The 71858-nt window shown below is 45.1% G+C and overlaps 4 protein-coding genes across 5 annotated transcripts; 1 reads left to right on the top strand and 3 right to left on the bottom strand.

Annotated features, from left to right (window-relative positions):
- Positions 1-11701: 11701 nt before the first annotated feature.
- Positions 11702-30266, bottom strand: LOC115120088 (uncharacterized). Its single transcript, XM_065023952.1, has 5 exons — positions 30173-30266; positions 24849-25018; positions 24409-24769; positions 20943-21023; positions 11702-12284 (listed from the first exon to the last, which is right to left on the bottom strand). Exons 2-3 carry the CDS (start codon positions 24958-24960, stop codon positions 24558-24560), a joined length of 324 nt encoding a protein of 107 aa, XP_064880024.1. The 5' UTR covers positions 24961-25018; positions 30173-30266; the 3' UTR covers positions 11702-12284; positions 20943-21023; positions 24409-24557.
- Positions 29836-32274, top strand: rpain (RPA interacting protein). The gene is made up of 7 exons (XM_029648979.2): positions 29836-30018; positions 30262-30450; positions 30667-30739; positions 30883-30997; positions 31100-31163; positions 31342-31467; positions 31857-32274. The coding sequence occupies exons 1-7, from the start codon at positions 29947-29949 to the stop codon at positions 31884-31886; spliced, it is 669 nt and encodes a 222-aa protein (XP_029504839.1). The 5' UTR covers positions 29836-29946; the 3' UTR covers positions 31887-32274.
- A 52-nt stretch (positions 32275-32326) lies between these two features.
- LOC115120086 (complement component 1 Q subcomponent-binding protein, mitochondrial-like) lies at positions 32327-39934 on the bottom strand. Its single transcript, XM_029648978.2, has 6 exons — positions 39526-39934; positions 38802-38952; positions 37592-37685; positions 33188-33283; positions 32903-33028; positions 32327-32676 (listed from the first exon to the last, which is right to left on the bottom strand). The coding sequence occupies exons 1-6, from the start codon at positions 39776-39778 to the stop codon at positions 32527-32529; spliced, it is 870 nt and encodes a 289-aa protein (XP_029504838.1). The 5' UTR covers positions 39779-39934; the 3' UTR covers positions 32327-32526.
- Positions 39935-42699: 2765 nt separating this feature from the next.
- dhx33 (DEAH (Asp-Glu-Ala-His) box polypeptide 33) lies at positions 42700-59638 on the bottom strand. 2 transcript variants are annotated; one of them, XM_029648974.2, is made up of 12 exons: positions 59282-59638; positions 53133-53293; positions 52638-52865; positions 52183-52353; positions 50804-50989; positions 49291-49402; positions 47180-47339; positions 46674-46762; positions 45658-45785; positions 45174-45377; positions 44148-44234; positions 42700-43898 (listed from the first exon to the last, which is right to left on the bottom strand). In XM_029648974.2, the coding sequence occupies exons 1-12, from the start codon at positions 59487-59489 to the stop codon at positions 43590-43592; spliced, it is 2043 nt and encodes a 680-aa protein (XP_029504834.1). In that variant the 5' UTR covers positions 59490-59638; the 3' UTR covers positions 42700-43589. The 2 variants fall into 2 exon arrangements, with proteins under 2 accessions (XP_029504834.1, XP_029504836.1); XM_029648976.2 differs by lacking the exon at positions 59282-59638 and having other exon boundaries at positions 52638-52885; positions 53133-53214.
- Positions 59639-71858: the final 12220 nt, after the last annotated feature.

Genomic DNA, 71858 nt, shown 5'->3' with positions numbered 1-71858 from the left:
GTTGACTAGCTGACTGACTAGCTGACTGACTAGCTGACTGACTAGCTGGTTGACTTGCTGACTGACTAGCTAACTGACTAAGTGGCTGACTAGCTGACTGATTAGCTGACTGACTTGCTGACTGACTTGCTGACTGACTAGCAGACTGACTAAGTGGCTGACTAGCTGACTGACTAGCTGACTGACTAGCTGACTGACTAGCTGGCTGACTAGCTGACTGACTAGCTGACTGACTGGCTGACTGACTGGCTGACTGACTAGCTGGCTGACTAGCTGACTGACTAGCTGACTGACTAGCTGGTTGACTTGCTGGTTGACTAGCTGACTGACTAGCTGGTTGACTAGCTGACTGACTGGCTGACTGACTGGCTGACTGACTAGCTGGCCGACTAGCTGGTTGACTGGCTGACTGACTAGCTGGCTGACTAGCTGACTGACTAGCTGGCTGACTAGCTGACTGACTAGCTGGTTGACTAGCTGGTTGACTAGCTGGCTGACTAGCTGGCTGACTAGCTGACTGACTAGCTGGTTGACTAGCTGACTGACTAGCTGACTGACTAGCTGGTTGACTAGCTGACTGACTAGCTGACTGACTAGCTGACTGACTAGCTGGTTGACTAGCTGACTGACTAGCTGACTGACTAGCTGGCTGACTAGCTGACTGACTAGCTGACTGACTTGCTGACTGTCTTGCTGACTGACTAGCTGACTGACTAAGTGGCTGACTAGCTGACTGATTAGCTGACTGACTTGCTGACTGACTAGCTGACTGACTAGCTGACTGACTTGCTGACTGACTAGCTGACTGACTAAGTGGCTGACTAGCTGACTGACTAGCTGACTGACTAGCTGGCTGACTAGATGACTGACTAAGTGGCTGACTAGCTGACTGACTAGCTGGTTGACTGGCTGACTGACTAGCTGACTGACTAGCTGGTTGACTTGCTGGTTGACTAGCTGACTGACTAGCTGACTGACTAGCTGACTGACAAGCTGGCTGACTAGCTGACTGACAGGCTGGCTGACTAGCTAACTGACTGGCTGACTGACTAGCTGGCTGACTAGCTGACGGACTAGCTGACTGAATAGCTGACTGACTAGCTGGCTGACTAGCTGACTGACTAGCTGGTTGACTAGCTGGTTGACTGGCTGACTGACTAGCTGGCTGACTAGCTGACTGACTAGCTGACTGACTAGCTGGTTGACTAGCTGACTGACTAGCTGACTGACTAGCTGGTTGACTAGCTGACTGACTAGCTGACTGACTAGCTGGTTGACTAGCTGACTGACTAGCTGACTGACTAGCTGACTGACTAGCTGGTTGACTTGCTGGTTGACTAGCTGACTGACTAGCTGACTGACTTGCTGACTGACTTGCTGACTGACGAGCTGGCTGACTAGCTGACTGACTAGCTGACTGACTAAGTGGCTGACTGATTAGCTGACTGACTAGCTGACTGACTAGCTGGCTGACTAGCTGACTGACTAGCTGGCTGACATATTACCTCAATGACATCGACTAACCGGTGCCCCCTGTATATAACCTCAATACTAACCGGTGCCCCCTATATATAACCTCATTACTAACCGGTGCCCCCGCACATTGACTCTGTACTTGCTGACTGACTAGCAGACTGACTAAGTGGCTGACTAGCTGACTGACTAGCTGACTGACTAGCTGACTGACTAGCTGGCTGACTAGCTGACTGACTAGCTGACTGACTGGCTGACTGACTGGCTGACTGACTAGCTGGCTGACTAGCTGACTGACTAGCTGACTGACTAGCTGGTTGACTTGCTGGTTGACTAGCTGACTGACTAGCTGGTTGACTAGCTGACTGACTGGCTGACTGACTGGCTGACTGACTAGCTGGCCGACTAGCTGGTTGACTGGCTGACTGACTAGCTGGCTGACTAGCTGACTGACTAGCTGGCTGACTAGCTGACTGACTAGCTGGTTGACTAGCTGGTTGACTAGCTGGCTGACTAGCTGGCTGACTAGCTGACTGACTAGCTGGTTGACTAGCTGACTGACTAGCTGACTGACTAGCTGGTTGACTAGCTGACTGACTAGCTGACTGACTAGCTGACTGACTAGCTGGTTGACTTGCTGACTGACTTTCTGACTGACTAGCTGGCTGACTAGCTGACTGACTAGCTGACTGACTTGCTGACTGTCTTGCTGACTGACTAGCTGACTGACTAAGTGGCTGACTAGCTGACTGATTAGCTGACTGACTTGCTGACTGACTAGCTGACTGACTAGCTGACTGACTTGCTGACTGACTAGCTGACTGACTAAGTGGCTGACTAGCTGACTGACTAGCTGACTGACTAGCTGGCTGACTAGATGACTGACTAAGTGGCTGACTAGCTGACTGACTAGCTGGCTGACTAGCTGACTGACTTGCTGACTGACTAGCTGGCTGACTAGCTGGTTGACTAGCTGACTGACTAGCTGACTGACTAGCTGACTGACTAGCTGGCTGACTAGCTGACTGACAGGCTGGCTGACTAGCTAACTGACTGGCTGACTGACTAGCTGGCTGACTAGCTGACGGACTAGCTGACTGAATAGCTGACTGACTAGCTGGCTGACTAGCTGACTGACTAGCTGGTTGACTAGCTGGTTGACTGGCTGACTGACTAGCTGGCTGACTAGCTGACTGACTAGCTGACTGACTAGCTGGTTGACTAGCTGACTGACTAGCTGACTGACTAGCTGGTTGACTAGCTGACTGACTAGCTGACTGACTAGCTGGTTGACTAGCTGACTGACTAGCTGACTGACTAGCTGACTGACTAGCTGGTTGACTTGCTGGTTGACTAGCTGACTGACTAGCTGACTGACTTGCTGACTGACTTGCTGACTGACGAGCTGGCTGACTAGCTGACTGACTAGCTGACTGACTAAGTGGCTGACTGATTAGCTGACTGACTAGCTGACTGACTAGCTGGCTGACTAGCTGACTGACTAGCTGGCTGACATATTACCTCAATGACATCGACTAACCGGTGCCCCCTGTATATAACCTCAATACTAACCGGTGCCCCCTATATATAACCTCATTACTAACCGGTGCCCCCGCACATTGACTCTGTACCGGTACCCCCTGTATATAGCCTCCACATTGACTCTGTACCGGTACCCCCTGTATATAAACTCATTACTAACCAGTACCCCCTGTATATAGACTCATTACTAACCGGTGCCCCCTGTATATAGCCTCCACATTGACTCTGTACCGGTACCCCCTGTATATAGCCTCCACATTGACTCTGTACCGGTACCCCCTGTATATAGACTCATTAAAAAACCAGTACCCCCTGTATATAGACTCATTACTAACCAGTACCCCCTGTATATAGCCTCAATACTAACCAGTACCCCCTGTATATAGCCTCCACATTGACTCTGTACCGGTACCCCCTGTATATAGCCTCCACATTGACTCTGTACCGGTACCCCCTGTATATAGCCTCCACATTGACTCTGTACTGTACCCCCTGTATATAAACTCATTGACTAACCAGTACCCCCTGTATATAGACTCATTACTAACCGGTGCCCCCTGTATATAGCCTCCACATTGACTCTGTACCGGTACCCCCTGTATATAGCCTCCACATTGACTCTGTACCGGTACCCCCTGTATATAGACTCATTAAAAAACCAGTACCCCTGTATATAGACTCATTACTAACCAGTACCCCTGTATATAGCCTCAATACTAACCAGTACCCCCTGTATATAGCCTCCACATTGACTCTGTACCGGTACCCCCTGTATATAGCCTCCACATTGACTCTGTACCGGTACCCCCTGTATATAGCCTCCACATTGACTCTGTACCGGTACCCCCTGTATATAAACTCATTACTAACCAGTACCCCCTGTATATAGACTCATTACTAACCGGTGCCCCCTGTATATAGCCTCCACATTGACTCTGTACTGACCCCCTGTATATAGCCTCCACATTGACTCTGTGCTGTATATAGACTCATTAAAAAACCAGTACCCCCTGTATATAGACTCATTACTAACCAGTACCCCCTGTATATAGCCTCAATACTAACCAGTACCCCCTGTATATAGCCTCAATACTAACCAGTGCCCCCTGTATATAACCTCAATACTAACCAGTGCCCCCTGTATATAACCTCAATACTAACCAGTGCCCCCACGCACATTGACTCTGACCGGAACCCCCTGTATATAGCCTCAATACTAACCAGTGCCCCCGCCGCACATTGACTCTCTACCGGAACCCCTGTATATAGCCTCAATACTAACCAGTGCCCCCCTCCGCACATTGACTCTCTACCGGAACCCCCTGTATATAGCCTCAATACTAACCAGTGCCCCCACCCATTGACTCTCTACCGGAACCCCTGTATATAGCCTCAATACTAACCAGTTCCCCCCGCACATTGACTCTCTACCGGAACCCCCTGTATATAGCCTCAATACTAACCAGTGCCCCCGCACATTGACTCTCTACCGGAACCCCCTGTATATAGCCTCAATACTAACCAGTGCCCCCGCACATTGACTCTCTACCGGAACCCCCTGTTGTAGCCTCCACATTGACTCTCTACCGGAACCCCCTGTTGTAGCCTCCACATTGACTCTCTACCGGAACCCCCTGTTGTAGCCTCCACATTGACTCTCTACCGGAACCCCCTGTTGTAGCCTCCACATTGACTCTCTACTACCCCCTGTTGTAGCCTCCACATTGACTCTCTACTGTTGTAGCCTTGCTACTGTTATTTTATTGTTGCTCCTTAATTATTTTTTATATTTATTTCTTATTTCTTTTTTCTTAAAACAGCATTGTTAGTTAAGGGCATTTAAGGGCAAGAGAAGCATTTCACTGTAACATGTGAAGGAAAAAGGAGTATCACTGATATCTAATCAGCTTTACGTATCGTCAGAGCTCTGACGAAGGCCGTGGGGTCGATACGTAAAGCTGATTAGATATCAGTGATACTATCAAGAGCAGTGTGCGGTTTCCTTTTTTCCTTCATCTTGTTCAACTGTTAGTCAGGCACCTGCAAAAAAAGACTGCTCAGACGTGCGAGTGCCTTTTGAATTAGTGGATTACTGTAACATGTGACAAATAAAATGTCATTTGATTTTGAACACTCACGGTAACATTGGATGACACTTATCAGGACACGCCGAACACAACAACCAAGTGTTACAGCGTATGGCAACCAATTTACAGCATGACAACCAATTTACAGTATGGCAACCAATTTACAGTATGGCAACCAATTTACAGCATGGCAACCAATTTACAGTATGGCAACCAATTTACAGTATGACAGCCAATTTACAGTATGGCAGCCAATTTACAGTATGGCAACCAATTTACAGTATGGCAACCAATTTACAGTATGACAGCCAATTTACAGTATGGCAACCAATTTACAGTATGGCAACCAATTTACAGTATGACAACCAATTTACAGTATGGCAACCAATTTACAGTATGACAACCAATTTACAGTATGGCAGCCAATTTACAGTATGACAGCCAATTTACAGTATGACAGCCAATTTACAGTATACAGCCAATTTACAGCATGACAACCAATTTACAGCATGGCAACCAATTTACAGTATGACAGCCAATTTACAGTATGGCAACCAATTTACAGTATGGCAACCAATTTACAGTATGACAACCAATTTACAGTATGGCAGCCAATTTACAGTATGACAGCCAATTTACAGTATGACAACCAATTTACAGTATGACAACCAATTTACAGTATGGCAACCAATTTACAGTATACAGCCAATTTACAGTATGACAACGAATTTACAGTATGACAACCAATTTACAGTATGACAGCCAATTTACAGTATACAGCCAATTTACAGCATGACAACCAATTTACAGCATGGCAACCAATTTACAGTATGACAGCCAATTTACAGTATGGCAACCAATTTACAGTATGGCAACCAATTTACAGTATGGCAGCCAATTTACAGTATGACAGCCAATTTACAGTATGACAACCAATTTACAGTATGACAACCAATTTACAGTATGGCAACCAATTTACAGTATGACAGCCAATTTACAGCATGACAACCAATTTACAGCATGGCAACCAATTTACAGTATGACAGCCAATTTACAGTATGACAGCCAATTTACAGTATGACAACCAATTTACAGTATGGCAACCAATTTACAGTATGACAACCAATTTACAGTATGACAACCAATTTACAGTATGGCAACCAATTTACAGTATGACAACCAATTTACAGTATGGCAACCAATTTACAGTATGACAACCAATTTACAGTATGGCAACCAATTTACAGTATGACAACCAATTTACAGTATGGCAACCAATGTACAGTATGACAGACAATTTACAGTATTGCAACCAATTTACAGTATGGCAACCAATTTACAGTATGACAGACAATTTACAGTATGACAACCAATTTACAGTATGACAACCAATTTACAGTATGACAGCCAATTTACAGTATACAGCCAATTTACAGCATGACAACCAATTTACAGCATGGCAACCAATTTACAGTATGACAGCCAATTTACAGTATGGCAACCAATTTACAGTATGGCAACCAATTTACAGTATGACAGCCAATTTACAGTATGGCAACTAATTTACAGTATGACAACCAATTTACAGTATGGCAACCAATTTACAGTATGACAACCAATTTACAGTATGGCAACCAATTTACAGTATGACAACCAACTGTGACACCATATGACAACCAATTTACAGTATGGCAACCAATTTACAGTATGGCAACCAATTTACAGTATGACAGCCAATTTACAGTATGGCAACCAATTTACAGTATGACAACCAATTTACAGCATGACAACCAATTTACAGTATGACAACCAATTTACAGTATGGCAACCAATTTACAGTATGACAGCCAATTTACAGCATGACAACCAATTTACAGCATGGCAACCAATTTACAGCATGACAGCCAATTTACAGTATGACAGCCAATTTACAGTATGGCAACCAATTTACAGTATGACAACCAATTTACAGTATGGCAACCAATTTACAGTATGACAACCAATTTACAGTATGGCAACCAATTTACAGTATGGCAACCAATTTACAGTATGACAACAAATTTACAGTATGGCAACCAATTTACAGTGTGACAACCAATTTACAGTATGGCAACCAATTTGGCAACCAATTTACAGTATGGCAACCAATTTACAGTATGGCAACCAATTTACAGTATGACAACCAATTTACAGTATGGCAACCAATTTACAGTATGACAACCAATTTACAGTATGACAACCAATTTACAGTATGCCAATGAACATTAACACCGTATGACAACCAACGTCTTCAGTACAACCAGTTCCTCAGTCAAAAAAACATGGTAAAGTTGTTTCCAGAAATAAGGATTAGGATGACAACTACTCTCTGCCTGTCTTTCAATGCTGCCAGGTGTATGCTATATTTACTTATTCTTTTAAATGTGTCTACCTCCATGCAGAACTATGTCAGAACCACTACTAAACCAGTGTAAATTACATTTTAAATGTGTCTACCTCCATGCAGAACTATGTCAGAACCACTACTAAACCAGTGTAAATTACACCTGGAGCCATGGAGAAATGGGAGCAGTTTACCCATTGAGTTGAGAGTAGTCTACTGAACGGAAGTGGATTCCTGTATTCAAGGATGCCGGTCAATTTCATTCTGTTTACTGTACCGTTATCATTTATGTCGGGGAAATCAAGGACATTCATCCCACTCATCCCATTCATCATATGATAGTATGAAATGTGAAATTGCGTATGATTTCAATAATGGCGCAGGGAAGGTAGTCATGAATAGTAGGATCATTATCAACCATACTAATCCATTTGATTCACTATCAGGTAAGAGGAATAATAGTAGCACGTTATAAACACATATCCTCCAAACATATCCAAGGAACTATGTCATCCCCAAACTCATATCAGCGCGGCTCTTATTTGAGGCTAAAATGATTATGAAACAACCACAGACAGTTACGGTAAACATTGAAAAGCATGAACCTACGAATGAAAGAAGTAGCAGGCAACAGAGCTCCGAAAATCGATTAGTACAAAAAAACAGGGACATCTGCAGCGCCACGATCTGTGTGGTTAACAACAATAACGGTATTTGTTTGTACACGGACATTTCTCGAACGCACAATTTACGCTAACAAAACAGACTGTCGTGTTTACACAGAAGCAATAGTAAAATATAACTGCAAAGTGAGTCTGTTCATTTCATCCAGCCTGAGTATGCTAACGGGGTTTGAGCTACCGTTCATTCGTTACTGATGCGCGAACAGCCCTGCTGTCGCGAGCTTGTCAACTTAATTCCTCTTCTATGAATAAGCACGAGGTGATGTGATGTTTCTTACCTTATTCGTATCCCTCACTCCTGAACAAGGGAATTGTTGGACGGCCGACAGCGGTGAGTGTTTCTGTATTTCGGACAACGTGTGACGCTGAGGGGTGCCGTCCTCTTATGAAGGATTTGTCCGTGGTCCTGGATTCCTAATCTCGAGCTGACTTTTCTTCTGCCTGGTGCTGAAGTGGACAGCGCACTAAAACAGCAGCAAAGCAGTGCTGTAAAAACACAGCGCTCCTCGCCATCATACTGCACAGCAACCTCTACCGGACGGGAGGGAACGTTGCATCCATGAACAATGCAAAGGATGCTGTCTGATAAAACAAATAGTCAACAAAAGCCTGGAAGGGTGATATTTGGCGTTAACGTTCGGAATGCGCCATCTAGCGTGGCCGTTTTTTAATATTTAATTCACAGTTATAATAGCCTACGTGGATTGAGAAGCGACCCGTTCAGTTGGCTCTGCCTATATATAATCAGATTCATTTTATTGGGACAACAGAGCACAGAAATGGTCATTTAAAAAAATGATTTCAGTGCTATAAAAAAACAATCCGTAAAAGTCCATTATCTGAAGTAGGACTATCAGTGCTTGATTTGGGTCAAAGCTATTCCGACACCTTACCGGCCCTTCTAATGTTTGGGAAATTGCTTGCCTGCTGCTCCCCTCAGCGTCATACGTTGTCCGAAATACAGAAACACTCACCGCTGTCGACCGTCCAACAATTCCCTTATTCAGGAGAGAGGGATACGAAGTTATTTATAACAGACCAGTTAACTTCTTATTTACATTGACGGCCTACCCAGGCGCTGGGACAATTGTGCGCCGCGTTACGGGGCTCCCAATCACGGCCCGATGTTATACAGCCTGGATTCGAACCAGGAACTGCAGTGACGCCTCTATGCACTGACCGCTGCACCACTCCGGAGCCCATTTAAAACAAAATAGCCTATCGCCTACCCAGATTCACACAACGAGGCGAAACATGTTTATCAAAGCGGGATGAAGGCGGGATCTGCATTGCATAGTATTTGGAGAGTGGGCAATCATTTCCTGATTCTATTTTGTTCACGTTTATTTGCCGCTAGTCTGTGAATCTGTGCGTGACAGTACAAGATTGCGAAGATTGAAAATGGGCCAGCCTGAATGCGCATAATGCCCTGATCAGAAGGGTCAAAAGAGGATTTGTTGAGGTCATGAAAAGTCATGGAAATTACTTTCTTAAATTTTGTTAATATAATATTTGAAGGAACATCTTTAAATATTATCAATCACAACAAAAACAAAAATCGTCATATCAGCCATTGTCGGAAATGACCCGTCAGTGCGTGTCTCGTGCCTGTCTCGTGCGTGTCAGTGCAAGAGGGCCGTTTCCCGAGAGAGAACTCGACATTTCAGCAGCAGGCATAAAATAATGACAGCGAAACAGACTAACTAGGTAACAAATTCCAAACATAACTTGTAGCAGTTATCTCGCTAGTTGCCTATAGCTAACTAAGCATTAGTATCGTTGTCGCCATTCCAACGGCGCTGTAGCCTAGACAGTGTACATACATATGCACCGTTGGAAAACGGGGATGTAATTGCGATAACGTAATAAAATATATATTCTAAGAATAGCCCAATGGAAGAATAACTTTCTGTGCATAAGATCTCCCCTTGAAACATGAATATATGAGCCTAGTATATAAACATGTCTAGTTAGATACCTTGCTCTGAAGTAGCCTACCTTATCCATTTGATCCCTGATTCTTTGAATGAAGGAATACTTTTATAAAGACAAAAACGTATTTGGTTGTATAAAGGTTGCATTGTTTTATATCAAGGGTGGCAACCATCCTCCAGGATAGAGGATGCAGCTGGCAAGCAATTTCCCTACTGCATGGGGTTTGGCAGACTTTTGTTCAAGGCCCTGGTCTAACCACATCATAGCCTAAACATCAGCTGCTCAACAGGAAGGAACCTTGATGAGCAGACTTTTGTTCAAGGCCCTGGTCTAACCACATTGTAGCCTAAACATCAGCTGCTCAACAGGAAGGAACCTTGATGAGCAGACTTTTGTTCAAGGCCCTGGTCTAACCACATTGTAGCCTAAACATCAGCTGCTCAACAGGAAGGACCTTGATGAGCAGACTTTTGTTCAAGGCCCTGGTCTAACCACATCGTAGCCTAAACATCAGCTGCTCAACAGGAAGGACCTTGATAAGCAGACTTGGATGTTCCAGGGTTGGATCAAAAGCCAAGCCTGAACACCCAGGAGCTCTCTAAGATGGAGGGTTGACCACATGTTGACATCATGTGACTGACTGTGTAATTCTACTTTGTGTGTGTGTGTGTGTGTGTGGGGGGGGGGGGGGGGTTAAATAGCCCTGATCAAGGGCACAACGGCAGGTGATGGAAGGCCTTCATGGGATCAGACACAGCTGTTTTCCAGTATCAATAGGCTATAATAATAGTCATGAACATTTGGTTAAAAGTCATGGAAAATGTGTATGAACTCTTTAACAGTGAATTGTCAGAGGTCTCTATAGCATAATGTCAGGTGTGAATTTCAGTGAACACAGTCTAATGGACCAACTTGGAAAAATACAGCTCCTGCACTTCTTTCATCCCAAAATCAAGCACTGAGGCCGACAGAGAGGTTATAGCTAAGATAAGGGAAAATTCTAGCTTTGAAATGTTTTGTGCTCATTGGAGTACATTGGTTCATTAGGAGATGGTGAGGTGTTGGGTGTTTTGACGTTGGTCTGGGATAAACCAGAGACAGAGAGAGAGAGTTGGGACAACTTTTAGAATGTTGAATATTGTTCTAATTCTAGACTGTTACGTCATGTAATGTTAGAGATGGAATCCGCAGTAGGGGGGGAAAGTATCACTGTCTTCCCCCAAGGCCGATGTTATTGTTTTTGTTTTGTTGATGAAGCAGAGTTGGGGAGCCCATCGGGGGGGGTTGTTCGTATGCTGCCGTTCTACTACACATGCGATGATGTCAGAGGGGAAAACATATTTGTAAAAAGTGTTTGTTGTTTGTATTAGGTATGTCCAATGTTATTGTAATATCAAAAATGGCAGTTTCCCTTTTAAGGATTCCAGTTTTAATGGGGAACAAACATGGCTGCTATAGAATGTTGAAGTGTCATGTACATGCATGATAATGCAGAAAACTCAAAGTCCCATCTCTCTAAATACATGGCTCTGGGATCAGCTATCAAGTCCCTCCATGCTGAACCCCCAGTCCTTCTTATTTACAGTACCAGTCAAACATTTGAACCTACTAAGGATTTTTATTATATTTGTACTATTTTCTACATTGTAGAATAATAGTGAAGACATCAAAATGATGGATTAACGCATGTGGAATCATGTAGTAAACAAAAAAGTGATAAACAAATCAAAATATGTTATATTTTAGATTCTTCAAAGTAGCCACCTTTTGCCTTGACGACAGCTTTGCACACTCTTGGCATTCTCTCAAACAACTTCACCTTGAATGCTTTTTCAACAGTCTTGAAGGAATTCCCACATATGCTGAGCACTAGTTGGCTGCTTTTCCTTCACTCTGCGGTCCAACTCATACCAAACCATCTGAACTGGGTTGAGGTCAGGTGATTGTGGAGGCCAGGTAATCTAATGCAGCACTCCATCACTCTCCTTGGTCATATAGCCCTTTACACAGCCTGGAGGTGTATAATAGTCCCACTCAGTGAGGGGCTATATGACCAGCTGGAGGTGTGTTACGATCCAGAACCACCAGTTCTGTAGAGTCCATGCCCGGTCGTACTCTCTGAACTTCTCCCTCATGTGGTCAAAGCGTTGGCAGGTGACGGGCAGCTGCAGCTGGAACACACTGCATTAGGGAGAGGCTTGTTATGATCACATACACATAAACACGCACGACACAGGAAGCTGCTGAAGGGAGGACGGCTCATAATAACCACCCGGAACCACACTAACGAAAACCATTCCACCCATTCCGCTGCAGACATGACCACAAGCCTGTCCTCCCCAATTAAGGTGCCATCAACCTCCTGTGACACACACACACGTATGTTATGTACAGTATGTTTAGTGCATTTCTTAATTGATGGCAGAGTTAAAGGAGCAGAATCTGGCCTCCTCGTGCAGCTGAGCTCTCAATCAAGACATGAAAACTGACCGATGTAATCAAGACTTGTCTTATGTACAAACAAGACATGGCCTTGCTGATCAGGGACACAGAGACAAGACAGTAGATCATGTAGATGAAATACAGAGAAATAAAGTTATACACTGTGACTGTGTTTCAATGCCACACCTATTATTACCAGAAGTGTTGCAGCTCAGTGCAGCTTCCAATCCTCTACAACACTGGGCCTTGTGCACTCCATTCCTGACTCAATGCCTCAGGGAGATCTCTTTAGTTTCAAGTCAAAGTTAGACGTCCATCCGGGTCCCAAGAACGTCTAGAATTGCCTTCAAAAACCCAGTAAGACATTACGGTAACCGCCAATCAAGTTACCTCAAAGTGGGCAAACAAGACATTACAAACGTTGTGGAATTTGTCATTTTTTTATTAGGATCCCCATTAGCTAACTCCGTAATGCTAGCTAATCGTCTTAGGGTCCAACAACAAATTAACAAGACATTACAAACAACCACAATCAAGACTTCAAAAACATTCAACTAGTAGACAATACAGATAATTAAAATACCTGACAGGAAACACATGTAACATTCAGTTGATACTTTCTACTTCCTGTCCAGTCATATGGTCTATTTCCTGTCCAGTCATATGGTCTATCACATTAGATGTTCTGTCTATTTCCTGTCCAGTCATATGGTCTATCACATTAGATGTTCTGTCTATTTCCTGTCCAGTCATATGGTCTATCACATTAGATGTTCTGTCTATTTCCTGTCCAGTCATATGGTCTATCACATTAGATGTTCTGTCTATTTCCTGTCCAGTCATATGGTCTATCACATTAGATGTTCTTTTATTCTTTTCTTGAAGGTGGATTTACTTTTTGCCTGAGAAATATGGATTGGTAAAACGTTCCATTCAGCTATAGCTCTATATAAAACTGTAGGTGTAAGGCGATTTGTCCTTGGCTTGAGTTAATTTAGCTGCCCTGGAAGGGGATGGATGGAAGAGCCACGTGGGCTGGCGGCTTGCTAGAGCGTTGTGGAAGGGGATGGTGGATGGATGGAAGAGCCGCGTGGGCTGGCGGTTTTCTAGAGCGTTGTGGAAGGGGATGGTGGATGATGGAAGAGCCGCGTGGGCTGGCGGTTTTCTAGAGCGTTGTGGAAGGGGATGGTGGATGGATGGAAGAGCCACGTGGGCTGGCGGTTTTCTAGAGCGTTGTGGAAGGGGATGGTGGATGATGGAAGAGCCACGTGGGCTGGCGGTTTTCTAGAGCGTTGTGGAAGGGGATGGTGGATGGAAGAGCCACGTGGGCTGGCGGTTTTCTAGAGCGTTGTGGAAGGGGATGATGGAAGAGCCACGTGGGCTGGTGGTTTTCTAGAGCGTTGTGGAAGGGGATGGTGGATGGATGGAAGAGCCACGTGGACTGGCGGTTTTCTAGAGCGTTGTGGAAGGGGATGGTGGATGGATGGAAGAGCCACGTGGGCTGGCGGCTTGCTAGAGCGTTGTGGAAGGGGAGGATGGAAGAGCCACGTGGGCTGGCGGTTTTCTAGAGCGTTGTGGAAGGGGATGGTGGATGGATGGAAGAGCCGCGCTCCGGCGACAAAGGTTACGTGTTCAATCCCAGTGCTAGGCAGTCTTTCTGTTTTAACACTTTCCCATCCTTTAACCCTTAACCTTTCCCATCCTTTAACTCTTACCCAACATTTAACCCTTAAAACCCTATCCTAACCTTTAACCCTATCCCAAACTTTAACCCTTAACCCTATCCTAACCTTTAACCCTATCCCAAACTTTAACCCTTAACCCTATCCTAACCTTTAACCCTTACCCAACATTTAACCCTTAAAACCCTATCCTAACCTTTAACCCTATCCCAAACTTTAACCCTTAACCCTATCCTAACCTTTAACCCTATCCCAAACTTTAACCCTTAAAACCCTATCCCAACCTTTAGCCATATCCCAACCTTTAACCTTTAACCCTATCCCAACCTTGAACATTTAACCCTATCCCTAGTGGTTAGAGCGTTGGACTAGTACCCGAAAGGTTGGAAGTTCAAATCCCAGAGCTGACAAGGTACAAATCTGTCGTTCTTTCCCTGAACAGGCAGTTAACCCACTGTTCCTAGGCCGTCATTGAAAATAAGAATGTGTTCTTAACTGACTTGCCTAGTTAAATAAAGGTAAAATAAATAAAATACATGCCTAATTCAATATTTTATCAAATAATTGTGTAATATTCAATATCAAATAACTAAATGATCCATGGTATGACCGTCTTAAAACAATTCCATGTGTTAACTTAGTATAAATAATAAGAGCGAGGGAAACAACGCCCCCTCTGTCTCAGTACGTGTAGCCCATGTATCTGATGCTGTTTGGGCAGGGAAACAGCGCCCCCTCTGTCTCAGTACGTGTAGCCCATGTATCTGATGCTGTTTGGGCAGGGAAACAGCGCCCCCTCTGCCTCAGTACGTGTAGCCCATGTATCTGATGCTGTTTGGGCAGGGAAACAGCGCCCCCTCTGCCTCAGTACGTGTAGCCCATGTATCTGATGCTGTTTGGGCAGGGAAACAGCGCCCCTGATGCTGTTTGGGCAGGGAAACAGCGCCCCTCTGCCTCAGTGTAGCCCATGTATCTGATGCTGTGTCTGCCTCAGCCCATGTATCTGATGCTGTTTGGGCAGGGAAACAGCGCCCCCTCTGCCTCAGTACGTGTAGCCCATGTATCTGATGCTGTTTGGGCAGGGAAACAGCGCCCCTCTGCCTCAGTACGTGTAGCCCATGTATCTGATGCTGTTTGGGCAGGGAAACAGCGCCCCCTCTGCCTCAGTACGTGCCTCAGCCCATGTATCTGATGCTGTTTGGGCAGGGAAACAGCGCCCCTCTGCCTCAGTACGTGTAGCCCATGTATCTGATGCTGTTTGGGCAGGGAAACAGCGCCCCCTCTGCCTCAGTACGTGTAGCCCATGTATCTGATGCTGTTTGGGCAGGGAAACAGCGCCCCCTCTGCCTCAGTACGTGTAGCCCATGTATCTGATGCTGTTTGGGCAGGGAAACAGCGCCCCTCTGCCTCAGTACGTGTAGCCCATGTATCTGATGCTGTTTGGGCAGGGAAACAGCGCCCCCTCTGCCTCAGTACGTGTAGCCCATGTATCTGATGCTGTTTGGGCAGGGAAACAGCGCCCCCTCTGCCTCAGTACGTGTAGCCCATGTATCTGATGCTGTTTGGGCAGGGAAACAGCGCCCCCTCTGCCTCAGTACGTGTAGCCCATGTATCTGATGCTGTTTGGGCAGGGAAACAGCGCCCCCTCTGTCTCAGTACGTGTAGCCCATGTATCTGATGCTGTCTGGAACAAAAGAGTATGACATATTGCTGCTGTAGCGTTTGATTGATGCCAGCAAGCATTTGGCCTCCCTTGCTAAAAAAAAAAAAAAAATCTAAAATAATTAGCCAATTAGCATTGAGCTGAGCTTTGTTGTTCCTGGTGCAGCAGTTTGGAATTGGCTTCACACCAATCGAATCACATCCTGATGCAAAACGTCATCATTGTCAGACAAACGTGTTTGTTTCTGGACTGCTTGTGTTGATGTCCTGCAGAAGGTAGCGTGCTAAATCTGCCCTTTCCTAAACCATGGATGGAGATGTGGATTTGGACTTGTGGTTCTGACTCAATTCTCTGTACAGGACCTTGATTATGACAGAGTTTCTGATCTAACCATAAATTAACATGTTGTGCCACTGGCCTGAGATGATTGAAGTTCAATATGTAAGCTGGTAGTCTCATGTTAACTAGCTCTCTAACTTAACTGGTTCATTGTTGCCCATGTGAGGAAGTTAGGCTAGCAAGCATTTTAGCTCGGTAGCCTATGAAAACAAAGAACGTAAAGAGTAGTGCATGACAGAGTCATAGATCGTTTTGCCAACATGAAAGAGAGGAGGATGGCATTGGCATTCAACTAGTCTACAAGTAGACTGAGTCAATTATTCTGTTTCACGCTCACACAAGCACGCACTAACACACAGAGGCAGAAAATCAGTAGCCATGGACACCTGCTTGATATTTAGCAATATTGATTCGACTACATTTTTAAAATGATCTTTACGTTTGTTTTCAGAAAGCACAATGTTCAGGGCCATACAACAACAACACAGGCCCAGGGGGGGAATACCTGACTCAACAACACAGACTCAGGGGAATACCTGACTCAACAACATAGGCTCAGGGGAATACCTGAATCAACAACATAGACTCGGGGGAATACCTGACTCAACAACATAGACTCAGGGGAATACCTGACTCAACAACACAGACCCAGAGGAATACCTGACTCAACAACATAGACTCAGGGGAATAACTGACTCAACAACACAGACTCAGGGGGATACCTGACTCAACAACATAGACTCAAGGGGACACCTGACTCAACAACATAGACTCAGGGGAAAACCTGACTCAACAACATAGACTCAGGGGAATACCTGACTCAACAACACAGGCCCAGGGGAATACCTGACTCAACAACATAGACTCGGGGGAATACCTGACTCAACAACATAGACTCAGGGGAAAACCTGACTCAACAACATAGACTCAGGGAAAACCTGACTCAACAACATAGACTGGGGGGAATACTTGACTCAACAACACAGACAGAATACCTGACTCACCAACACAGGCCCAGGGGAATACCTGACTCAACAAGACAGACTCAGGGGAATACCTGACTCAACAACATAGACAGAATACCTGACTCAACAACACAGGCCCAGGGGAATACCTGACTCAACAACATACTCAGGGGAATACCTGACTCAACAACACAGGCCCAAGGGAATACCTGACTCAACAACATAGACTCAGGGGAATACCTGACTCAACAACATAGACTCAGGGGAATACCTGACTCAACAACACAGGCCCAAGGGAATACCTGACTCAACAACATAGACTCAGGGGAATACCTGACGCAACAACATAGACTCAGGGGAATACCTGACTCAACAACATAGACAGAATACCTGACTCAACAACATAGACAGAATACCTGACTCAACAACATAGACAGAATACCTGACTCAACAACACAGGCCCAGGGGAATACCTGACTCAACAACATAGACGCAGGGGAATACCTGACTCAACAACATAGGTACTCTCCTGAGTCTGACTCAACAACATAGACCCAGGGTAATACCTGACTCAAGAACATAGACTCGGGGGAATACCTGACTCAACAACACAGACAGAATACCTGACTCACCAACACAGACCCAGGGGAATACCTGACTCAACAACATAGACCCAGGGGAATACCTGACTCAACAACATAGACCCAGGGGATTACCTGACTCAAAAACATAGACCCAGGGGAATACCTGACTCACCAACACAGACCCAGGGAAATACCTGACTCAACAACATAGACAGAATACCTGACTCAACAACACAGACCCAGGGTAATATCTGACTCAACAACATAGACTCAGGGGAAAACCTGACTCAACAACATAGACTCAGGGGAAAACCTGACTCAACAACACAGACTCAGGGGGATACCTGACTCAACAACATAGACTGGGGGGAATACTTGACTCAACAACACAGACAGAATACCTGACTCACCAACACAGGCCCAGGGGAATACCTGACTCAACAAGACAGACTCAGGGGAATACCTGACTCATCAACATAGACAGAATACCTGACTCAACAACACAGGCCCAGGGGAATACCTGACTCAACAACATAGACTCAGGGGAATACCTGACTCAACAACATAGGTACTCTCCTGAGTCTGACTCAACAACATAGACCCAGGGTAATACCTGACTCAAGAACATAGACTCGGGGGAATACCTGACTCAACAACACAGGCCCAGGGGAATACCTGACTCAACAACACAGACCCAGGGGAATACCTGACTCACCAACACAGACCCAGGGGAATACCTGACTCAACAACATAGACCCAGGGGATTACCTGACTCAAAAACATAGACCCAGGGGAATAACTGACTCAACAACATAGACAGAATACCTGACTCAACAACATAGACCCAGGGGAATACCTGACTCACCAACACAGACCCAGGGGAATACCTGACTCAACAACATAGACCTAGGGTAATACCTGACTCAACAACATAGACAGAATACCTGACTCAACAACATAGACAGAATACCTGACTCAACAACATAGACAGAATACCTGACTCAACAACACAGACCCAGGGGAATACCTGACTCAACAAGACAGACTCAGGGGAATACCTGACTCAACAACATAGACAGAATACCTGACTCAACAACATAGACTCAGGGGAATACCTGACTCAACAACATAGGTACTCTCCTGAGTCTGACTCAACAACATAGACCCAGGGTAATACCTGACTCAAGAACATAGACTCGGGGGAATACCTGACTCAACAACACAGACAGAATACCTGACTCACCAACACAGGCCCAGGGGAATACCTGACTCAACAACACAGACCCAGGGGAATACCTGACTCACCAACACAGACCCAGGGGAATACCTGACTCAACAACATAGACTCAGGGGACTACCTGACTCAACAACATAGACCTAGGGTAATACCTGACTCAACAACATAGACAGAATACCTGACTCAACAACACAGACCCAGGGTAATACCTGACTCAACAACATAGACAGAATACCTGACTCAACAACACAGACCCAGGGGAATACCTGACTCAACAACGTAGACAGAATACCTGACTCAACAACACAGGCCCAGGGTAATACCTGACTCAACAACAAAGGCCCAGGGTAATACCTGACTCAACAACAAAGGCCCAGGGTAATACCTGACTCAAGAACATAGACTCGGGGGAATACCTGACTCAACAACACAGACAGAATACCTGACTCACCAACACAGGCCCAGGGGAATACCTGACTCAACAACACAGACCCAGGGGAATACCTGACTCACCAACACAGACCCAGGGGAATACCTGACTCAACAACATAGACTCAGGGGACTACCTGACTCAACAACATAGACCTAGGGTAATACCTGACTCAACAACATAGACAGAATACCTGACTCAACAACACAGACCCAGGGTAATACCTGACTCAACAACATAGACAGAATACCTGACTCAACAACACAGACCCAGGGGAATACCTGACGCAACAACGTAGACAGAATACCTGACTCAACAACACAGGCCCAGGGTAATACCTGACTCAACAACAAAGGCCCAGGGTAATACCTGACTCAACAACAAAGGCCCAGGGTAATACCTGACTCAACAACACAGGCCCAGGGGAATACCTGACTCAACAACACAGACTCAGGGGAATACCTGACTCAACAACATAGACAGAATACCTGACTCAACAACACAGACTCAGGGGAATACCTGACTCAACAACACAGACTCAGGGGAATACCTGACTCAACAACACAGACTCAGGGGAATACCTGACTCAACAACACAGACCCAGGGGAATACCTGACTCAACAACACAGGCCCAGGGGAATACCTGACTCCACAACATAGACTCAGGTGAATACCTGTCTCAACAACACAGGCCCAGGGGAATACCTGACTCAACAACACAGGCCCAGGGGAATACCTGACTCAACAACATAGACTCAGGTGAATACCTGACTCAACAACACAGACCCAGGGGAATACCTGACTCAACAACATAGACAGAATACCTGACTCAACAACACAGACAGAATACCTGACTCAACAACACAAACTCAGGGGAATACCTGACTCAACAACACAGACTCAGGGGAATACCTGACTCAACAACACAGGCCCAGGGGAATACCTGACTCAACAACACAGACCCAGGGGAATACCTGACTCAACAACACAGACTGAAGATGCATGTAATGCTTACCTGGCTACTGTGATACAGTACATGGTATTCATCTCATCTAGTAACTACTTGTTTACCTGGTGGTGTCGTTGGATACACACTGTGATACAGTACATGGTATTCATCTATTCTAGTAGCTTTAACGCTCTTCAACTGAGAACATAAGCCTAATCAACAGTAAATACACTGATAAAGAATCATTTATTGTTTCTCTTCCTTAGAATTTAACATCCGTCTACCGGCAAAACATCCGTGGACCAGCACCCCCATCAACCCCTTACACATGATAATAACTGTATCTGTCCCCCGTGTCGAGCATTCTATGTCTTTAGCAGGAATCATCAACATCATCATTTATGTAAGGCGTTGATAAGTTTATCTTCCATGACACCTGTGCTGCGATATGTGCACAGCACCGTGTTGCATTTGGATTTTTACTCTTAACGTTGCACGGATAGTCGAGAGTATTATAGCCAAATTCACAAGATGTGAGGTGAATGTACCTGGGATATCCATGAAGTCGTCCAGATTGGGCTGCAGTGAGGTGAGACCTGGCTGGATCTTGTCAACGTTGCTGGTATACGCTGAGGAGGGAAAACACAAATATTACATATAGAGAGAGAGAAGAGAGAGAGAGGGGGGAGAGAGAGAGAAGAGAGAGGGGGAGAGAGAGAGAGAGGGAGAGAGAGAAGGCGAGAGAGAGAGGGGGAGAGAGGTGAGAGAGAGAAGGGAGAGAGAGAGAGAGAGAGAGGGAGAGAAAGGGGGAGAGAGAGAGAAGAGAGAGAGGGGGAGAGAGAGAGAGAGAGAGGGGGAGAGAGAGAGAAGAGAGAGAGAGGGGAGAGAGAGAGAGAGGTTGGGGGAGAGAGAGAGAGGGAGAGAGAGAGGGAGGGAGAGAGAGAGAGAGAGAGAGAGGGAGACAGAGGTTGGGGGAGAGAGAGAGAGAGGGTGAGAGAGGGGAGAGAGAGGTTGGGGGAGAGAGAGAGAAGAGAGAGAGAGGGGGAGAGAGAGAGAGAGAGAGGGGGAGAGAGAGGTGGGAGAAGGGAGAGAGAGAGAGAGAGGGGAGAGAGAGAGGTTGGGGGAGAGAGAGAGAAGGGAGAGAAAGGGGGAGAGAGAGAGAGAGAGAGAGGAGGGGGAGAGAGAGAGAAGAGAGAGAGGGGGAGATAGAGAGAAGAGAGAGGAGACAGAGGTTGGGGGAGAGAGAGAGAAGAGAGAGGGAGGGGGAGAGAGAGAGAAGAGAGAGAGAGGGAGACAGAGGTTGGGGGAGAGAGAGATAAGGGTGAGAGAGGGTAGAGAGAGAGGGGAGACAGAGGTTGGGGGAGAGAGAGAGAAGAGAGAGAGAGGGGAGACAGAGGTTGGGGGGAGAGAGAGAGAAGGGTGAGAGAGGGGAGACAGAGGTTGGGGGAGAGAGAGAGATGGGTGTGTGCCTCTGTCTACATTTTCAGCCTCATTTATTCATTTGAAGTTCCTTATTTGTAGGGCGGTGTCTTTCCTGCATTATTCTCACATGACCATAGGTTGGATAAATAGCAAGTGGAGTTTTCTGTTATTTATGTCACTAAAGAATTTTCACTTTCGTAAGGATTTAGTTACATATCATAGACAGTGTATTGAGAGGGACTATGCATAGCTTTCATCACTCACTGTTGTGGCCATCTTTTGCCCAGGGCCAAGGCATCTGTAGACAGTTAGTTCCTGTAAGTATACTAGACTATGTAGGTAGATAGGTCGTTTACCTGTCCACAGGTAAATACAGTGGACATTTACATTTACATTTAAGTCATTTAGCAGACGCTCTTATCCAGAGCGACTTACAAATTGGTGCATTCACCTTATGACATCCAGTGGAGCAGCCACTTTACAATAGTGCATCTAAATCTTTTAAGGGGGGGTGAGAAGGATTACTTTATCCTATCCTAGGTATTCCTTAAAGAGGTGGGGTTTCAGGTGTCTCCGGAAGGTGGTGATTGACTCCGCTGTCCTGGCGTCGTGAGGGAGTTTGTTCCACCATTGGGGGCCAGAGCAGCGAACAGTTTTGACTGAGCTGAGCGGGAACTGTACTTCCTCAGTGGTAGGGAGGCGAGCAGGCCAGAGGTGGATGAACGCAGTGCCCTTGTTTGGGTGTAGGGCCTGATCAGAGCCTGGAGGTACTGAGGTGCCGTTCCCCTCACAGCTCCGTAGGCAAGCACCATGGTCTTGTAGCGGATGCGAGCTTCAACTGGAAGCCAGTGGAGAGAGCGGAGGAGCGGGGTGACGTGAGAGAACTTGGGAAGGTTGAACACCAGACGGGCTGCGGCGTTCTGGATGAGTTGTAGGGTTTAATGGCACAGGAAGGGAGCCCAGCCAACAGCGAGTTGCAGTAATCCAGACGGGAGATGACAAGTGCCTGGATTAGGACCTGCGCCGCTTCCTGTGTGAGGCAGGGTCGTACTCTGCGGATGTTGTAGAGCATGAACCTACAGGAACGGGCCACCGCCTTGATGTTAGTTGAGAACGACAGGGTGTTGTCCAGGATCACGCCAAGGTTCTTAGCGCTCTGGGAGGAGGACACAGTGGAGTTGTCAACCGTGATGGCGAGATCATGGAACGGGCAGTCCTTCCCGGGAGGAAGAGCAGCTCCGTCTTGCCGAGGTTCAGCTTGAGGTGGTGATCCGTCATCCACACTGATATGTCTGCCAGACATGCAGAGATGCGATTCGCCATCTGGTCATCAGAAGGGGAAAGGAGAAGATTAATTGTGTGTCGTCTGCATAGCAATGATAGGAGAGACCATGTGAGGTTATGACAGAGCCAAGTGACTTGGTGTATAGCGAGAATAGGAGAGGGCCTAGAACAGAGCCCTGGGGGACACCAGTGGTGAGAGCACGTGGTGAGGAGACGGATTCTCGCCACGCCACCTGGTAGGAGCGACCTGTCAGGTAGGACGCAATCCAAGCGTGGGCCGCGCCGGGAGATGCCCAACTCAGAGAGGGTGGAGAGGAGGATCTGATGGTTCACAGTATCGAAGGCAGCCGATAGGTCTAGAAGGATGAGAGCAGAGGAGAGAGAGTTAGCTTTAGCAGTGCGGAGCGCCTCCGTGATACAGAGAAGAGCAGTCTCAGTTGAATGACTAGTCTTGAAACCTGACTGATTTGGATCAAGAAGGTCATTCTGAGAGAGATAGCGGGAGAGCTGGCCAAGGACGGCACGTTCAAGGGTTTTGGAGAGAAAAGAAAGAAGGGATACTGGTCTGTAGTTGTTGACATCGGAGGGATCGAGTGTAGGTTTTTTCAGAAGGGGTGCAACTCTCGCTCTCTTGAAGACGGAAGGACGTAGCCAGCGGTCAGGGATGAGTTGATGAGCGAGGTGAGGTAAGGGAGAAGGTCTCCGGAAATGGTCTGGAGAAGAGAGGAGGGGATAGGGTCAAGCGGGCAGGTTGTTGGGCGGCCGGCCGTCACAAGACGCGAGATTTCATCTGGAGAGAGAGGGGAGAAAGAGGTCAGAGCACAGGGTAGGGCAGTGTGAGCAGAACCAGCGGTGTCGTTTGACTTAGCAAACGAGGATCGGATGTCGTCGACCTTCTTTTCAAAATGGTTGACGAAGTCATCTGCAGAGAGGGAGGAGGGGGGAGGGGGATTCAGGAGGGAGGAGAAGGTGCCAAAGAGCTTCCTAGGGTTAGAGGCAGATGCTTGGAATTTAGAGTGGTAGAAAGTGGCTTTAGCAGCAGCGACAGAAGAGGAAAATATAGAGAGGAGGGAGTGAAAGGATGCCAGGTCCGCAGGGAGGCGAGTTTTCCTCCATTTCCGCTCGGCTGCCCGGAGCCCTGTTCACCATGTGGTGTGGTAGTTGCACAAATAGGTTAATTTGGATCACTTAGGAATGAGAGAGAATTTCTGTCAGTTATAAGTGTACTGAAATAAATTGCCTAGGAATTGAATTTGATGTACAGTACAGATAACATTAATTCTCCCCATAGGTTAACTATGTTAACACTGTTGTGTCGGTCATTGGCTCCAGGGCAGGGCTTTTGGGTCATGGTGAACAGGGTGTCAGAGATGTCTGACAGGAAGCAGCCCAGGTCAAACATGTGGTGTGGTACTCACTGTTGTGTCGGTCCTTGGCTCCAGGGCAGGGCTTCTGGGTCATGGTGAACAGGGTGTGAGAGATGTCGGACAGGAAGCAGCCCAGGTCAAACATGTGGTGTGGTACTCACTGTTGTGTCGGTCATTGGCTCCAGGGCAGGGCTTCTGGGTCATGGTGAACAGGGTATCAGCGATGTCGGACAGGAAGCAGCCCAGGTCAAACATGTGGTGTGGTACGCACTGTTGTGTCGGTCCTTGGCTCCAGGGCAGGGCTTTTGGGTCATGGTGAACAGGGTGTCAGAGATGTCTGACAGGAAGCAGCCCAGGTCAAACATGTGGTGTGGTACTCACTGTTGTGTCGGTCCTTGGCTCCAGGGCAGGGCTTCTGGGTAATGGTGAACAGGGTGTCAGAGATGTCGGACAGGAAGCAGCCCAGGTCAAACATGTGGACCTCCTCTGGCATGAGCTCAGGCTCCTGGCACTTCAGACTGGACCATTTCTCCACCTCCGCTCTGCAGATCCTGGGGACAGACGGGAGGGGACGACATGAAGTCTATGTTCTAATACTCAAAAAATTAATCCTTAGTTCCTCTCTTCCTTGAAAAATCACTGATCTAAACCAAAAATCTCCATCTCAATTCATCTTCCTGCAATTCCTCCCATACTGTTGTCCCTCCCTTTTTCTCAAAAACCTTTGAAGAAGATCAGAGGGGAGGGACCTTGGACCTTCCCCTCCAATAGAGTTCATAAGGAGGCGGGGAGAGAAGATGCAAGGAATTGCGGAGAGATTAGTTGAGACAAGACACAACTCACAGCTGGAAAAAAACAGATCCTCCCACTAGAGGGCACTAACAACAAGACAACAGGATGAGACGAGGAGAGAAAAACAGGAAGAACGTCACATGAGAATATATAGTAAGTCCAATAGAAAGTCACTGGCAGCTTGCCATGTGATTGTAACTCCTATACAAATATGAAACAATATTTAAAATTGTCCAATTCTCTAAATTCTAAGAAAATGTCAAATGTGAATAAGAAAACAGCAAAGGAATGTTCCACAGTCCTCATCTGGCCACTAAATGTGCTCAACTCAAGATAAACACAACTGAACAATAACAGAACTTCACTTACCTCCCTCGTCATGTTCAATAATGCCCCAATTCAGCTATTCAGACACAATATTTGGAAACGCAAAGGTTTTCCTTCATCAAATCCCCTCAAGCTCATCCAATAATCTTCATATTTACGATCACTCACACAGCTTATGTAGATCCAGATCCAGTCTCTAACTTTTCTTTTTAAGGTCGGGGTTAAGCATAAGGTTAGCAGTGTAGTTAAACCATGACGTTTGGGGAACAGCCTTGCTCAAGGGTAGAACGACAGATTTTTTACCTTGTCAGGTCAGGGATTCACTCTAGCAACTTTTAGGTTACTGGCCCAACGCTCTAACCACTCTAACCCAACGCTCTAACCAAGCTGCTTAAAAAAATTATGTTCATTAGCTACATTGATTTATTTTATATTTAATATTTAACCTCAATTTAACTGGACAAGTCAGTTAAGAACAAATTATTACTTACAATGATGGCTCACCCCGGCCAAAGCCTAACCCGGACAACGCTGGGCCAATTGTGCGCCGATTGGGACTCCCAATCACATACAGTGCCTTTGTAAATGATTCAGACACCTTTCCTTTTTCTACATTTTGTTGTGTTACAGCCTTATTCTGAAATTGATTAAATAATTTTTTCCCTCATCAATCTACACACAACACCCCATAATGACATCACAATACCCCATAATGACATCACATTACCCCATAATGACATCACAATACCCCATAATGACATCACAACACCGCATAATGACATCGCAATACCCCATAATGACATCGCATTACCCCATAATGACATCGCATTACCCCATAATGACATCACAATACCCCATAATGACATCACCATACCCCATAATGACATCACAATACCCCATAATGACATCACAACACCCCACAATGACATCACAACACCGCACAATGACATCACAATACCCCATAATGACATCACAACACCCCATAATGACATCACATTACCCCATAATGACATCACAATACTCCATAATGACATCACAACACCCCATAATGACATCACAATACCCCATAATGACATCACAACACCCCATAATGACATCACAATACCCCATAATGACATAACAATACCCCATAATGACAAAGCAAAACACCCTTTGCTATGAGATTCAGAATTGAGCTCAGGTGTATCCTGTTTCCATTGATCATCCTTGAGATGTTTCTACAACTTGATTGGAGTCCGCCTGTGGTAAATTCAATTGATTGCAATTGGAATGCAGACTGCAAGATTGTCCTCCAGAGATGTTGTCCAACGGGCCTTGCAATCGCAGACCGCATGTGGGCGAGCGGTTTTCTGATGTTAACATTGTAAAAAGAGTGCCCCCGTGGTAGGCAGGAATAAACTACAGACAATGAACACAATTGCATTTTATCGATGGCAATTTGAATGCACAGAGATACCGTGACGAGATCCTGAGGCCCATTGTCGTGCCATTCATCCGTCGCCATCACCTCATGTTTCAGCATGATAATGCACGGCCCCATATTGCAAGGATCTGTATCCTGGAAGCTGTAAATGTCCCAGTTCTTCCATGACTTGCATACTCACCAGATATGTCACCCATTGAGCATGTTTGGGATGCTCTGGATCGACGTGTATGACAGTGTGTTCCAGTTCCTGCCAATATCCAGCAACTTTGCACAGCGAAGAGGAGTGGGACAACATTCTAGAGGCCAAAATAATCAACAGCAAAGGAGATTTGTCACACTGCAATTATTTTATTTAACCAGGCAAGTCAGTTAAGAACAAATTCTTATTTTCAATGACGGCCTAGCAACAGTGGATTAACTGCCTGTTCAGGGGCAGAACGACAGATTTGTACCTTGTCAGCTCAGGGATTTGAACTTGCAACCTACCGGTTACTAGTCCAAAGCTCTAACCACTAGACTACCCTGCTGCCTCATTTGCATGAGGCAAATGGTGGTCACACCAGATACTGACTGGTTTTCTGATCCACGCACCTACTTTATTTTTAAGGTATCTGTGACCAACAGATGCATATCTGTGTTCCCAGTCATGTGAAATCCATGTATTGTGGCCTAATGAATTTATTTCCATTGACTGGTTTCCTTATATGAACTGTAACTCAGTAAAATCATTGAAATTGTTGTTGCATGTTACATTTATATTTTTTTCAGTATACATACACATACACACTGAAGATATTGTTCAGGCATTCAAATACTATTTTGTCAAACATGCTTGTCTCATTCATTCCTTGGTCATTCATCTTTTCAAGATTTTTGTGGACCTCTGTGAGTCAGTCCATTACAGAACAGTTGTTTTCTCAATGGAAGGTGTACTAAAATGTTGGACACTGTATTACAGTACTACTCTATACTATACTGTATTACAGTACTACTCTATACTGTATTACAGTACTACTCTATACTATACTGAATTACAGTACTATTCTATACTGTATTACAGTACTACTCTATACTATACTGTATTACAGTACTACTCTATACTGTATTACAGTACTACTCTATACTATACTGTATTACAGTACTACTCTATACTGTATTACAGTACTACTCTATACTATACTGTATTACAGTACTACTCTATACTGTATTACAGTACTACTCTATACTATACTGTATTACAGTACTACTCTATACTATACTGTATTACAGTACTACTCTATACTGTATTACAGTACTACTCTATACTATACTGTATTACAGTACTACTCTATACTATACTGTATTACAGTACTACTCTATACTGTATTACAGTACTACTCTATACTATACTGTATTACAGTACTACTCTATACTATACTGTATTACAGTACTATTCTATACTGTATTACAGTACTACTCTATGCTATACTGTATTACAGTACTACTCTATGCTATACTGTATTACAGTACTACTCTATGCTATACTGTATTACAGTACTACTCTATACTGTATTACAGTACTACTCTATACTATATTACAGTACTATTCTATACTATATTACAGTACTATACTATACTGTATTACAGTACTAGGGGTTCCCCAATGGGTTTGGGGCATCAAGAGCCCAGGGGCCCCAATGCACACCATGAAGTGTCCGCTATGGATGACCTGCACGTGGAAAAAAAGAACCAGCAACAGCCGGTCTGGTCCCCGATGGTCGTGGCATGATTTTCTTCTTGGTCCGAATCTGATTCCAAGTCGTTGAGCTGGTTCTGCTGTTTGCCTTGTCCTTGTCCTTGTCCTTGAGACAATTCTAGTGATATTGTTTCTGCCATTGCCATTTCATTATAGAAATCCACTTAATCTGCGCTGCAATGAACTTTCCCCCCAATTTAGGTCCCAATTCTTATTTGACCAGTCACTGTGGCATTTGAATAAGCGCAACGCGTGCTGAAGTTGACAGATGGAATCTGGAACGCGTAGGCTATGTCCAATCCAAAAGCCCTCCTAGCCTAGTGGAGTGTGTGGCACACAGTCTGATGTGTTGTCCCATGTCATTGGAATGTCCTGTTACGGCCCCTTAACGTTCAGCTGGGAACAGCTAAACCAGGAACTGGCCACTCTTTCTTACAACACCTTATCTCAAACAGTGGATGATAAATTCACTAGGCTATGTTATGACATAGGAGGAGACCGACCCTATGTCCCAGACCAGCCAATGGGACCAGGCCTTTGCCTGGAAGCAATGGCAGCACATGGGTTTCAAGTTTGGAGTAGCAAATTTTCACCAATGAAAATTCATCTTTATAATAATGCATTCCATGCATCCTTTGCAGACCTATTTAAGACTACTATTCTTAATGTGATAATTAAAATGGACGGTCAAAATAATATAACTCAAACACCGATCGCATAAAAATCCACCACTTCTCCTACAGCGTCATGTGAAGTACCTATGTACATTTTGTCTTTTGGTGGAAAAAAAGTAGATGCATATCATCATGTCTACATACACTTTGACGGCAATAACGTGCAAATGGAAAACACATATTTATCTCTGCATAGAATTGACATTTTTTGAATGATCAACGATTAATTATTGGGAATAATAAAACATAAAAAATGTAAACATAGTTTCAATGTATTAAGAGAGTTGCTAATATTTTTTGCCAAACAGGTTGTTAATTGATATCAGAGAGGAAGAGTTGCGTGTAGGCAGTGAACCACTCGATTGACTCCATATCCCAGGCTTAGTAACAACTTCCGGATCACGAGGGTTGTCGGAAAGCTTAAAACTCGACCGAAATGCTGCAAAAGCAGAACTGTTTGGTTTGTTGTTGTGAACTTGTAGCTAGTTAGATTTTTAAAAATTATACATTATCGCTATTGATATCATGGATGCGTTACACAGACATCGTTCTCTTCACAAGGGGACGACTCCACCATGGAAGGAAACCTACAGGAAGGTAATGTTAGTTATGGAATCTATCAATATCTGCACGGTGGTTTGAGAATAAGTTAACCACAGCGAGTTGATAGACTCGAGGCCAAACATTAGGCGTAGTCTTTATATGAATCTAGCTGAAAACCAGAATTGGAATAACGCTCAAGAAGACTTACGTGGCTCACTGAGTTAATGTCAAAGCTTTAGTTCATGAAGTGTAACTTGTTTTGATGGTTAACTTTTGTTTTTTTTGTTTGTTCCTCAGCGTTGCGTGGACAGGTTGAAGAACAGCCGATCCAGGTTACTGGAGAAGTACCGTCAGATGGGAGATGGTCAACACTGCAGCGCCAAGGGCTCTGTTTTCGTCCAGGAGGTGATGGAGGAAGAGTGGAACGCGCTTCAGTCAGCCAACGGAGGGCTGCCCTCCCTGTGGCGTAACGACGGACTGGAAGAGGTGAGGGTTTGTCAGTTGCATACTAATGACTGTGCACGAGAGGTGATCGTGTAGCTAACATGACACATGCATACAACTAATCTACAGCTAATTTTACATGAGTTATGTAGCAATGGCATTACATGAAGGTTATTGTTATTTATTTGGGGGGGGCGGGGTGTAAATAAGGCAGATACTAGATGGCTACTTAGAGCTTACCTCACGTCTTCTCTACAGATGTACAGTGTCATGAAGGAGTATGATGAACTGGCAGTGTTTGAAGAAATCCAACAGGAACTTATGTCACAAGGTAGTTTAATTCCCAAGTGAATCTTGCCTGACTATTAGTACACACACACACCTGCCCACAGCTACACACAGACAGGAAAACAGGATGAAACCCCTGGGCATAGATAGTTCTCTGAATGTTCATGCAACTTGTTCTCTCTCCAGAGCTCTCCATCATTGAGGAATATGAGAAAAGCATGCGGATTGAGGAGCAGTACTTGAATTCAGTTGTGGAAGGACTGGAAGGGGGAAGGCAAATCATTTGTCCCGTATGTCATTTGTAAGTCTCCAAGATGTGACTTGATTTGCTATTGCATCTGCTCGGATGTGTCATAGTTAAGACTCTTAAAAACCACGGGCTGTGTGACTATCTACATTTCAGGCACAACCTAACTGTGAACAGCCATTTTACCTCCTGTCCCTGTGGGCTTTACATCAACACAAGGGTTTGTATGATCTCCTATACAATTCAAATTGACAAACTCAAATATGCCTTTGTTGTTGGATTAATCAGTTGTGTTGACCACTCTGTTCCTCATGATCACGTTAAAGCACTTTCTAGTTAATGTACTATGCTGTTGGCTGATTTGACATCTCATCGGTGTCTGTTCATCTCGTGTCCAGCAAAGCAACGTGACCCTAGAGTCTCTGCAGTGTTTGTTGGAGAGGAGGGTAACTGAGCACATGGAGGATTGTCTTCAGAACCCGGTCTTCTCCATGGCCTCCCATAACCTCATGATGAGCTGCAAGGTGACTGACTGGCTTGAATACATGCCTGTGTCCCAAATGGCAATCTGTTCCCTACATAGTGTACCCCTTTTGACCTGAAATCTATGGGCCCTGGTTAAAAGTAGTGTACTATAAAAGGGAGCAGTGCCACTTGGGACACAATTGTCTTTTCTCATACTTCCAATCCTCTTCTGTTTGGGAAGTCAGGCCATAATGTTCCACTTGCCTAGTATCACTACTGCGCTCCCTACACGTTAAACATTCCTCCGAAGTCATATTTTGATTAAGGGGGTCCTGCGCAATTTTGCATGGGTTTATATGGTTCAATTTTAGGTGTCAAAGCAATTACCCTTGAATAGTTCTATCATATTGTTGAATGATCACTGACTGGATCTTGTTTCTGGTTTCAGGCTTGTGATTACCTGTCCATAGTTCTGTGAAACACCCGTCCTACCGGGGAGAAAAAGCTGATTTTTAACCATCCTGTGTCTGTGGGAGGAATTTTTTTTTTTTTCTGAAATAAAGACTATTTGTACAGTAAGATTGGGCCGTTTTTAGTTGACTGGTATTCAGAGCAAGACTTGCTATACAAGGGCACAATCGTGTGCCAAAAGTAGTTATGGCAGTACATTGGGCCTGGCTAATGAGATGCCATAGCTCTGATTATAACAGCTGATGTTCCTCTGTTTACCAGTGTCTCAGATTTACCAGTTGTCCTGTGGTCTTTTTCAGCTCAATGCCTTTTGATATGATCACTGGCTTAATTTCTCTTCATGTCATGAGATGGACACAACTAATTGTGTCAGCAATAAAATCATGCTTAAACCACTCGTGTCATTGATACTAACCGGTGGTGAGACATTAATCTTGCTCCATGATGTTGACACTAACAAGCCTTTTATATTATCAGTTGCAGCAAAGTGATTCAATATGAAATTAAAAGCTGCAGAAACATTAAATGCAACAATTCTTGTACCTATAACACTCCACAAAATTAGATTGGAAAATATTTTGAGGGGATGGTGTCTAAGCCACATGTTTAAATTTCAGTTAATGAATTTTGTTCCATCTACATACACATTAATTGCATTTGATAAAGCCACTAAGGTCCTCCAGGAACTTGACGTATTCCTGATGCTCCATGGCCGTGCTCAGCTCGATCAGTTCTTCAGCAAACTTGTTGTCAACCCCCCGGTCGGCCAGGAAGTCCATCAGGTGGTCGTACAGAGCCTAGAGAGAGAGACAGGCCAGTTTGAAGCACCTAAATCAGGGCCAACTTCCGGTAGAGCAGCCTTCCTGAAAATGTCCTATTGTAGGCAGTAAAGTCATCGTACATGAATAGCCTGGGTACCAGTCTTTCTGCCCTCCTGGGAACACCACAAACAGATCAGGGAACAGGCTAGAATAATGATATTTAGACATGCTGAGAGAAAGCCCATTGAGCATCAGCTCTTACCCAATCCAGAGACTCTGTGTTGAGTGTGTAGGACGTCTCCTTCCACTCGCCATCTCCCTCGGGCTGGAAACTGACCTCACGTATGGAAAAGATGTCGCTCTCCTCTTCCCCTTCGCCATGGCTTACCTGAGAAATCAATTTAACCCAACATTGTTAGATGTATTGCTTATTAACATGTGTTAAGGAACAAATCAAAGCGTGCTTCCCAATAACTGTTGATAAAGATGTCTTCAATTAAATGTTTCTGGACCATATAGCCAATGATTCACTTGTAGGATATCTTACCTCATCTTCAGGATAATGGCAGTCGAACACCAAGGAATGTTTTGCTGCTGGTTTCGTCACCTCGACAACAAAGTTTGGTGTGGACACAATATCAGGCTGTTAGGAAACACACAAGGTTCAAAGCCTTAGCGTTGTAACAGCTGGCTGGTATGGACCAATTCATTCAGCAATAAATGTAACTATGTTGCCCGATAACTAATATACATATTATATATATATACACATACACACACAACTAAAATAGCAAAAAAAGAAAAAAGGTCCTCACTGTCAACTTCATATATTTTCAGCAAACTTAACATTTGTATGAACATAAGATTCAACAACAAACTGAACAAGTTCCACAGACATGTGACTAACAGAAATGGAATAATGTGTCCCTGAACAAAGGGGGGTCAAAATCAAAAGTATCAGTCAGTATCTGGTGTGGCCACCAGCTGCATTAAGTACTGCAGTGCATCTCCTCCTCATGGACTGCACCAGATTTGCCATTTCTTGATGTGAGATGTTACCCCACTCTTCCACCAAGGCTAATCTGAAAACAAGACTCCCTAAATTGTATCAGCACATCGATTGTGCAACCAGGGCTGGTAAAACCTTGGATCATTGCTATTCTAACTTCCGCGACGCATATAAAGCCCTCCCCACACTCCTTTCGGAAAAGCTGACCACGACTCCATTTTGTTGATCCCTGCCTACAGACAGAAACTAAAACAAGAAGCTCCCGCGCTCAGGTCTGTTCAACGCTGGTCCGACCAATCTGATTCCACGCTTCAAGACTGCTTCGATCACGCGGACTGGGATATGTTCCGCATTGCGTCCAACAACAACATTGACGAATACGCTGATTTGAGTTCATTAGAAGAGCATTGATGAGGTCGTTCCCATAGCAACCGTGAATTGGGTTGAAACCGCAAATTGAAACCGTGAATTGATCGCAGCATTCGCGTGAAACTGAAAGCGCGAACCACTGCTTTTAACCAGGGCAAGGTGACCGGAAACATGACCGAATACAAACAGTGTAGCTATTCCCTCCGCAAGGCAATCAAACAAGCTAAGGGTCAGTATAGAGACAAAGTAGAGTCACAATTCAACGGCTCAGACACAAGAGGTATGTGGCAGGGTCTACAGTCAATCACGGATTACAAAAAAAAAACAGCCGTCACGGACCAGGATGGCTTGCTCCCAGACAGACTAAATAACTTTTTTGCCCGCTTTGAGGACAATACAGTGCCACTGACACGGCCCGCAAACAAAACCTGCGGACTCTCCTTCACTGCAGCCGATGTGAGTAAAACATTTAAACGTGTTAACCCTCGCAAGGCTGCAGGCCCAGACGGCATCCCTAGCAGCGTCCTCAGAGCATGCGCAGACCAGCTGGCTGGTGTGTTTACGGTCATATTCAATCAATCAATGCGTTCTGAGCCCTCTCCTGTACTCCGTTCACCCATGACTGCGTGGCCTTGCATGCCTCCAACTCAATCATCAAGTTTGCGGACGACACTACAGTGGTAGGCTTGATTACCAACAACGACGAGACGGCCTACATGGAGGAGGTGAGGACCCTCGGAGTGTGGTGTCAGGAAAATAACCTCACACTCAACGTCAACAAAACAAAGGAGATGATTGTGGACTTCAGGAAACAGCAGAGGGAGCACACTAACATTGAGTGGCTGCTGCCAACACACCGACTCAACTCCAGTCACTTTAATAATGGGAATTGATGGGAAATTATGTGTATAAGGTAGTCGTTTTGGAATTGTTAGGTTAGATTACTTGTTGGTTATTACTGCATTGTCGGAACTAGAAGCACAAGCATTTCGCTACACTCGCATTAACATCTGCTAACCATGTGTATGTGACAAATTTGATTTGGATTTGACCTGCAAGTTCCTGGACATTTCTGGGGGGGAATGGCCCTAGCCCCTCACACTCCGATCCAACAGGTCCCAGACGTGCTCAATGGGATTGAGATCCGGGCTCTTCACTGGCCATGGCAGAACACTGACATTCCTGTCTTGCAGGAAATCAGCCATACTGCTCGTTCTGTGCGTGGTGGCATTGTCATACTGGAGGGTCATATCAGGATGAGCCTGCAGGAAGGGTACCACATGAGTTTCTTCCCTGAAACGCACAGCGTTGAGATTGCCTGTAATGACAACAAGCTCAGTCCGATGATGCTGTGACACACCGCCCCAGACCATGACGGACCCTCCTCCTCCAAATCGATCCCACTCCAGAGTACAGGCCTCGGTGTAACGCTCATTCCTTCGACCATAAACACAAATCCGTCCATCACCCCTGGTGAGAAAAAAACGCGACTCGTCACTTTTTGCCAGAACTGTCTGGCCCAGCGACGGTGGGTTTGTCCCCATAGGCGACGTTGTTACCGGTGATGTCTGGTGAGGACCTGCCTTACAACAGGCCTACAAGCCCCCAGTCCAGCCTCTCTCAGTCTATTGCAGACAGTCTGAGCACTGATGGAGGGATTGTGCGTTCCTGGTGTAACTCGGGCAGTTTTTGTTGCCATCCCGTACCTGTCCCGCAGGTGTGATGTTTGGATGTACCGATCCTGTGCAGGTGTTGTTACACGTGGTCTGCCACTGCGAGGATGATCAGCTGTCCGTCTTGTCTCCCTGTAGCGATGTCTTAGGCATCTGGATGTCACAAGGTGAAAGCACCAATTTGTAAGTCGCTCTGGATAAGAGCGTCTGCTAAATGACTTTAATGTAAATGTAAAATCTCATAGTACGGACATCGCAATTTATTGCCCTGGCCACATCTGCAGGCCTCATGCCTCCTTGCAGCATGTCCAAGGCACACAGATCAACAGGGACCCCAGGCATTTTTCTTTTGGCATTTTTCCAGAGTCAGTAGAAAGGCCTCTTTAGTGTCCTAAGTTTTCATAGTTTTAACCTTAATGGTCTACCGTCTTTTTGTTTTTGCCTTTATTTAACTGGTCAAGTCAGTTAAGAACAAATTCTTATTTTCAATGACTGGTCTAGGAACAGTGGGTTGACTGGTCTAGGAACAGTGGGTTGACTGGTCTAGGGACAGTGGGTTGACTGGTCTAGGGACAGTGGGTTGACTGGTCTAGGGACAGTGGGTTGACTGGTCTAGGGACAGTGGGTTGACTGGTCTAGGGACAGTGGGTTGACTGGTCTAGGGACAGTGGGTTGACTGGTCTAGGGACAGTGGGTTAACTGGTCTAGGAACAGTGGGTTAACTGCCTTGTTCAGGGGAACAGTGGGTTAACTGGTCTAGGAACAGATCCGTTCTTAAGTTTAGTTTTTTGTCTTCAGTTTCGTACATCCAACGTCAAAGAGCTGAAAATACAATATTTTGGGTGATTGAAAACACATTTCACAGCGGCATAGATGGTACAATGATTCTCTACAGTATACATTGCTTGTTTGGTCACAAACTGAAATTAGACCAACTATTTGAATTTCAGCCACCAGGAAATGGCGGGAGCGATTTCTGCACATTGCATCTTTATTGCAACTATCATATCTCAGGTAGGCCATGAATGACAGAATGCAATAATTGACTAATATTTGACATCTCGTAATAGTTCTCATGTGCCAACGTATCGCCATGTTCAGTGCCACGGGGAAACTTATACTCCTGTAGATCTGTAATAATTAGTCGGTGAAACTTATACTCCTGTAGATCTGTAATAATTAGTCAGTGAAACTTATACTCCTGTAGATCTGTAATAATTAGTCAGGGAAACTTATACTCCTGTAGATCTGTAATAATTAGTCAGTGAAACTTATACTCCTGTAGATCTGTAATAATTAGTCAGTGAAACTTATACTCCTGTAGATCTGTAATAATTAGTCAGTGAAACTTATACTCCTGTAGATCTGTAATAATTAGTCGGTGAAACTTATACTCCTGTAGATCTGTAATATTTAGTCAGTGAAACGTATACTCCTGTAGATCTGTAATAATTAGTCAGTGAAACTTATACTCCTGTAGATCTGTAATAATTAGTCAGTGAAACTTATACTCCTGTAGATCTGTAATAATTAGTCGGGGAAACTTATACTCCTGTAGATCTGTAATAATTAGTCAGTGAAACTTATACTCCTGTAGATCTGTAATAATTAGTCGGTGAAACTTATACTCCTGTAGATCTGTAATAATTGGATACTTCCCAGCCAATCAGAAAACCAAGGCGAAGCAATTCAGCCATTCCTGAAAGCCAGTACAAATCCTGTCCTTCCAATGAAAACAGATTGTTGAAAGAATCCATTATAATGATTTTACATTTAGAACAATCTACAGGAATGTTGTGTTGCATCATTAAAGAAAATGACTTACATAATTAGAATGCTTCAGTAAGAGGAAGCCAATGTCGGTCTAAGTTTTGGTTGATCAGTCCAGCTCTAGGCTTACCTCACTTTCTGCCGACTTCTGTCCTTGCACTTGTTCAGCCTCCTCTTCAAAGTTAGGGGGGACACTGTTGTTGATGTTGAATGTGACCGTCACTCTGCAAGGAAGGGAAAGGGATCAGACAATGATTCCCATAAAGAATACATTTCAAATGATGTGAATCGTGACAGGGTTCATTTTGTGCAGGTGTGCATTTATTGATAGGACCTCCAACTGTATTCATAGTCAAAATAAAATGTCTGCGGTGACTGCCGGGGCGGCAGGGTAGCCTAGTGGTTAGAGTGTAGAGGCGGCAGGTAGCCTAGTGGTTAAGAGTGTAGAGGCGGCAGATAGCCTAGTGGTTAGAGTGTAGAGGCGGTAGGTAGCCTAGTGGTTAGAGTGTAGGGACGGTAGGTAGTCTAGTGGTTAGAGTGTAGGGGCGGCAGGTAGCCTAGTGGTTAGAGTGTAGGGGGGTTAGGTAGCCTAGTGGTTAGAGTGTAGGGGGGTTAGGTAGCCTAGTGGTTAGAGTGTAGGGGTTAGGTGTAGGGGGCGGCAGCCTAGTGGTTAGAGCGTAGGGGCGGCAGGGTAGCCTAGTGGTTAGAGTGTAGGGGGCGGCAGGTAGCCTAGTGGTTAGAGCGTAGGGGCGGCAGGGCCTAGTGGTTAGAGTGGCAGGGTAGCCTAGTGGTTAGAGTGTAGGGCCTGGTGGTTGGGGGCAGGTAGCCTGTGGTTAGTGGTTAGTGGTTAGCGTTGGACTAGTAAGAGTGTAGGGGCCAGGTAGCCTAGGTTAGTCTAGTGGTTAGAGCGTTGGACTAGTAACCAGCAGGGTAGCCTAGTGGTTAGAGCGCTGGACTAGTAACCAACAGGTAGCCTAGTGGTTAGAGCGTTGGACTAGTAACCAGCAGGTAGGCTAGTGGTTAGAGCATTGGACTAGTAACCAGCAGGTAGCCTAGTGGTTAGAGCGTTGGACTAGTAACCAGCAGGTAGCCTAGTGGTTAGAGCGTTGGACTAGTAACCGAAAGGTTGCAAGATCAAGGTAAAAATATGTCGTTCTGCCCCTGAACAAGGCAGTTAACTCACTGTTCCTAGGCCGTCACTGTAAATAAGAATCTGTTCTTAACCGACTTGCCTTAGTTAAATGAAGGTAAAAACAAATTGGCCATTTACTCAGGATGGGGGAGGTGTTCCTATGTATTGTAATATTGACACAGCGTTATTTTCTCGCCATGCTCATTACTTTTCTCCAGAGAGCGTCCTGATGAGTTTGGCTTCTGTGCCGTTCTGCTCGAGCTCCCACCCTCCTGACACCTTGGGAAGAGTCTTGCTTTTCTGAATTTTCTTCTCTTCTTTCGTTTCATCAGACAGGAAATCTCCAAAGGCTTTGTCTCCTGAAACAGAGCGGTTAATAAGATGTCAAAAATATTTTAAATTTAAAAAAAAAAAAAAAAAAAAAAAATCATTATTAACTACACGTTAGTCCCATAGACTGTCCCCACCCAGGTTCCATTTCCAAGGTCACATGCGCATTACTCGACACAGGTCCAGATGGAGATGCCATCAGGGATGTCTAGCCAGCTAACGTCACACTCAATAGTTGGTTTCATCGTCAGCTTCGCATTCGGCACTGCTCTAAAACATGCTGTCTTGCTTGATAAACCCACGAGTTAACTTTTGGACTAGATACTATGGACATGATGGTTCCATACATTGGGGGGGGGGGGGGGACACACGCATTGGTGACATTTCTTGCCCCTCCAGTCAGATAGTTACATGAGAACATATGTTACAAAAGTTGTCCAAGCTGGTTGCAGCTATTCCTCCGTTGTTTTACACACAATTAACTAACTAGCTAGTTCAACAAGACCAAGCAAGTGGAGGGGGGTCATTTAGCTAGCTAACGTTAACATAGCTAGTACTCACACTACAGTAACTAGCTAGCTACCCAATTTAGCGATCATTACCTTCCGTATGTAGCGACACACATTCATAGGATACAGGACTCGGTCCTTTTGAACCGAAGAGTTTTGGTCGGTACCCCGATGCTGCACCATTATTGCTCATCATCCAGAGAGACCGGGTGAACGGCCGGATTGTTCCCGAGTTTGGAGAGCATAACGCCGACCTGGCAAGAGGATGGAGAGCACCAGTCGAGGACATTGTGGATGTAGAAATTCGTACTGCGGTAGTCACCGCTCGGGAAAGCATCTTTAGCATGATTACAGGTTGGTCAATTTGACTAGTAAATAAAGAAATAAAATACAATGGTTTGATAAGCCCCAAGTTCCAGTTACCAGCTACTGTAATGCGAGTACTAGTTATGCCTGGAAACACACGTGTGGAAGGACACCGTGACCTCCTCAAACTTTGAACCGGAAGTGATCACATGGTCTAAACCAATAACTAGACCAGACACGTTTTGGGGTAAAAAAAATAATAACTATTACTAGTCAATAGATACATGTAACGAAATATTTATAATACATCCAACAACCAACCGTGTGTTGTGATAACTCGCTGCAGAATGCAAACAAAGCAGTTCTTATTGGTCTACGATGTAGAGCGCCCCCCCGCGTTCAAATGAATGACGAGCACAAGACAACGCACGCTCATACTGTACGTTCACGTTGATGATTCACTATACAGTTGAAAACCATAAACATGATTGCAAATCAAACAAATTCAATTGATGAGGCAAAGTTGTTTTATTTATTAGAAAAACACTAGTGGATATAATAACCAGCATATATAATATAAAGTCACCCTGTCATATCCGCCACTATAATCGTTTGACTTTCAACACACTCAGGTCAGGTTGTTTATCATCCAATAAAACAACACAAATATTTCAGTCAACAATGACGTTTCAATCAAACATATCACCATTGGTTATCCAGTAAACCTATCCCACCCATTTAAACAATCAATCTTGATCTGTTTTATAATATTCCCCATAAGAAATATTTTAGGAATCACAAGTTAAGATGCCCTTCAAGATCTAAATGTGGCATTAATTTAGTTTAAAGACAATATTATTTCCGTATTTATTTATTTTTTCAATAGAAAGATCGATGGGTGAATAATGCCATGTTAGTGCAACAGACACCCTGTTCAAATCCCGCCGCCACAGCTTCAAATCCTCCGGTTGCTCTGAACAATACAAAAAGAGAAGAGCGAATAGATACAATCCATTTCATACCATTCGAGACATTTTACAAGTGTATCAAAGACCTGAGTAATCAAATCCTACTATATAATCTCCACGCATTGCATTATCAATGTACGAGTACACCTACTTGACATGGTTTAGCGTGAATTTGTGCAACAGTGCTCCGCATTTAAACAGGAGAACTGATGTGACCAACTTCACAATAAGATTTGAAGTCCATTTACCCAGAGGGTCAATGCATCGGTCTCTGGAGTTGCCAGTTACTTACTGTAAGTTACTGCAGCAGGAGCATGCATCAGGTAATAGTGAGTGAACAGATTTTGAAAAAGCAGGCATTTGTTAATGATAGGTGATAATTGTCTGTTAAAATTGAATGATTAGAATTTTCCGCCCTGAAACATATAATTGTATGGAATTGATTAGAATGTATAAAATCATAATCAATAAATGTGTAGTCCTAGTCAGAATTAGGGTAAAGCAATATGTCTTTATGGTATTTTAAACACAGACTGTCTGAGCTTGGTGCCGACCTGACTAGAGATTTGGGAGAGAACGGGGAGTACGTCTCAAGGACATGGTCACTCTGTCGGCTGGGTAGTGAGACAGACAGTGTGTGCATGTGTGGGCGTGAGAAGTCAGTATAAAATGAATTGATTTGTATTCTTGACTTCAGCACATTCCGTGAATTATTATTATTATTATTATTTTTTGACCTTTATTTAACTAGGCAAGTCAGTTAAGAACAAATTCTTATTTTCAATGATGGCCTAGGAACAGTGGGTTAACTGCCTGTTCAGGGGCAGAACGACAGATTTGTACCTTGTCAGCTCGGGGTTTGAACTTGCAACCTTCCGGTTACTAGTCCAATGCTCTAACCACTAGGCTACCCTGCCGCCAAAACCTTTGACTATTTAGCTGGGTCTGTTTCATTCGACCAGGATCTGACAAATTCTGGTTTGCAGACAGATTTATAATAATTAAATTGGGTGATGTACCTGGAGAACATAATTCTCTTATCAGTTAATGAAAGACATTCAATTACACTCCTCCTCCACCACCTCAACTGACAGATGCCATAATGTATTTACCCAGCCACACACACACACACCACTATGACCGCCCACCTCAAATGATGTGGACAGATGTCTTGGTATCCTTTTAGGACAAATGATAGACGAGTCATTTTTAGTCAGCAATATCACTTATTTCCCTGGTAGTTGATGTAGATGTGTGTGACTAAACTCAATGAAGACAAAAAGTCAACCTATGCCCAAGTGTTTATCTAAACGGCTGCTTATATATCTAATTAAATCCTGTGATATATCTCTATTTTTCAACAGAAAATATTATGTACATGGAATGGCATTGATGTTATATGTGTCCCCTGTTTTTTAAGCAAGTGACAAACAGCCAATAAGTTAGACCAGGGGCCAGAATTTAAATATGAACAGCCAATAAGTTAGACCAGGGGCCAGAATTTAAATATGAACAGCCAATAAGTTAGACCAGGGGCCAGAATTTAAATATGAACAGCCAATAAGTTAGACCAGGGGCCAGAATTTAAATATGAACAGCCAATAAGTTAGACCAGGGGCCAGAATTTAAATATGAACAGCCAATAAGTTAGACCAGGGGCCAGAATTTAAATATGAACAGCCAATAAGTTAGACCAGGGGCCAGAATTTAAATATGAACAGCCAATAAGTTAGACCAGGGGCCAGAATTTAAATATGAACAGCCAATAAGTTAGACCAGGGGCCAGAATTTAAATATGAACAGCCAATAAGTTAGACCAGACCAGGGACCAGAATTTAAATATGAACAGCCAATAAGTTAGACCAGGGGCCAGAATTTAAATATGAACAGCCAATAAGTTAGACCAGGGGCCAGAATTTAAATATGAACAGCCAATAAGTTAGACCAGGGGCCAGAATTTAAATATGAACAGCCAATAAGTTAGACCAAATATGAACAGCCAATAAGTTAGACCAGGGGCCAGAATTTAAATATGAACAGCCAATAAGTTAGACCAGGGGCCAGAATTTAAATATGAACAGCCTATTCAAGTCAGTTGTTGAATATATTTGTTTGAAGGAATAACCATGCCATCCCACTTCTGTGGGTTAAATCTATGTTGCTAAGAAACATGCAGATATTTAGAATCAGTGTTTGAACTCAAATCATGATGAAACCTCTTTTCTGGTTGTGAAGCAAATATGTGGCAACAGGCAATGATTAGCCAACAGGTAGAGGAGAGTAGAATGAAGAACGAGAAGGTCGGTGCGTAACCATAGTAACGGGAACATTAGTTCGTAACCTCCGTTCTAGGCCAGGGGAATCTCTCTCTCCTATGGTTCAGCAGACGTCTGCTGTAATATAACATGGCCACTTTCCCATGACTAGGAAGAAGAACCCTCACTCAGACCTCCCTCTACTTGGCTGAATTTAGACAGGCAGCCCAATTCTGACCCCCACTAATTGGTCTTTTAACCAATCACATCAAATATGTTTCAGAGCTGATCTGATTATTCAAAATATCAATAAGTAAAAAAAAAAAAGTTTAGAATTGGGCTGCTTGTCTGAACGCTGCCAAACTGTCAGACCAAATGCTAAATGTTCTGTCTTCGACTGGCACACACACACACACACACGCACAGTGCTGAAGAATCTTTCTACGCTTTGTGTAAACAAAAACGAGCGATTCAGCAAACAGCAAAGAGTAGAAAGATGTTCATCCCATCATGCCTCCATCCAGTTTCTATTGACACTGAGGGAGAGGTGGGGCAGGTGCGTCACTGCTCAGGGAGCTTTGGTTCCACTGTAGTGTCTTGTCACCCCCGAGTTCTGTCCAATCAGAAGCTAGCTCTTGGTGGGGCGTAACTTCCGGCGGAAGTACTCAGGCGCGGCCTCGACCAGCCAATCAGCATCCACCAGACACAGGTCCCTCATGTAGCACTTTGAGGTGTGCAGGAGCTCGTTGAAGACCACGTAAGCAGGCTTGGCCTGGAAGAGGACAGAGGATGGGTGGATGGCAACAGGCTGGTGGGTATCCAGGGCCGTGTAGCTGCCATCTGGCTGTAGCTCTGCAGCGTTCACAAACAGACCGTGGGCCAGGCAGCGACGCACACTCCCCGTGTCCGACCCACACGACTCCAGCTTCATGCTCAGCTGGTACACAGAGGGGAGAAGGAGAGGTCATTATGTGTGAAAAGAGATCAATCACACGGAAATATCATGGACTTGTTCAGGTGAACGATAGCCATGTTTGAATTCATCAGCCGATTAGAAGACCTAAGAGTTTAAATGTTGCAGCCAACACATTTGGAAAAATTGCAGTGTGCCGATTCCCCTCTTGCTGATGAACAGCCATGTTCGGAGAACTGGTTACTTGTGATGTTAGGGACTTGTTCTCCTTACCTTAAGGCAGATCTCTCGGAGCTGTGCACGGACCTCTCCAACCATGCTCATGTTCCTGCTGTTGACAAAGTTCTCCCGACACCACTCCTACGACACATCAGAGCCTGAAAACACCATCTAGAGACCATAACACTTCACCGATAAACACTAGGGGCTGAACATCTGGACTAAAAAACAATGGAGAAGCAAATTCCTTTATCTACCCCTTTCTCTCCCCAATTTCGTGGTTTCCAATTGGTAGTTACTGTCTTGTCTCATTGCTGCAACTCCCGTACGGACTCGGGAGAGGCGAAGGTCGAGAGCTGTGCGTCCTCCGAAACACAACCCAACCAAGTTACAACCACTGCTTCTTGACACAATGCCCACTTAACCCGGAAAACAGCCGCACCAATGTGTCGGAGGAAACACCGTACACCTGGTGACCGTGTTAGCGTGCATTGCGCCCGGCCCGCCACAGGAGTCACTAGTGCACGATGGGACAAGGACATCCCTGCCGGCCAAACCCTCCCCTAACCCGGACAACGCTGGGCCAAACCCTCCCCTAACCCGGACGACGCTGGGCCAAACCCTCCCCTAACCCGGACGACGCTGGGCCAAACCCTCCCCTAACCCGGACGACGCTGGGCCAAACCCTCCCCTAACCCGGACGACGCTGGGCCAAACCCTCCCCTAACCCGGACGACGGTGGGCCAAACCCTCCCCTAACCCGGACGACGCTGGGCCAAACCCTCCCCTAACCCGGACGACGGTGGGCCAAACCCTCCCCTAACCCGGACGACGCTGGGCCAATTGTACGCCGCCCCATGGGTCTCCCGGTCACGGCCAGCTGCGACAGAGCCTGGACTCGAACCCAGAATCTCTAGTGGCACAGCTAGCACTGTGATGCGGTGCCTTAGACCACTGCACCACTTGGGAGACCTGGAGAACTTCAGGAGACCTGGTCTGGGGACCAGACCCTACAATGTCCAGAGATATTGTACAGACTGTATGAAGACACCTAAAGGCCTCTTCGTTCTGACCCCTGACCTTGTTGGCGTTTACTTTCTTGAAGGCTCTGTAGATGTTGAGCAGGGTCAAGTGATCTCCCTCGCTGGTGGTGAACTTCTTGCGTGCGGCGAGACACTCCTCTCGGCGTGCGGGCGGGTTGTAGAGCACCGAGTCCACTGACAGCAGAGACACGATGGTCAGCACCTCCTCGGAACACTGGAAGTCTGGTGACAGCAAGATGGTCTGTAGACACACACACACACGAGAGAGAGAGAGAGACGGAACGAGAGAGACAGAACGAGAAAGACAGAGAGAGAGACAGAACGAGAAAGACAGAGAGAGACAGAACGAGAAAGACAGAGAGAGACAGAACGAGAAAGACAGAGAGAGAGACAGAAACAGAGACAGTCAGAAAGAATGTTTTAATCCAGTATTTATTGTCATGGCTCCTTATAAACAAAGGAAAGGGGGATGCCTAGTCAGTTGCACAACTGAAGGCTCATTTCCTGTGTGTCTATCTTACCTTGGCATAGCGTGGCTCCAGGGGGAAGCTGGCCATCTTCTTGCCCAAAGGAGTGAGGGTGACCTGCTCACCTTTCCTCCCTACAGCCCCGAGCAGATCCAGCTGCTCCACAGCCGAACGCATCGCCTCTGAACAGTCACATGACATTATTACAACCATCTCTGACCAGTCACATGACATTATTACAACCATCTCTGACCAGTCACATGACATTATTACAACCATCTCTGACCAGTCACATGACATTATTACAACCATCTCTGACCAGTCACATGCCATTATTACAACCATCTCTGACCAGTCACATGCCATTATTACAACCATCTCTGACCAGTCACATGCCATTATTACAACCATCTCTGACCAGTCACATGACATTATTACAACCATCTCTGACCAGTCACATGACATTATTACAACCATCTCTGACCAGTCACATGACATTATTACAACCATCTCTGACCAGTCACATGACATTATTACAACCATCTCTGACCAGTCACATGACATTATTACAACCATCTCTGACCAGTCACATGACATTATTACAACCATCTCTGACCAGTCACATGACATTATTACAACCATCTCTGACCAGTCACATGACATTATTACAACCATCTCTGACCAGTCACATGACATTATTACAACCATCTCTGACCAGTCACATGACATTATTACAATCATCTCTGACCAGTCACATGACATTATTACAATCATCTCTGACCAGTCACATCACACCCACAACATTACAACCATCTCTGACCAGTCACATCACACCCACAACATTACAACCATCTCTGACCAGTCACATCACACCCACAACATTACAACCATCTCTGACCAGTCACATCACACCCACAACATTACATTCTGACCAAACACAACAACACGAAACAAAACTGCAACACAACTAACTCTTATCTGAGCCTACAACGCAGTGGATGAATACCATCTTTTAATGGATTCTACCATGTCTGATGACTTCATCGTCACAGTGAAGACACGCTGCTTACCAGGAGAAGGCTTAGACATGAAGTCAAAGTTCATCACGTCAGGGATCCCCAGAGCCAGAAGCTGTAGCATGACACTGGCCAGGTTACACCTGCAGAGAGAACACAAGAGCAGAACAGTCCATCATATCGACAGAGACATGTTTCAATTGATACTGCAGCAACAACCGGGTCGTGTTCATTAGAGCACACTGTAGCAAAAACCTTTCGCAACGGAGATTTTAAAAAAATTAAAAATTAAACAAGCATTTCTTATTGGACATGTTGAGATAGTACTACTCTGGTTGGCATCTATTGAAAAGAGTTCTGTTCTCTTCCAACAGGTCAACAGTAACAACACTTGCTTTGGTTGCTCATATACATTTGTCCACCTGATCCAACTCCAGCCATGCTGGTCCAACCTCCATCACAGGCATGGGGATCTAACTCTGTGTGTGTGTGTGTGTGTGTGTCTGTGTCTGTGTGTGTGTGTCTCTGTGTGTGTGTGTCTGTGTCTGTGTGTTTCCTACCTTTGTATCTCAGGCACAGTCATGGGGATGAGGTTGTCAAACTCATCCTCGGTGTAGAGACGGTAGACAGAGCCGGCGTCCTCTCTGCCAGCCCTGCCCGCCCTCTGCCACGCCTGGGCTTTAGATACCCGCTGTACTGCCAACACCTCCAGACCGCTCTCTGAGGGGCGGATACAAGGTACATCACAATGGAAATACATCTCTGAGGGGCGGATACAAGGTACATCACAATGGAAATACATCTCTGAGGGGCGGATACAAGGTACATCACAATGGAAATACATCACAATGGAAATACATCTCTGATGAGGGGCGGATACAAGGTACATCACAATGGAAATACATCTCTGAGGAAATACATCTCTGAGGCGGATACAAGGTACATCACAATGGAAATACATCTCTGATATACAAGGTACATCACAATGGAAATACATCTCTGAGGGGCGGATACAAGGTACATCACAATGGAAATACATCTCTGAGGGGCGGATACAAGGTACATCACAATGGAAATACATCTCTGAGGGGCGGATACAAGGTACATCACAATGGAAATACATCTCTGAGGGGCGGATACAAGGTACATCACAATGGAAATACATCTCTGAGGGGCGGATACAAGGTACATCACAATGGAAATACATCTCTGAGGGGCGGATACAAGGTACATCACAATGGAAATACAATGGAAATACTCTGAGGCGGATACAAGGTACATCACAATGGAAATACATCTCTGAGGGGCGGATACAAGGTACATCACAATGGAAATACATCTCTGAGGGGCGGATACAAGGTACATCACAATGGAAATACATCTCTGAGGGGCGGATACAAGGTACATCACAATGGAAATACATCTCTGAGGGGCGGATACAAGGTACATCACAATCACTCTGAATGGAAATAAATACATCTCTGAGGGGCGGATACAAGGTACATCACAATGGAAATATCTGAGGGGCGGATATACATCACAATGGAAATACATCTCTGAGGGCGGATACAAGGTACATCACAATGGAAATACATCTCTGAGGGGCGGATACAAGGTACATCACAATGAAATACATCTCTGAGGTACAAGGTACATCACAATGGAAATACATCTCTGAGGGGCGGATACAAGGTACATCACAATGGAAATACATCTCTGAGGGGCGGATACAAGGTACATCACAATGGAAATACATCTCTGAGGGGCGGATACAAGGTACATCACAATGGAAATACATCTCTGAGGGGCGGATACAAGGTACATCACAATGGAAATACATCTCTGAGGGGCGGATACAAGGTACATCACAATGGAAATACATCTCTGAGGGGCGGATACAAGGTACATCACAATGGAAATACATCTCTGAGGGGCGGATACAAGGTACATCACAATGGAAATACATCTCTGAGGGGCGGATACAAGGTACATCACAATGGAAATACATCTCTGAGGGGCGGATACAAGGTACATCACAATGGAAATACATCTCTGAGGGGCGGATACAAGGTACATCACAATGGAAATACATCTCTGAGGGGGTACATCACAATGATACATCTCTGAGGTACATCACAATGGAAATACATCTCTGAGGCGGATACAAGGTACATCACAATGGAAATACATCTCTGAGGGATACAAGGTACGGATACAAGGTACATCACAATGGAAATACATCTCTGAGGGGCGGATACAAGGTACATCACAATGGAAATACATCTCTGAGGGGCGGATACAAGGTACATCACAATGGAAATACATCTCTGAGGGGCGGATACAAGGTACATCACAATGGAAATACATCTCTGAGGGGCGGATACAAGGTACATCACAATGGAAATACATCTCTGAGGGGCGGATACAAGGTACATCACAATGGAAATACATCTCTTTTTTCATTTTTTTTTTAATCTTCAATCATAAAAAAAAAATGTTTTAATATGTGTGTGTATTGTTTTTTTCCCCCAAAAAAGTTAATATTAATTATCAGATCAAATGAATTCATCCATTCACACCAGGGCTACAGAACTGAGTGCCTGACAAGTAGAGAAACAGATAGGAAGTGAGGTGAAACAGCTTTGTGTTCTGTCACAATGTGAAGTCTCACCTGGGTTGAAGCGTTTTGCTTTCACCATGCCTGTGTCAATGACGTATTTGATCCCCGAGATGGTGATCGACGTCTCTGCAATGTTGGTTGACAGGATTACCTTCCTACAACCCTGGCAAAACAAAGCAAAAACACAAGAGGACAATAGATACAAGTTCAACTGTCCAGTATTTCCAGATTACTATGAAATAATGATTTACAATATGAGTGAAATAGTTTTCCTTCCAGATTTTTTTCATTTTTTAAAATCCCCCTCTAATTTAGGCCACAAGTACGAGAACTGGATGAGTCAATAACATTATTCAGGTAGGAGTTAACCTCTTAAGTCGACCCTCTACTTTTTTGAACATTCTGTTAAAAATCGCGCAACATTTCAGCACCCTGCTACTCATGCCAGGAATATAGTATATGCATTTGCTTAGTCTGTGTGGATAGAAAACACTCAGACGTTTAAAAAACTGGTTAAATCACTGCTGTGGCTTTACCAGAACGGCATTTACATCGAAAAGCACAGGAAAAACTGATCACTGAAAATGGGAAAATATATCCATGCGCCACTTGAACCCATTGATAAAGGTGAACCACAATTAATTGACTGAGGTTGCAGTACCTACAGCTTCCACACGGTGTCTAGAGTCTTGTCATTTCCCTTCAAGTTTTTTCTTGGTCAAACACATGCAGGACACCGTATCTCCTCCGGTCTAGGACCGGATATTTTCGTTGAGTTTCTAGCCGGACATTTTTCCAGACGGACAGCTAATGATCTTTACATCGCCTCCTGATGAATTTTATCGCTTATTAACGTTTACTAATACCTAAAGTTGCATTACAAACGTATTTCGAAGTGTTTTGTGAAAGTTTATCGTCGACTTTTGAATTTAAAAAAATGACGTTACGTTTTGAAACAATGTTTTTTCGTTTATCACACAGTCTACATATAACGATATCTAGGCTTTATATGGACCGATTTAATCGAAATAAAGACCCAAATAGTGTTTATGGGACATCTAGGAGTGCCAACAAAGAAGATGGTGAAAGGTAATGAATGTTTTCTATTTTATTGTGCGGTTTGTGTAAATACATCTCTGCCATTTTTCAAATGCTAATTATTTTGTTTACGTCCCGTGGGTCTTTTGGGGTGTTGCATGCTATCAGATAATAGCTTCTCATGCTTTCGCCGAAAATCATTTTAAAAATCTGACTTGTTGCCTGGATTCACAACGAGTGTAGCTTTAATTCGATACCCTGCATGTGTATTTTAATGAACTTTTGAGTTTTAACTAATACTATTAGCATTTAGCGTAGCGCATTTGCATTTCCAGAGCTCTAGTTGGGACGCAAGCGTCCCGAGTAGAAGCAACAGGTTAACAGAATATTCACTTTTAAAACAGATCGTCACTGGACGGTGACTTCAATATGAAGCCTTAGTTGCTCGAGGAGACCATGCATCAAAAATAAATGATTGCAGGATATTGTACCGGGACCTCTAAGGGGGGGTGTAGGTGTATCCTACCTTAGGGGCAGGCTGAAAGACCCTGAGCTGCTGAGCAGGGGGTAGGGAGGCGTACAGAGGGATGACAGTCATGGGACCACAGCTGTCAGGTAGGTGCTTGGCGATGTCACGGCAGGTACGAGCCAGCGCCTCTATCTCCTCCTGTCCTGTCATGAACACCAGGATGTCATGTGACGCAGGGGCTTCCTGTTCAGGACGGACGCATCACAACCACAATCTTGTCTGTCATCATATGTTGATTTGGAATCGTGTCCAACTTGTGTTTTTCAGGAAGGTATTATTCATGTTATGAGGTTAAGATATACACAGACCCCATACACCGCCTGCTACATTAGGTTAGATACACACAGACCCCAGACACCGCCTGCTACGTTAGGTTAGATACACACAGACCCCATACACCGCCTGCTACGTTAGTTTAGATATACACAGACCCCATACACCGCCTGCTACGTTAGGTTGGATATACACAGACCCCATACACCGCCTGCTACGTTAGTTTAGATATACACAGACCCCATACACCGCCTGCTACGTTAGTTTATATATACACAGACCCCATACACCGCCTGCTACGTTAGGTTAGATACACACAGACCCCATACACCGCCTGCTACGTTAGTTTAGATATACAGACCCCATACACCGCCTGCTACGTTAGGTTAGATATACAAAGACCCCATACAACGCCTGCTACGTTAGGTTAGATATACACAGACCCCATACACCGCCTGCTACGTTAGATACACACAGACCCCATACACCGCCTGCTACGTTAGTTTAGATATACATAGACCCCATACACCGCCTGCTCTGTTAGGTTAGATATACACAGACCCCATACACCGCCTGCTACGTTAGGTTAGATACACAGACCCCATACACCGCCTGCTACGTTAGGTTAGATACACACAGACCCCATACACCGCCTGCTACGTTAGTTTAGATATACACAGACACCATACACCGCCTGCTACGTTAGGTTAGATATACACAGACCCCATACACCGCCTGCTACGTTAGGTTAGATACACACAGACCCCATACACCGCCTGCTACGTTAGGTTAGATACACACAGACCCCATACATTGCCTGCTACGTTAGTTTAGATATACACAGACCCCATACACCGCCTGCTACGTTAGTTTAGATATACACAGACCCCATACACCGCCTGCTACGTTAGGTTATATATTCACTGACACCATACACCGCCTGCTGCAGTAGTTTTCATGAAGCAAATATTAAACCTAGTTCACCTCACAAACGTGGTAATTAACTGCAATGCCCATAATTGGCCATTGACCTGTTTCTTTTCCCGGCAGGAACAGAGATGGATACACTTTAACGTCTGCTCCGTTAAGTCACATGTCCATACCTGATGGATCTGGAAGACTGAGACCAGTGCAGCCTGCAGGTAGTCCGACTGGGGCTGCTTGGTGTAGTACATCTGGATGGGGTGCTGCCTGCCCTCCAGGTACAGCACAGGGGACTTGTTGAAGTACTGAGAGAACAGGTCCACATCCATGGTGGCTGACATCACAATCACCTACAACGGTACATTGAAGAGGCAATATACCAGATTTATTTATAAAAAATATAAAAAATTAACACCCGTCTTGAAGTGGTCTTGGGAGAGTACGTTTGACTTTTTACATTGGGTGCTTTGACAATGGAACACCAGATCTCTCACACACACACACATATATATATATATGTAGCCTACAGTTAGTGGCCTAGCCTGGAATTCAAAGTGATATGTTCTGTTTCACCATTGTTTCAGATCGTATCACTTTTTAGATTCCAGGCTACTGAGGGCTAGCAATGACCTACCTTGAGGGGGACCTTGTTCTGTTCTCTGCGTTTGCGCTGGGCAGCCTTCACCACTCCGAAAAGCACGTCGGTGTGCACAGTGCGCTCGTGGGCCTCATCCAGCACCACCACAGTGTAGCGTAGCAATAAGGGGTCTCCTATGGCCTCACGCAGGAGCATACCATCTGTCATGAACTTCAGCTTCGTCTCCGAGGAGGTGACATCCTCAAATCGCACCGTGTAGCCGACCTGAAAAGGAGGATTTCCCCCTGATTTGATTGGTTGGTTTCAGTCCACATACAGCCCAGCGTTAGAGAGTTTACAAGACTGACGTTTTGTACAAGACTTATAAAACTACAAGACCAGGATTGTCGTTAGGTACATGCAGCCACTGATAATGATGATGATGAGGTAACAACCACCACATTGCTACTGAATGAAGTACAAAAACACGTGTTCTACTAGAGTTTGACCACCACAGATTGTAAAAAAACAACAAAAACTGTTTTTACGCACCAGCTTCCCCAGCTGAGTTCTCTTCTCCTCTGCTACCCTCGTTGCCAGGGAGATAGCTGCCACTCGGCGGGGCTGTGTCACAGCGACGATGCCCTGTCGCGCGATGCCAGCTTCATACAGGTACTGAGGAATCTGGGTGGTCTTCCCAGAACCCGTCTCACCTGAGGGACAGGGCATCGGGAAGACACAATGGTTTGGGTCAGCCAATGTTACAATAGTTGAAGGCAAAATCTACAGTCATCAAAAAGAAAGGAGGATCAAGGCCTCTTCATATAATTAATTAAAATGCCTTTATTAGTACGGCATGTTCAATAGAAACAAAGTTTTTTAAAACCGATGCGTTTCGGCTGCATGGCCTTCGTCAGGGAGTAAAATCTACAGTATATGATGATTGCAACCACATGAACAATCAACACTGGTACTCAGATGAACAAGGAGGAATTTTTCAATAAAAAGAAATACAACATTTTAAAAAATATACAGTGCCTTGCGAAAGTATTCGGCCCCCTTGAACTTTGCGACCTTTTGCCACATTTCAGGCTTCAAACATAAAGATATAAAACTGTATTTTTTTGTGAAGAATCAACAACAAGTGGGACACAATCATGAAGTGGAACGACATTTATTGGATATTTCAAACTTTTTTAACAAATCAAAAACTGAAAAATTGGGCGTGCAAAATTATTATTAAATTATTATTAGTTCCTAGGCCGTCACTGTAAATAAGAATTAGTTCTTAACCGACTTGCCTAATTAAATAAAAAGTTAAAAAATAAATGTAAAATCGTATAATAATAACACCGTGGCTATATACACAGGGTAAGTACCGAGTCGACGTGAGGTAATTGAGGTAGATAAGTTAAATGCGGTGAACTTGCCAGTTTTAGCTGCAATAACTCCAACCAAACGCCAAAACATCTCCATTGGAATTAGGACTTTGACTAGATCTTTCCAAAACGCCAAAACATCTCCATTGGAATTAGGACTTTGACTAGATCTTTCCAAAACATCTCCATTGGAATTAGGACTTTGACTAGATCTTTCCAAAACATCTCCATTGGAATTTGACTAGATCTTTCCAAAACGCCAAAACATCTCCATTGGAATTAGGACTTTGACTAGATCTTTCCAAAACATCTCCATTGGAATTAGGACTTTGACTAGATCTTTCCAAAACATCTCCATTGGAATTAGGACTTTGGCTAGATCTTTCCAAAACATCTCCATTGGAATTAGGACTTTGACTAGATCTTTCCAAAACATCTCCATTGGAATTAGGACTTTGACTAGATCTTTCCAAAACATCTCCATTGGAATTAGGACTTTGACTAGATCTTTCCAAAACATCTCCATTGGAATTAGGACTTGGACTAGATCTTTCCAAAACATCTCCATTGGAATTAGGACTTTGACTAGATCTTTCCAAAACGTCAAACGTGTTGCTTTTGTTTAGCCATTTTTATGTTAAGACTTGATTGTGTGTTTTTTGATCATTGTCTTGCTGCACGACCCAGCTTCAGCCTGACAAAAGGTGCTTCAACAAAGTAAAAGGTCTGAATACTTATCATTCTAAAAACCCGTTTCTCTGTTTTGTCATTATGTTGTCTGTAGAAAACAATTGAATCCATTTTAGAATAAGGCTGTAACATAAACGTGGAAACAGTCAAGGGGTCTGAATAGTTATAGTTATGTATATATAATACTTTCAGAAGGCGATGTATATCATTGGGGTGGAAACTGTTCAGGGTAGAGGTTGACCAATTAGAATTTTTCAACGCCGATACCGATTAATTGGCCGATACATACATATATATAGATTAATAGATTAATTGGCCGATATATATATATATAATTACTGACAATTACAACAATACTTAATGAACACTGTTTTTCCCACCTTTAACCAGGTCAGTTGAGAACAATAAATAGGCCATGGCGGCGAAGTAATTACAATAGAGCATTAATACTGGAGTGGTAGATGTGCAGAAGATGAATATGAAGCGAGGGCCAGCCAACGAGAGCGTACAGGTCGCAGTGGTGGATAGTATATGGGGCTTTGGTGACAAAACGGATGGCATTGTGATAGACTGCATCCAATCTGTTGAGTAAAGTATCGGAGGCTATTTTGTAAGTGACATCGCCGAAGTCGAGGATCGGTAGGATGGTCAGTTTTACGAGGGTACGTTTGGCAGCATGAGTGAAGGATGCGTCGTTGCGAAATAGGAAGCTGATTCTAGATTTAATTTTGGATTGAAGATGCTTAATGTGGGTCTGGAAGGAGAGTTTACAATCTAACCAGACACCTAGGTATTTGTAGTTGTCCACATATTCTAAGTCTGAGCCATTTCTTTCAGTGAAATACAGAACCATTGTGTATTTTATCAAACGGTTGGCAACCCTAAATATTGCTGTTACATTGCACAACCTTCAATGTTATGTCATAATTACGTAAAATTCTGGCAAATTCATTACTGTATTTGTTAGGAGAAATGGTCTTCACACAGTTCGCAACGAGCCAGACGGCCCAAACTGCTGCATATACCCTGACTCTGCTGACACGGAACGCAAGAGAAGTGACACAATTTCAGGCACCGCATTGATTATATGCAATGCAGGACAAGCTAGTTGAACTAGTACCGTAATTTCCGGACTATAAGCCGCTACTTTATTCACACACTTTGAACCTCGCGGTTTATACAATGACGCGGCTAATTTATGGATTTTTCCCGCTTTCACAAGATTCATGCCGCCAAAAAACTGAGCACCGTCACATAATGTGTAGTAAATCGAGCGCGCTCAAACTTCCCATCATTCTGATTACGGTAGTAATTTTGTCACCCTCATCATGGCAAAGACACGGAGAAATGCATATGATGCAGCTTTCAAGTTGAAGGCGATAAATCTGGCTGTTGGAAAAGGAAATAGAGCTGCTGCACGGGAGCTTGGCCTTAATGAGTCGATGATAAGACGTTGGAAACAGCAGCGTGAAGAACTGACTCAGTGCAGAAAGACAACAAAAGCTTTCAGAGGGAAGAAAAGCAGATGGCCCAAAGTATTTGCAGCCACTCGACATCAGTGTAAATCGTGCATTTAAGGTGGCGCTCCTTGTTCAGTGGGAGGCGTGGATGACAAGTGGGGAGAAATCCTTCACTAAAACGGGCCGCAGGCGAAGAGCAACTTATGGTCAAGTCTGCCAGTGGGTCCTGACAGCGTGGAGCTGTCAAAAAATCCACTATCATCAACGGGTTTCGAAAGGCTGGACTGCTGTGTGTTGAAGGGGCAGCATGAGCTCAGCGGGGTATTTGCCTCCGGATGAAAGTGACGAGAGCGACAATGAAAACAATCCAACATCGGATGAAGCAATTCTGAGGCTATTCAACTCCGACACCGAAGGAGATGACTTCAGTGGTTTCAGTGCACAGGAGGAGGAAGATAGTGACCAATGACTTTCTTGGTAGGCTACCGTTTTAAATTTTGTTACAAGTCGTGTTTCGTTTAAAGGCTGTGTAAAGTTCATTTGTTTCAATGTACCGGTAGGCACCTGCGGTTTATAGACATGTGCGGCTTATTTATGTACAAAATACACATTTTTTAAATAATTCAGTGGGTGCGGTTTATATTCAGGTGTGCTTAATAGTCCAGCAATTACGGTAATATCATCAACCATGTGTAGTTAACCCGTGATTATGTTAAGATTGATTGTTTTTTTTATATAAGATAAGTTTAATGCTAGCTAGAAACGTATCATGGCTTCTTGCCAGTCTCCTCATGGATTGCAATATAAATCGGCGTCCAAAAATTCAGATTGTTACGAAATCTTGAAAATCTGCCCTAATTAAATCAGCCAATCAGTCGACCTCTAGTTCAGGTTCCAGACTTGGTGCGTCGGTACCACTTGCCGTGCAGTAGCAGAGAAAACAGTCTATGAATTGGGAGGCTGGAGTCTTTGACAATTTTTAGGGCCTTCCTCTGACACCGCCTGGTATATAGGATCTGGATGGCAGGGTGCTCGGCCCCAGTGATGTACTGGGCCTTGCGCACTACCCCCTGTAGCACCGTGTGGTCGGACGCCAAGCAGTTGCCGTACCAAGCAGTGATGCAGCCAGTCAAGATTCTCTCAACGGTGCAGCTGTAGACCTTTTCTGAGGATCTCAGGGCCCATACTGAATCTTTTCAGCCTCATGAGAGGGAAGAAGCATTGTCGTCGTGCCTTCATGACTACTGTTAGTGTGTGTGGACCATGATAATTCCTTAGTGATGTGGACATGGAGGAACTTGAAACTCTCAACCTGCTCCACTAGAGCCCCGGGAACACTTTTGGGGTAAACATTTATTGCAAAACGTTTTGCTACGATATGCGACTAATGAATACACACCTGCTGTACCACTGACAGCTGGCCATTAAGATCACTAGCTATTTATCAGTCATGATTTGACTTTACATTTTTTCAAGTACCCAGATGTCTTGAACGCACCATGGAGGTCAAATCATAACGACAATGATCTCGGGTCGAAAATTCGGAGCTCTAGAAAGATGCCCGAGTTTCAGACTTGGAATTCCGAGTTGGACGACTGTTTAAAACGATTTTTCCCCTCAGTCGGAGCTTGTTTTTTGGGGGAAATTTCCGAGTTCACCGATGTTTTGACTGCGGCATCTGGCTCATGCTCAGGAAACGTAATTACACCAATAACGCAATTAACTAGGGATGCACAATATATCGATGAACATATCGGAAGCCGCCGATATTAGCTAAAAATGCCAACATCGGTAACGGCCAGATTTCTAGTTTAACGCTGACGTGAAAAAACTATGTCAAAGCTGACATGCATACCTATATAACGTAGTAATGACGTGCATACCTATATAACGTAGTAATGACGTGCATACCTATATAACGTAGTAATGACGTCACGTACAATGTGGCACTACACGTGCAACACAGCATTCAACGCGACAACTCGGCAAAAATGCATTAACGGCAAGATAATGGATTTCATTGCCCTTGACAATCAATCGTTCTCTGTCGTGGGTGATGTTGGCTTTCGCAGACTGATCGAGCACAGTCACACACTACCAAGTGCACTATTTTTCAGATGTTGCCCTACCGGACTTAAAAACTTGTGCCACTTAAAACAGTAATAGCGTCACTGCTGACATTTGGACCAGCGATGTCGGCCCCATGAGCATGCTGAGTCTGACAGCACAGTGGGTCGTCAAGGATTTCATACTGAGGAAAGTCGTATTGCCTGCTCATGATTGTGCCATTTGTCATACTGCTGCTGCCATTTCAATGGCATTTGAGAACATGTTTGAAACATGAACACACTAGGTAGGTCCATTCAAACAACTGACTGAAGAAACAAGCTCAATTGCTCCTGCAGCACATGAGACACACGAGACACACAAGCGATTCGGTGGCATTCTCTCTTTACTGTGTCACCGCCATACTCAAGGCTATGTACATGTACCATTACTTCGATGCAGACAAGAAACAGAAAACCTGTTTCTGAAATGTTACCGACACAGCTGGACAAGATGGAAACGGACAGTGCGCACAGAGGAAGAGAAGCCACAGACAGACAGAGCTGAAACCTCACTGCTTGACATGCATGATGAAATCCTGGTTGAGAATGGAACGACTGAACAACGAAACAGCACAGCAAGTAAGTGAAAGAAATAGGTTTTGATTATGTTTTACTGGTAATGGGGACATAGGTAAAAAATCTCGGAGCATCACTACAATTAACTTTCAACCGATGCAAAACACGCCTACCTAGTCGCCGGGCCAGATTAATCGAATCCCCTCCACGAGACAAAGTCAGATTCTTTGTGTATGAGCCATTTTGGCCTACTTACGTGGTTGTTGTTGTTTTGTAGTTTGTCGGTCTTTGTATATACACTAAACGTGTAGCTATATCGCCACAGGTGACCGGGAAATAGCCTATGGCGGTAGAGGTATGGAAAGCATACGGGTTGGAACTATTACATCTGCCTGTATGGAATTCTAGCTGTATTGCCAAAATATCCAACCGAAGATCTGCGTCAGGAAACCTGTTGTTTGGCAAGCGTTTATGAACATTTGCAATCCCACCTGTGTTGTGCTACAGTGGCTATTGCATTACCTTTTGACTAGGTTAAGCCAACTTACCTATCAATACAGCATTATGAAGCTGTCTAAGCTGGTTAATGAGTTGAGACTTCGCCTGGTAAATGGGAAGATTTTTCCTTTGCACGTCTATTGGTACCGATGCATTTTCCTTTCTAGGTAGCAGCATCCCAGGCTTCTTGTCGAGACGGAAAAAAGGAGACCCCGGCTTAAATTTCTTCGCCGGAGGATGATCGGGGTTGTGGGGCATGGTCTAGAGAGAACCGCTTTACAAAGCAAAAACTTAAGGCTTGTTCAAAATGAAATGGAAATATATATTGTATGGATAAATACAGCCAAGCTACACTGCGGTTGTTTACCTCATCGACACAGCTAAATCCTTCCCACGTGGTAAGTTCCGTCGCAGGAGTTTGACGTCATATACCCCCCTAACGGTGAGACTGTGCTATGGTAAAACAGGCCTACACGCGTCACCTCACCTTCAACATGGGAACCTAAAATCCAAAGAAGTTAGTCAAGATATAAAGATTTTAAAAAACAAAAAAAAACATATGGTGCTCTATCTTTATATCTTGACCGTAAAATAAGCAAGGAGATAGACCAGATGCTTTTCAACTTTCTTTGGAGAAACCGTACCCATTACATTAGGAAAACTGTTGAAAATGAACAATTGAGAATGGTGGACTGAATTTTTTTGGATTTTACTACTTGAAATAATACTTTTAAGATCAATTGGATAAAACAATTCCTAAGAAGACCCACTTCTATCTGGAATTTTATTCCTCATCATGTCTTCTCTACTTTTGGTGGCCTTAACTTCATGTTGTTTTGCAATTATAATATTGACAAAGTTCCAGTGAAACTTTCTGCTTTTCATCGGCAGGTTTTCTTGTCATGGTCCTTAATTTATAAACACAATTTTTCTATGTATGCTTGTGTTCCCTCATGTGCTTTATGTATTGATTTGATATGAATAAAATAAAAAAATAAAAATTTAAAAATCCAAAGAAGTATCACAGATAGAATAATGAGCCAGATATTTCACCGGATATGTAAATGTGAAGCACCTGGTTGGTGGACGGCAGTGGGAGAACATGGAGCTAGATGGATTTTGGCCGACATTCTGCTCATTTTGCAGTCAAAAATACTTTACCCTTTGCCAAATTAGTGTTGTTTAGAAGGAGTGCAAGGGCAAATTGAGTTGTTTAGAAGGAGTGCAAGGGCAAATTGAGTTGTTTAGAAGGAGTGCAAGGGCAAATTGAGTTGTTTAGAAGGAGTGCAAGGGCAAATCGAGTTGTTTAGAAGGAGTGCAAGGGCAAATCGAGTTGTTTTAAAATGTAACCTTTATTTAATCTAGGCAAGTCAGTTAAGAACAACTTCTTATTTACAGTGATGGCCTACCGGGGAACAGTGGGCAGAACGACACATTTTTACCTCGTCAGCTCAGGGATTCAATCCAGCAACCTTTCGGTTACTGGCCCAACACTCTAACCACTAGGCTACCTGCCACACCAAGCACCTCACAGAGTAGGTGTTCCCTAATGGAAAAATCCAAATAAATGCGTAATAGGATCACACTAGCTCTTTCTTGACTCTGCACACTGTGACTCGTTTGATCCCATTGGAAACGACAAACTCTGGTCTACCTTGGGTTAGTTATAAAACATCTATATATATATATATATATCATACACAATCAAACTGCAGAGCGAAACAGTACAAACACCTAGTGGAAGGTCATATAACTCAAGAGATTATGTACAGAATATCCACAGGTATAGATGGACTAAATTACTTAAACATATCGTTTTGTTTGATTATGAATACATACGACTGGGTATGTGTTGATCTATTGGTCTCACGATCGGACCAAAAAAAGGTCAATTATAGAGACTAAAAAAAATAGGGTGCCAAATGTCACCCTATAGGCCCTGGTCTAAAAGAAGTACATTATAAAGACAGTAGGGTTCAATTTGGGACAGCACCTGGATTATAACCTGACGTTTTATGACGCCACGCAGTAAACCGGTGTTTCCCAACCCTGGTCCTCAAGCACCATCAACAGTACACATTTCACACCTGATTCAACTTGTCTATTAATCATCAAGGCCTCAATGAGTTGAATAAGGTGTGGTTGTCCAGGAATTCAATGTAAAATGTGAACTGTTGGTGGGTACTGGAGGACTGGAGTTGGGCTGTTGGGGGGTACTGGAGGACTGGAGTTTGGCTGTTGGAGGACTGGAGTTTGGCTGTTGGGGTACTGGAGAACTGGAGTTTGGCTGTTGGGGTTACTGGAGGACTGGAGTTTGGCTGTTGGGGTACTGGAGGACTGGAGTTTGGCTGTTGGGGGTACTGGAGGACTGGAGTTGGGCTGTTGGGGGGTACTGGAGGACTGGAGTTGGGCTGTTGGGGGTACTGGAGGACTGGAGTTTGGCTGTTGGGGTTACTGGAGGACTGGAGTTTGGCTGTTGGGGATACTGGATGACGAGTTGGGCTGTTGGGGGTACTGGATGACGAGTTGGGCTATTGGGGGTACTGGAGGACTGGAGTTTGGCTGTTGGGGGTACTGGAGGACTGGAGTTGGGCTGTTGGGGGTACTGGAGGACTGGAGTTGGGCTGTTGGGGGTACTGGAGGACTGAAGTTGGGCTGTTGGGGGTATTGGAGGACTGGAGTTGGGCTGTTGGGGGTACTGGAGGACTGGAGTTTGGCTGTTGGGGGTACTGGATGACTGGAGTTGGGCTGTTGGGGGTACTGGAGGACTGGAGTTTGGCTGTTGGGGGTACTGGAGGACTGGATTTGGGCTGTTGGGGGGTACTGGAGGACTGGAGTTTGGCTGTTGGGGATACTGGAGGACTGGAGTTTGGCTGTTGGGGGTACTGGAGGACTGGAGTTGGGCTGTTGGGGGTACTGGAGGACTGGAGTTGGGCTGTTGGGGGTACTGGAGGACTGGAGTTTGGCTGTTGGGGTTACTGGAGGACTGGAGTTTGGCTGTTGGGGATACTGGATGACGAGTTGGGCTGTTGGGGGTACTGGATGACGAGTTGGGCTATTGGGGTACTGGAGGACTGGAGTTTGGCTGTTGGGGGTACTGGAGGACTGGAGTTGGGCTGTTGGGGGTACTGGAGGACTGAAGTTGGGCTGTTGGGGGTATTGGAGGACTGGAGTTGGGCTGTTGGGGTACTGGAGGACTGGAGTTTGGCTGTTGGGGGTGCTGGATGACTGGAGTTGGGCTGTTGGAGGTACTGGAGGACTGGAGTTTGGCTGTTGGGGGTACTGGAGGACTGGAGTTTGGCTGTTGGGGGTACTGGAGGACTGAAGTTGGGCTGTTGGGGGTATTGGAGGACTGGAGTTTGGCTGTTGGGGGTACTGGAGGACTGGAGTTGGGCTGTTGGGGTTACTGGAGGACTGGAGTTGGGCTGTTAGGGGTACTGGAGGACTGGAGTTTGGCTGTTGGGGTTACTGGAGGACTGGAGTTGGGCTGTTAGGGGTACTGGAGGACTGGAGTTTGGCTGTTGGGGTTACTGGAGGACTGGAGTTTGGCTGTTGGGGATACTGGAGGACTGGAGTTTGGCTGTTGGGGGTACTGGAGGACTGGAGTTTGGCTGTTGGGGGTACTGGAGGACTGGAGTTTGACTGTTGGGGGTACTGGAAGACTGAAGTTGGGCTGTTGGGGGTACTGGAGGACTGGAGTTTGGCTGTTGGGGGTACTGGAGGACTGGAGTTTGGCTGTTGGGGGTACTGGAGGACTGGAGTTTGGCTGTTGGGGGTACTGGAAGACTGAAGTTGGGCTGTTGGGGGTACTGGAGGACTGGAGTTTGGCTGTTGGGGGTACTGGAGGACTGGAGTTTGGCTGTTGGGGATACTGGAGGACTGGAGTTTGGCTGTTGGGGTACTGGAGGACTGGAGTTTGGCTGTTGGGGGTACTGGAGGACTGGAGTTGGGCTGTTGGGGTTACTGGAGGACTGGAGTTGGGCTGTTAGGGGTACTGGAGGACTGGAGTTTGGCTGTTGGGGTTACTGGAGGACTGGAGTTGGGCTGTTAGGGGTACTGGAGGACTGGAGTTTGGCTGTTGGGGATACTGGATGACGAGTTGGGCTGTTGGGGGTACTGGATGACGAGTTGGGCTATTGGGGGTACTGGAGGACTGGAGTTTGGCTGTTGGGGGGTACTGGAGGACTGGAGTTGGGCTGTTGGGGGGTACTGGAGGACTGAAGTTGGGCTGTTGGGGGTACTGGAGGACTGGAGTTTGGCTGTTGGGGATACTGGAGGACTGGAGTTTGGCTGTTGGGGGTACTGGAGGACTGGAGTTTGGCTGTTGGGGATACTGGAGGACTGGAGTTTGGCTGTTGGGGTTACTGGAGGACTGGAGTTGGGCTGTTAGGGGTACTGGAGGACTGGAGTTTGGCTGTTGGGGATACTGGAGGACTGGAGTTTGGCTGTTGGGGTTACTGGAGGACTGGAGTTTGGCTGTTGGGGTTACTGGAGGACTGGAGTTGGGCTGTTAGGGGTACTGGAGGACTGGAGTTTGGCTGGTGGGGTTACTGGAGGACTGGACTTGGGCTGTTAGGGGTACTGGAGGACTGGAGTTTGGCTGTTGGGGTTACTGGAGGACTGGAGTTTGGCTGTTGGGGATACTGGAGGACTGGAGTTTGGCTGTTGGGGGTACTGGAGGACTGGAGTTTGGCTGTTGGGGGTACTGGAGGACTGGAGTTTGACTGTTGGGGGTACTGGAAGACTGAAGTTGGGCTGTTGGGGGTACTGGAGGACTGGAGTTTGGCTGTTGGGGGTACTGGAGGACTGGAGTTTGGCTGTTGGGGGTACTGGAGGACTGGAGTTTGGCTGTTGGGGGTACTGGAAGACTGAAGTTGGGCTGTTGGGGGTACTGGAGGACTGGAGTTTGGCTGTTGGGGGTACTGGAGGACTGGAGTTTGGCTGTTGGGGATACTGGAGGACTGGAGTTTGGCTGTTGGGGGTACTGGAGGACTGGAGTTTGGCTGTTGGGGGTACTGGAGGACTGGAGTTGGGCTTTTGGGGTTACTGGAGGACTGGAGTTGGGCTGTTAGGGGTACTGGAGGACTGGAGTTTGGCTGTTGGGGTTACTGGAGGACTGGAGTTGGGCTGTTAGGGGTACTGGAGGACTGGAGTTTGGCTGTTGGGGATACTGGATGACGAGTTGGGCTGTTGGGGGTACTGGATGACGAGTTGGGCTGTTGGGGGTACTGGAGGACTGGAGTTTGGCTGTTGGGGGTACTGGAGGACAGGAGTTGGGCTGTTGGGGGGTACTGGAGGACTGGAGTTGGGCTGTTGGGGGGTACTGGAGGACTGAAGTTGGGCTGTTGGGGGTACTGGAGGACTGGAGTTTGGCTGTTGGGGATACTGGAGGACTGGAGTTTGGCTGTTGGGGGTACTGGAGGACTGGAGTTTGGCTGTTGGGGATACTGGAGGACTGGAGTTTGGCTGTTGGGGTTACTGGAGGACTGGAGTTGGGCTGTTAGGGGTTTGGCTACTGGAGGACTGGAGTTTGGCTGTTGGGGTTACTGGAGGACTGGAGTTTGGCTGTTGGGGGTACTGGAGGACTGGAGTTTGGCTGTTGGGCGTATTGGAGGACTGGAGTTTGGCTGTTGGGGGTACTGGAAGACTGGAGTTGGGCTGTTGGGGGTACTGGAGAACTGGAGTTTGGCTGTTGGGGGTACTGGAGAACTGGAGTTTGGCTGTTGGGGGTACTGGAGGACTGGAGTTTGGCTGTTGGGGTTACTGGAGGACTGGAGTTTGGCTGTTGGGGGTACTGGAGGACTGGAGTTTGGCTGTTGGGGGTACTGGAGGACTGGAGTTTGGCTGTTGGGGGTACTGGAGGACTGGAGTTTGGCTGTTGGGGGTACTGGAGGACTGGAGTTTGACTGTTGGGGGTACTGGAAGACTGAAGTTGGGGGTACTGGAGGACTGGAGTTTGGCTGTTGGGGGTACTGGAGGACTGGAGTTTGGCTGTTGGGGGTACTGGAGGACTGGAGTTTGGCTGTTGGGGGAGGACTGGAAGACTGGAAGTTGGGCTGTTGGGGGTACTGGAGGACTGGAGTTTGGCTGTTGGGGGTACTGGAGGACTGGAGTTTGGCTGTTGGGGATACTGGAGGACTGGAGTTTGGCTGTTGGGGGTACTGGAGTACTGGAGTTTGGCTGTTGGGGTTACTGGAGGACTGGAGTTTGGCTGTTGGGGTTACTGGAGGACTGGAGTTGGGCTGTTAGGGGTACTGGAGGACTGGAGTTTGGCTGTTGGGGATACTGGAGGACTGGAGTTTGGCTGTTGGGGTTACTGGAGGACTGGAGTTTGGCTGTTGGGGGTACTGGAGGACTGGAGTTTGGCTGTTGGGCGTGTTGGGGGTACTGGAGGACTGGAGTTTGGCTGTTGGGGTACTGGAAGACTGGAGTTGGGCTGTTGGGGTACTGGAGAACTGGAGTTTGGCTGTTGGGGGTACTGGAGAACTGGAGTTTGGCTGTTGGGGGTACTGGAGGACTGGAGTTTGGCTGTTGGGGTTACTGGAGGACTGGAGTTTGGCTGTTGGGGATACTGGAGGACTGGAGTTTGGCTGTTGTGGGTACTGGAGGACTGGAGTTTGGCTGTTGGGGGTACTGGAGGACTGGAGTTTGGCTGTTGGGGGTACTGGAGGACTGGAGTTTGGCTGTTGGGGGTACTGGAAGACTGAAGTTGGGCTGTTGGGGGTACTGGAGGACTGGAGTTTGGCTGTTGGGGGTACTGGAGGACTGGAGTTTGGCTGTTGGGGATACTGGAGGACTGGAGTTTGGCTGTTGGGGGTACTGGAGGACTGGAGTTTGGCTGTTGGGGATACTGGAGGACTGGAGTTTGGCTGTTGGGGTTACTGGAGGACTGGAGTTGGGTTGTTAGGGGTACTGGAGGACTGGAGTTAGGCTGTTGGGGATACTGGAGGACTGGAGTTTGGCTGTTGGGGTTACTGGAGGACTGGAGTTGGGCTGTTGGGGATACTGGAGGACTGGAGTTTGGCTGTTGGGGGTACTGGAGGACTGGAGTTTGGCTGTTGGGGTTACTGGAGGACCGGAGTTGGGAAACCATACAGTAAACCCTCAAGAGCAGGGCTTTTCAGTTCCATTCCTCTACAGCCGAAACGCTCCTGTTCTTTTTTTCTAATTGCACAAACCTGGTTTTCCCAGGTCTGAATCAGTCCCTGATTAGAATGAAAGGATGAAAAAACTAGAAATGTTTTGTCCCTCCAGGACTGATCAAAAGAACAATCCCTGCACCAGAGCATCCTTCACATGTCACATGTTGTCACGAATGAAGCTTGAGTTCACAGGCTTTGGAAAAGGAAAGGGGCAAAGTAGTTACTGTGTAATGGTGTGGCTATTTATCCATTGTGACCTCTAATTGTGAACCCATACATTTACATTGGTCTGTTAAATCTGCAGTATTTTCTTGTGAAGCGGGATCTCTTAATGAGTTGTATATCATCATTTAATAAAATCATCAAAAGGTATTTATTTGTTTCATATGTAAATACCTTTTTTTCTTCAATAGTTTCTTAGTTTCACAGTAATCTGTCTTACAGCGCCTTCAGAAAGTATTTTTATTTATCTTTATTTAACCAGGCAAGATCAGTTAAGAACAAATTCTTATTTTCAATGATGGCCTAGGAACAGTGGGTTAACTGCCTGTTCAGGGGCAGAACAACAGATTTGTACCTTGTCAGCTCGGGGGTTTGAACTTGCAACCTTCCGGTTACTAGTCCAACACTCTAACCACTAGGCTACCCTGCTGCACTAGTCTTTACATTGAGATTTTGTGTCACTGGCTGGCACACAAAACCCCATAATGTCAAAGTGGAATTAAACTTTGAGAAATGAAAAGCTGAAATATGTTGACTCAATAAGTATTCAACCCCTTTTTTACGGCAAGCCTAAATAAGTTCAGGAGTAGAAATGTGCTTAACAAGTCACATATTAAGTTGCATGGACTCTGTGTGCAATAATAGTGTTTAACATTATTTTTTTTAACATTACCTCATCTCTGTCCCCCACGTATACAATTATCTGTAAAGTACCTCAGTTGAGCACTGAATTTCAAACACAGATTCACAAAGACCAGGGAGGTTTCCCAAAGCCTCCAATGTAAAGAAGGGCACCTATTGGTAGATGGGTAAAAAAAAGCAGGCATTGAATATCCCTTTGAGCATGGTGGGTGCAGCTTTCACTGGGTACAGGGACAATATGAAATTGCACTTTTGTTCCCCCAGTTTTATCATTGGAATGTAATACAAAAACGAGGCAATCATGTGCTTTAGGACCATGCGGACGCCTCCGAGCGGTCGGCTGTTTGGATTGTTTATCCAACTGGATAAAAATAAATAAAAAAGTTAGGTTCACCCCCCCCCCTCTTCTAAAACCAAAGTTGTGCCCCTGGGTGTATCAATACATCCAGTCTCTACAAAGATACAGGCATCCTTCCTAACTCAGTTACCGGAGAGGAAGGGAACCGCTCAGGGATTTCACCACGATGCCAAACAATTACAGAGTTTAAGCTAGAGATATCAATTTGTTTTGCTTGGGCTGCATCTCAATCCACCACATCCTCCAATGTCGCACTTCCCCAACTGCTGTGGAAAGTGGTAGAACTACAGCGCTGTTTGTCAGACCAGGAGAACATCCCGAAAAATTGGTCTGTGGCATCACAGATAACTTTAGAAAGAGAGAGTCCAGATTGTCTAGCCCGGCTGATTTGTAGGGGTCCAAATTTTGCAGTTCTTTCAGAACATCAGCTATCTGGATTTGGGTGAAGGAGAAATGGGGGAGGCTTGGGCAAGTTGCTGTGGGGGGGAGCAGGGTTGTTGACCAGGGTAGGGGTAGCCAGGTGGAAAGCATGGCCAGTCGTAGAAAAATGCTTATTGAAATTCTCAATTATAGTGGATTTATCAGTGGTGACAGTGTTTCCTAGCCTCAGTGCAGTGGGCAGCTGGGAGGAGGTGCTCTATTCTCCATGGACTTTACAGTGTTTCCTAGCCTCAGAGCAGTGGGCAGCTGGGAGGAGGTGCTCTTATTCTCCATGGACTTTACAGTGTTTCCTAGCCTCAGTGCAGTGGGCAGCTGGGAGGAGGTGCTCTTATTCTCCATGGACTTTACAGTGTTTCCTAGCCTCAGTGCAGTGGGCAGCTGGGAGGAGGTGCTCTTATTCTCCATGGACTTTACAGTGTCCAATAACTTTTTTTGAGTTTGTGCTACAGGATGCACATTTCTGTTTGAAAATGCTAGCCTTGGCTTTCCTAATTGTTTGTGTATATTGGTTCCTAACTTCCCTGAAAAGTTGCATATCACGGGGGCTGTTCGATGCTAATGTAGAACACCACAGGATGTTTTTGTGCTGGTCAAGGGCAGTCAGGTCTGGAGTGAACCAAGGGCTATATCTGTTCCTGGTTCTAATTTTTCTGAATGGGGCTTATTTATTTAAGATGGTGAGGAAAGCACTTTTAAAGAATAATCAGGCATCTTGCACTGACGGAATGAGGTCAATATCCTTCCAGGATACCCGAGCCAGGTCGATTAGAAAGGCCTGCTTGCTGAAGTGTTTTAGGGAGTGTTTGACAGTGATGAGGGGTTGTCGTTTGACCGCAGACCCATTACGGATGCAGGCAATGAGGCAGTGATCGCTGAGATCTTGGTTGAAGACAGCAGATGTCTATTTGGAGGGCAAGTTGGTTAGGATGATATCTACAAGGGTGCCCGTGTTTACGGATTTGGGGTTGTACCTGGTAGGTTCATTGATAATTTGTGTGAGATTGAGGGCATAAAGCTTAGATTGTAGAATGGCCGGAGTGTTAAGCATGTCCCAGTTTAGGTCACCTAGCAGCATGAGCTCTGAAGATAGATGGGGGAAATCAATTCACATATGGTGTCCAGGGCACAGCTGGGGGCAGAGGGTGATCTATAGCAAGCGGCAACGGTGAGAGACTTGTTTCTGGAAAGGTGGATTTTAAAGAGTGTTGTCTCTTGTTTCGCCCCACAGATCTTTACTATAGACTGATGAGGTACTCTGTATGTGAATCTATGTCTGCAATTGCATTTTATTACTAAAGAGTTTTATACCCATGTTCCATTTGTCTGTTTCATCTATCTGGAAGACTGATTGTTAAAGGAAACCTACATCACCCAACGCAAAGGACCAGCCAACACATCCTTCCACGAGATATCGTCCTGAAAACGGGGGTTGCTGCTCTCCAAGCCGGCTGGTCGTTCATTCTATCGGTACGGTTGCCTGAGACGCGACCCAGTCTAAGTATTTTTGTTCTAAATCTATGGGTGTGCGTTCTAAATGTTCCGTTGCCATGACGGCTGTCAACGTTCTTATCCTGTGCTTGCTAGCTAGCCAACTTCAGCTAACATATTCACGTCAAACAGTGCAGCCAGAATCACAGCAAAGTAGCTGCATTTGTGTTTGTTTAATTAAGCTGTTTTCTAGTGATTTTTTGGGGGGAGATGCATCCAAAAACAATGAGCTAATGATGTGAAATTTCGCCTGGCGTAGAACATTTGTTCTCTCGCCAGACCACTGTTCAGAAGAGATCGCCAACTACACAGCTAACACAATCACTTTAAACTGAAGCTGGAATGACAGCAGGCAAGATGCATTTTGTGACTTTCTATTGACATTTCTTTGTATATATGCATGAAAATGATGCCGATTTATGATTACCACAGGTTGAGAAAAGTTGCCAGCCTGTCTGTCTTGTCCCGACTCCTGACACTTTCATTACTATGGGACAGCTGGAGATCGAATTTCAGCATTGAAATGTTGGAGAAACAGACAACAAGTTTAATACAAATCTAAGCTGTTGAAAACCAAATGTCTAAAAGAAATGGGAGATAATGTCTAGATGCTTTTTATGGTGTATATCTAGTAGGCTATATTTCAATGAATTTCAAAGGCAAGTCAGTCAAGAAGAAATTCTTATTTACAATGACCACCTACCCGCCAAACCCTCCTCTCACCCGGAAGACGCTGGGTCAATTGTGCGTCGCCCTAAGGGACTCCCGATCAAGGCCGGTTGTGATACATCCTGGGATCGAACCAAATCAAATCAAATCAAATGTTATTTGTCACATACACATGGTTAGCAGATGTTAATGCGAGTGTAGCGAAATGCTTGTGCTTCTAGTTCCGACAATGCAGTAATAACCAACGAGTAATCTAACCTAACAATTCCAAAACTACTACCTTCTACACACAAGTGGATAAAGAATAAAGAATATGGGATAAAGATATATGAATGAGTGATGGTACAGAGCGGCATAGGCAAGATGCAGTAGATGGTATCGAGTACAGTATATACATATGAGATGAGTATGTAAACAAAGTGGCATAGTTTAAAGTGGCTAGTGATACATGTATTACATAAAGATGCAGTAGATGATATAGAGTACAGTATATACGTATACATATGAGATGAATAATGTAGGGTATGTAAACATTATATTAAGTAGCATTGTTTAAAGTGGCTAGTGATATATTTTACATCAATTCCCATCAACTCCCATTATTAAAGTGGCTGGAGTTGAATCAGTGTGTTGGCAGCAGCCACTCAATGTTAGTGGTCCAGGGTCTGTAGTGATGCCTCTAGTACTGCGATGCAGTGCCAAAGACACCTGCACCACTCGGGAGCCTTAAAATTATAAATTGCCTGGCTGGGCTGATGAGACAGTCAGATGAAACAGAGTAAATAGGCATTTCAACATCATATATTTAGCCAATGTGGAATAGACACTGGCTGGAATGCAGTTTTAACCAATCAGCATCCAGGATTAGACCCACCCGTTGTATAAATGCAATTATAAACTGGGTGGTTTGAGCCATGAATGCTGATTGGCTGACAGCCGTGGTATATCACAGGTATGACAAAACTTAACTTTTTACAGCTCTAATTACATTGGTAACCAGTTTATAATAGCAATGAAGCAACTCAGGGGTTTGTGGTATATGGCCAATATACCACAGCTAAGGGCTGTATCCAGGCACTCCACGTTGCATCGTGCGTAAGAACAGCCCTTAGACTTGGTATATTGGCCATATACCACACCTCCTCAGACCTTATTGCTTAAATAAAAGATGACTGGTCATTGGTTAGAATAATCACATCAGATTATGATGTCATGTCCTGAGCCAAAAACAACTCTTACACAAAAATGACATGATCATTTTCACAATTTCGGAGTGTTATTTTGACCCCATAGTGTAAACAGAAATCACGTTTTTGACTGCTCTGCCCCTTTAACAAACTTGTGAGGCAGTGATCCAGTGATAGTTTATCCAATTACGATACATGTTTTTCCTGATTAAAAGCAGACACTGTACATGGTTTGCAAATGTTCTTTGAATGATTCCAGCTTAGCCTACTTCAACTAGTCTATCACAGTCATATCCTGTGATATATTGAAGCTATAAGGCACGAGGGTATATGACCAATATACCACGGCTAAGGGCTGTTCTTAGGCATGACGCAACGCGGAGTACCTGGACACAACCCTTAGCCGTGGTATATTGGCCATATACCAACAAATCCCCGAGGTGCCTTATTGCTATTATAAACTGGTTACCAACGTAAT

The sequence above is a fragment of the Oncorhynchus nerka genome, linkage group LG10 (genome assembly GCF_034236695.1).
Source record: "Oncorhynchus nerka isolate Pitt River linkage group LG10, Oner_Uvic_2.0, whole genome shotgun sequence".
NCBI classification, from domain to species: Eukaryota; Metazoa; Chordata; class Actinopteri; order Salmoniformes; family Salmonidae; genus Oncorhynchus; species Oncorhynchus nerka.
Note: the sequence above shows the minus strand (reverse complement) of the source record. Positions and strands in the feature narration are given on the sequence as shown.

Excerpts from the sequence above, each read along its gene's own strand:
- rpain (XM_029648979.2), top strand. The coding sequence starts at position 29,947 with ATGGATGCGTTACACAGACATCGTTCTCTTCACAAGGGGACGACTCCA. Across the intron at positions 30,998-31,099 it reads ATTTGTCCCGTATGTCATTT|GCACAACCTAACTGTGAACA; the intron begins GTAAGTCTCCAA and ends TCTACATTTCAG. Across the intron at positions 31,164-31,341 it reads GGCTTTACATCAACACAAGG|CAAAGCAACGTGACCCTAGA; the intron begins GTTTGTATGATC and ends TCTCGTGTCCAG.
- LOC115120086 (XM_029648978.2), bottom strand. The coding sequence starts at position 39,778 with ATGCTAAAGATGCTTTCCCGAGCGGTGACTACCGCAGTACGAATTTCT. Across the intron at positions 38,953-39,525 it reads TGTGTCGCTACATACGGAAG|GAGACAAAGCCTTTGGAGAT; the intron begins GTAATGATCGCT and ends GCTCTGTTTCAG. Across the intron at positions 33,029-33,187 it reads GCCATTATCCTGAAGATGAG|GTAAGCCATGGCGAAGGGGA; the intron begins GTAAGATATCCT and ends TTGATTTCTCAG.
- LOC115120088 (XM_065023952.1), bottom strand. The coding sequence starts at position 24,960 with ATGCCAGAGGAGGTCCACATGTTTGACCTGGGCTGCTTCCTGTCCGAC. Across the intron at positions 24,770-24,848 it reads AGCCAAGGACCGACACAACA|CCCTGCCCTGGAGCCAAGGA; the intron begins GTGAGTACCACA and ends ATGACCCAAAAG.
- dhx33 (XM_029648974.2), bottom strand. The coding sequence starts at position 59,489 with ATGCCCCACAACCCCGATCATCCTCCGGCGAAGAAATTTAAGCCGGGG. Across the intron at positions 46,763-47,179 it reads ACTGTGCCTGAGATACAAAG|GTGTAACCTGGCCAGTGTCA; the intron begins GTAGGAAACACA and ends TTCTCTCTGCAG. Across the intron at positions 45,378-45,657 it reads TGGAGCCACGCTATGCCAAG|ACCATCTTGCTGTCACCAGA; the intron begins GTAAGATAGACA and ends GTGTGTCTACAG.